The sequence below is a fragment of the Lissotriton vulgaris genome, chromosome 6 (genome assembly GCF_964263255.1).
Source record: "Lissotriton vulgaris chromosome 6, aLisVul1.2, whole genome shotgun sequence".
In the NCBI taxonomy this organism is placed as follows: Eukaryota; Metazoa; Chordata; class Amphibia; order Caudata; family Salamandridae; genus Lissotriton; species Lissotriton vulgaris.
Window position 1 is genome coordinate 1,731,329,476 of NC_141694.1, and position 72,089 is coordinate 1,731,401,564.

General features: G+C 45.8%; 1 protein-coding gene across 1 annotated transcript; it reads left to right on the plus strand.

Annotated features, from left to right (window-relative positions):
• The first annotated feature begins 4,750 nt into the window (after positions 1-4,750).
• On the plus strand, positions 4,751-59,647 carry DEGS1 (delta 4-desaturase, sphingolipid 1). Its single transcript, XM_086927966.1, has 3 exons — positions 4,751-5,154; positions 36,462-37,204; positions 57,591-59,647. Exons 1-3 carry the CDS (start codon positions 5,073-5,075, stop codon positions 57,735-57,737), a joined length of 972 nt encoding a protein of 323 aa, XP_086784092.1. The 5' UTR covers positions 4,751-5,072; the 3' UTR covers positions 57,738-59,647.
• The last annotated feature ends 12,442 nt before the right edge of the window (positions 59,648-72,089 follow it).

A 72,089-nucleotide genomic window follows, 5' to 3' on the forward strand; every position in this document is an offset into this window, starting at 1 on the left:
TATATATATTATATATATGTATATATCTGTGCAAATGTGTGAGGGTAGGTAGAGGTAGAGAGGTGTAGAGAGAGGTGTAGAGAGGTATAGAGAGTGAGTAGTACAGAGAATGTAGGGTAGTAGTGAGTGAGTAGTACAGAGTAGAGAGTAGAAGAGAGTGAGTAGTAGAGAATTAGAAGTAGAGAGTGAGTAGTAGTGAGTGAAGTAGTAGAGAGTGTAGCAAAGAGTGTAGCAGAGAGTAGTAGAGAACGAGTAGTAGAGAATAGGAGATTGAGTAGTAGAGAGTGAGTAGTAGAGAGGAGAGTAGTAGAGAGTAGTAGAGCGAGTAGTAGCAAATAGTAGAGTGAGTAGTTGAGTAGTCGAGAGTGAGTAGTAGAGAGTGAGTAGTAGAGAGTAGTATATTTACATAAACATGCAAAACGCATCTTTTATCTAATAAACAGATAGTAAAAAAACGTTTACCTGTGTGGCCACGTGTCCCTTTTAGCTCGCTTACTGCACTCCCTGGGGCTTCACAACCGTCATATAAACAACAAAAACACACAAATCACATGGGGAAAACAGAATTTAAAACAATTACAAACGTTGGCAAATTGAAGGTAAATGAAAACGTACCTTTTTTTGGGTAGCTTTCCACCGCCTTTGACTGCACACCCCTGACACCAAAACAAGACATGAAAGAAAACAAGCTACCGTAATACAGAATAATTAACTCCCTGCTACCGAAACAAGATGGAGGCCGTCTGCAAAAGAAAAAAAAAAGCATTAGAACAAAACGAAAACATTAGCAGATAAAGCATCACAAGTAAACGTCGCTTACCGTACTTGCACTGACCCGCCGGAAACGCACAGTCCTCCCCGCTCCCTGCTACTGAAACAAGATGGAGGCCGCCTGCAAAAGAAAAAAAAAGCATCAGAACAAAACGAAAACATTAGGCAAATAAAGCATTGCTTACCTTACTTGCACTGACCTGCCAGAAATGCACAGTCCTCCCCGCTCCATTACTGAAACAAGATGGGGGCCGCCTGCAAAAGAAAAGAAAAAAGAATTAGAACAAAACAAGACATGAAAGAAAACAAGCTACCGTAATACAGAATAATTAACTCCCTGCTACCGAAACAAGATGGGGGGCGTCTGCAAAAGAAAAAAAAAGCATTCAATCAAAACGAAAACATTAGGCAATTAAAGCATCGCAAGTAAACGTTGCTTACCTTACTTGCACTGACCCGCCGGAAACGCACAGTCCTCCCCGCTCCATTACTGAAACAAGATGGGGGCCGCCTGCAAAAGAAAAGAAAAAAGAATTAGAACAAAACAAAAACATTAGGCAAATAAAGCATTGATTACCTTACTTGCACTGACCCGCTGGAAACACACAGTCCTCCCCGCTCCGTTACTGAAACAAGATGGGGGCCACCTGCAAAAGAAAAAAATAGCATTAGAACAAAATGAAAACATTAGGCACATAAAGCATCGCTTACCTTACTTGCACTGACCCGCCGGAAACACACAGTCCTCCCCGATCCGTTACTGAAACAAGATGGGGGCCGCTTGCATAAAAAAAAAGCATTAGAACAAAACAAAAACATTAGGCAATTAAAGCATTGCAAGTAAACGTCGCTTACCTTACTTGCACTGACCCGCCGGAAATGCACAGTCCTCTCCGATCCCTGCTATTGAAACAAGATGGGGCTGCCTGCAAAAGAAAAAAAAGCATTAGAACAAGGTAGAGCAAAAGGCAAGCGCAGTCCCGAAAGTGAAAGAGGACCCATAAACATAAGAAACCTTTTGCAACGTACGGAAAGCAGGCGAGCCCGTCCCAGTGGGCCGTCTGAAAAAGCCAAAAATATACGTCATAAAAAGCTCTTTTCCAATGGCTGGCCACCGTTTAGCATAAACAGTGACGCCAGCCACAACGCTAGCCGAGTACTAAAAACGTTGTCATTTACATCGCTGAAAGCTCTAACTAACACAAATGTGAGACCGATTGCATTGCAAAGGCTTGTTTCAAGTTAAACCAAATCACCCATTCCCTCCTTGTTTCATCGATCTGCCTCACCCCTAGCCATTGAATTGGATAGTTTTGTAACTCCTCTTAGGGCCACTGTTTATGCGCCCCCAAAAGCAACCAGATCACTTGCTTTCTAATTCAGCACTCCCTCTCATGTGATATCACTGCTGTGCCTCGTGCCTGCATAGCTGCCAAGGTTTGAGAATACTATGTGTGACATTTTCATAATTTCAGTGTAATTATGAGTGACATCTCAACGACTAGGAGTGACACTTTCTCGCGAGTAAAATCAAGCAATGAAGACGAGGGGAACATATAGGTTACAGCCAGCCAGGGTGCTGTTGTGTGTAAAACAGTATGTCCCCTTTTGGGAAAATCCGAATATATGGCAGACGATGACACACACCAAAAGAGAAACGGTTAATGTTTGACACAGGCAACAAAAGGGGTGTGCAGTTATATATTTTTTTATTAACGCACCAAACATTTTGGGAGAAGGGGCACTTATTTATCAGTTTCCCAGCTCAGGATGATGTCCCAATAATCCTAAACACAAAAGCCTGGAAGGAGTAATACAGTCAGAAAGAGTAATGGTAGCAATATAGAAGGTGCCATGGCCATTCCTGAATGACATTCCGATTAGTAACTGCGCTGAAGAGAAGTCATAGGCATGAAGTAAACTTTATATATGGACTGTAGCAGCATATAAACAGGTAAGAGCTGTCAGCCAGACTATCAAAGACAGAGAGAGAATAAAAGAGAGCTGCACTCGAGAGACAGTGAGTTCTGTGGACTGATGCCGGGCTACAGCTGTTGCCTGGGCGATAAAATATAATGTGCACTGTTTAAAATAGTTTATTGCGCACGTATTTAGAAACAATTACTCTTCTAATTATATTGCCCAGTGACACTAATGCAGGTTACGATTTTTATTGCTACAGTGCTTCAGGATTGCAAAAGCAGAAGAGCTATTTTGTGCTCTCTACCCTGCGAAGTGAATGAATTCTTTATCCTGCACTTACCTTGCTTGGATCTTTTATTTGGCTCACCCAACAAGCTAATAAACTATAATACAAATTTTGCTTTCTATGTAACAGTCACTGTACTCGGGACCACCTCTATTCAGGAAAAACACCAACTTTTCCCTCGCAAAGCTCGAGGTTAGCACATCTCAGTAATTTGTATCTACATCACAATATCTACTGTTTATGAAAACATTGTCGCTCTTACCGTCATTCAGGTGAGGCAGGTATATGTCAGAGATAGCAGATTGGCTGCCTGGCTCCCATAACACTCAACCAATTCTGCCCTTGAACTTTTTGGCACGCCATATATTACAAGCAGGCTCGGGCCGTCAGCCACCGCGGGGGACGTGGCAATTAGAGTTTGCCCTCCCTCGGCCTGCCTCCAGTGATAGTCGCCCAGGCCTGGGCACTGTCCTGTCACTCTTGCGAGTTCCGGGCGAGGCCGCCAAGTAACAGACTGTCCTGACGGGTGCTATGTCACGACTCCGTCGGTCGCAGTAAAATATTGAATTCAAAGGGTGGGGGGGAATAACAACACGCGGAGGACGGGGTTGAAAAGAGCCCCGGCCTGGCACCATGATTATAATTTCATTCCCTCAGTGAGTCCTGGCGGCCGCTGCAACCGACAGTGAAGATAAGTAAGTGACTGATTCACTCCGCCCTGTCCATTGCACTCTCCCTCGGCCAGGCAGGCTCCGAAATTAATTTATAAAATTTGGTGCGAGCAGCTGCGCTGTGGACCGCTTCATGCCTAATTTACAGCCAGAGCTTACCGCAAACTGCCTCTCTGCTCCCTGATCTAATGCAACAGGACATGACGTCCCACGGCACCAAGTCCACAAATTGTGTCCCACACTCTGACTGGGCCACAGCTCTCGCGGTAGTAGCTATTGAGCGCTACTCTGCAGTGGCGCCGGGTAGGCTGACATAGTGACTCAGAGCTGCTCGGCGCCGCGGGAACAATCCCAAGAAGATACATTGTAGCACGGCCCACCAGGCATAAACTAACTCAGCTGGGAGCGCCCGAGACTGCGGCAGCAGCGCGCACAGGCAATTTACAGGCAGCACACTGCACTGACATCTGACACACACAGATTGTAGGTGGCACTTAACAGGCAACTCAGCCACTATGCTTTATGCGTGACATTACATTTCCGTGCGGTGATGCGGAACACCGCTCTGAAATGCGTTAGTGTCACGACTGATGCATGATACTTGACAGGACTGTGCCTGCAGGTCGAAGAAAACCTGGCTGGGCTGGCACTTGCCCAGTACCACAGCTGCTAAGTTCAGTATAATTTATCCAAAAGTTTCTACACACTGCCTTTGAGTAGTGATTTATTTTCAGCTGCTCTGTGTTTATTCCCCAATTCTTGTCTCTCCCCAGAAAGTGGCAGGGCAACAGTCTTTTGCCCATTAACACCAATCGTCCCTGACTGTCACCTGACGTCTTAACCTACACAATATTATACCACAGTTCTGTGTGTCCACACAAATATACATTCATTGCCATGCCAATTAATGTTGACGCTTCATATTACCCTATACAACATCCCTTTAAAACCAGACCTATTGACATTGCTTGCTAAACATGAAGCGAATCAACAAATACAGTTGGCAAGTGGCCAGACTTAAAAAGAAAAAAAAAAGCTTCGTGAGTGAAGTGTGGAATTCATGAGCGAATAAACAACGGATACGCGTAATGCAACGCACGAGATGAACAGTGAATAGCAGCAGTGCAGACCGGGAATGGAGGAGACGGCCGCCTGTGGTTTAGTGCGAATGAGGCGCGAGGAGACCTTGAAGAAGCCGAGGGAGGAGAAGGAGGAGGAGGCGGCGTAGACTTACAGCCTGCAGGGAAGGGGGAGAGGAAGAGGAGGGGACCAGAGGGAGGAGGCAGCCGCGCGCCGACAGCCGCGTGTCATCGCTGGGGGAGGAGTACGAAAAGGAGAGGAGGACGTCGGAGGAGGCTGCTGCGGAGAGAGCGACACCCGGCCGACTGCAGAGGCGGCAGCAGCAGCAGCGCAGCTCCGCCATGGGGAACCGTGTGGCCCGGGAGGACTTCGAGTGGGTGTACACCGACCAGCCGCACGCAGACCGGCGCCGGGAGATCCTGGGTGAGTGACGCCCTCCGGGGCGATGGGAGGCTGGATGCGCCCGCGCACGACCCCACCCCGGGGCTGGGACGGGCCCCGAAGCCAAATTGAGAGCGTGGGCTCTGCACACAGATGTGCAGCCGCACCCAAAGTAAACCGCAAGCTCTAAGCGCCTGTGGATTCTAAGAACTGCAAGGCTTGGTTTTTTTTTCTTTGAGCGCCTTCTGGATCTCTTGCGATTTGGAAGTTGTGCAACATTTGTGTCTCTCGCTTTTTTAACGTGAATAGACTTTGCACATACATGTTGTTGTCACAGCCACTTTTCTTTTCCACCTTGTCACATTGAACGATCCTGCCTACCTCTCTAGCTCGGTTGTCACGTGCGCTCCCTCGTGGAGTCATAGTGTCACACTGCCTGTGCTGTGACTGAAGCCCTATTCCTGTCGTTCACATCTTCTTGTGTTTACAGGCCGGGTTCGAGCCTGGGCTCAGCATGCTGTGACTGGGCAAAATCACTTAATCTCCCTGTGCCTACCAACAATGAATGTGTCTTTGTAGTATGCTGCTCAGCCAGGATGTGTGTATTTTTGATGTTGAAGTTTCGAATGTTGGTATGCTTGAGTCAGTTGCTGAATGGGTTGAGCAGAGCACAGACTGCTCCTGGTGTGGCTATCCTTGATTAATACTAAAATAAATATAATCTATGAATTTGCAAAGAATGGACAACCCACGTTTATTTCCATTACAGTAATGTAACTGTGCTCATGTAAAGCGCTTCAATACCTTCGGATCGCGCTATATAAAACTGCACCCCCCTCCCCCCAAAAACACCCCCTTATGCAAGCTCTCAATTTCCGCTTTTCCATGTTGTCACAGCCTCCTCTCCTTAATGTGTATGTCCCAATATGTCACATATCGCCTACATTCACACCCTCCCTATCCCCTGCAGACACGCTTTCTTGACCCCCGTCCCACCCCCCCCCCCCCCCCCCCAAATTTATGATTTTGAACCGGTTTCACGTTTCCTCTTTTTGTCCGGCGGCCTCCCACCCGTATGCTGACACATGGACCCACTTGTTGTCAAAGCCCCCCGCCCGGGGCTGCCGTCCTCCGCCCCCGGGCGGTGCTGGGCCTCTGCACGTCCCTGCCCAGGTCTGCCGCTTGTCTCCGATTGTAATCTCTCTAGACGGCCTCGGGAGAGCAAAATAAACAAGGCGGCGTGAGGCCCTGGTGTTGGGGCTGGCACCGGCTGCGGCTACCAACCGCAGGGCTGAGCTCTGCCCAGAGACGGCTTATCGGTCAACCCGTGCCCGGCCATATCATATCCCCGGGTGCCTGACGGTGGCCGGCGGTAGCCCCTGCCACCGGGGCATCGGCGTGGGCGGGGCCGCCAGTGTGTCCGTTAGCTTCAGATGTTTGTAAAATGGCGGCGCCCTGAGGGGCTGCACCTGCGGGAATCCCCCCTCGCCGCTGCGCGGATAGTTATGTAAATAAACTTAATATTCTGTTCTTTAATATGGGTTGTTATTTGTAAAATGCGGGCATATGTCTCTCTTACTGTTACAGACGATCCCATGACTGCGGGTGGCAGTTTTTTTTAATCTTTTCACTTAGTCTGTCACGAGCGCCTTGGCTCCGTTTCCTTTTCCTCCTCCCCCCAGGGCTGTTTCCGTTATTTCAGCAGCCCCCTCCCTTCCGGCAGGAGCTTGTATTCGTTAAACTGAGTCGCATCTGTGTGTGTGTAACGGCCACAGCGGCGATATTTCTGAAGGCAGTGCGAGTTTCTTTTAGAGGGTCAAAGTGGTTTTCAGAATACTTCCCCCGAGTAGGAATTTGGCCACAGGCCGGCTATATGGAGGCATATAGAATCCTCTCAACTGACTTAAGCAATTTTTTTTACTTTTCAACTTCCAGACATTTATTGTTTGTCTGAATTTGGCACACCAAGCAGTCTAGGAAAGGGCAGAACCTTTGTAAATCCCTAAAAAGAGAGCGGCCTGTTAGGGCCTTGCTCTTTATTGCAATTCTGCACACTTTGATATTGAGCAAGTCCTCTGTTTCATCGACCTGTTTTAACCACTTTTTACTTTTCAAACGCACCTTAAAAAGCACTTGCACTTTTTGTGGCCCAACATTGTATTTTTGCACTAAAATATGGAGTCTGTTTTGAATGCCATAAGGACATGCATATTAAGACTGGTTACTTGACAGATTGTCTTTACTGTTGCACATTTCTTTTTGATCTCCGATGACACTTTGTATGCTTTGTGAGGATGTTTTAATGTGTTTTTATATATTGTGTACTTTTTATGATATTGAAGATCGAGATAGTTATTAGAAATACTTGCTCATACAACAATCCCTGGGCTCTGCAAAGTGCACAGACCAGAGGTCAACTATTCCAGTTTCAGTTGTGATTCTGTGAATGTGCGTGAGTAGGCTGACTCTGTAAATTTTTATTTACGTGTTTAGGCCACACCGTAATTATAGGGGTAACACCCATTTTAGGGACGCCCCCTCACACACAGTTTTCATCCCTATTAAATCCCTGAATAGGCCTTCAGGGGTGTGGAATTTATTAAAATATCTACTTGTACATGGGGCAAGTTGCTTCATAAATCTACTTGTCCGGTCACAAAATCCACTTGTCCCTTTGGTGCCATGTGGTTCGGTGACGGATTGTGGCAGCAATCTCATTGTATGGGAGCTCTTGTATAGCCTCTCTGATTGTGCCAGGGCTCATGCCTAGGTGGTTTTTGAATGCTAGCAATCCCTTTGTGTTTCCGCGGATCTGCATGCTGGGACTGGGGGTAGTGGTGAGCGGTGGTTCCAGGGTTGGAATGCCCTTTGGGTCTGTGCAGATCTACTGACTTGCATGTTTTAGGGGTTTTCAACAACTCCTCTCTAATCTTTTCCCATGCTGAGAAGTGTTGGAGATTTGCTCCTGACAGTGGCGGACGTAGACCTTCTTCCAGAGTTGAGACAAGAGTGGTTGATGGGAGGGTGACCTTGCAAACACTCAGGTTTTCGCATGAGCTACACATGCATATTTGCTCATGATAAACTGCAGTTCAGAGATATTTTCCGGGAGTGCATTTCTTGCCCTACTTCTGTAGATTCTTGTGAATTCACAAAAGCCATATAGCTGCACTTAATGCAAGGACATATACCAGGGGTGCACTTTTGAGACTTTCTTTAGTAATAAGGGCCCTAGTTGGTCTGGCGTTGACAACAACCTTTTGTGTTTGTGAACCCCTTCGATGCGGCTGCGATTTTTCCCGTGTGCGGCCGCCGGCCGAACACGGGCGGGCCATGACGAACCCCAGCCGTCATCAGCACACGAGCACCGTAGTGCATGACGGCTGGGGTTCGTCACCAGCATGGAAGGGGTTACAATTCTCTCACCCGCTCTCTGTATTGGCTAGCTTCGCTGTGGGTGGCGGCGTTGGGCTCTTTCACTGGGAGTATAGTATGTTGGCGCACAGAGTGGTTTTGTTCAGTGGCAGTAACTGATGTGGCAGGGTGTGCTTTTTTTAGACCAATTAATTTTTTGTGCTTTTGCCATTGTTTGTTATAATGGTGAGGGCCCGGCAGCTCTCACACCAAGAAGGCTTTACAGAAACCATGAAAAAACAAGTCCCATATTGGCAAAACTAGACGGCTGACACTAATTTCAGACCTACTGGCTTTGCCAATCCTTGCTTATTTTCCTCAAGATCTTATTGAAGCTGGTTACACTGATTTTCCAATATGAGTTTTTCTGCGAAATACTAGCATGCATCAACACATTTTACTAAACGATCCTGCAAAGAAACGGTACCTGAAATTTCACAGTAGTTTAGCAAAACGTTTTTTTTTCTACATTCATTTTTTAAGGAACATTTTATATTGAAAGCAAAGACATTAATCTTTCTCTCAAACTTCTGCAAATATTTGCATCTAATCAGAGAGCATTCTCGGAGCATTATGCATAGCCTCATATTGCTAAACTTTGAAACCGTGAGTACACATTTTTATACTGTAACCACTGTCAGTAGTGCAGTCAGAACTTACTTTAATTTTAGGGTGAGCGCTCTAAGTAAATGTATTTCAATTATTGAACTATAAATACAAGTTTGAACAGAATTAACATAGGCACACAAATAATAACTTAACTTCAGGCAGTGCCCTTCCCTGGCCCTTAATTTGCTACTACAAACTGGCAGACAAAGGGTTTGTGTTGCAGGGGGTTGGGCCTACTTGTCCTAAGGACAAAATACACATTAAAACTTGTTGCCCTTGACCCCAAACAATATGTCCTGGGCGTCGGGCTATAGGAATTCCACATCCCTGCGGCCCGGCCTTTTGCCTTTCCAGTGTAGGCTGGTCACCCAGAGACGATGGGGCTCCAACCTGTTAATGGAGCCTGCCTACCACATTACTTTTAGGGGAGACTCCAGCCTGCCCACCGAAAGAAGAGAAGACTACCGCCTCCCTACTCCTGTAGTTCTTTCCCTGCGGTGAGGGTTCAGCCTTCCCTTCAACTGAAAAACAGTCACAGCTGGCATGACTCGCAGGTTGGGGGTAAAGGGGAGGGGGTCGTGCGGGGGGGGGGTTAATGTAATACAATAAGTTCAAAAACAAACAAACCATCCTTTGCTCTGGTCTGCGTCACGTCTCCTGCTCACAGGAAGCAGAAGCAGGCAGCCTCCCTCTCCCCTAAGCCAATCGCAACGCTGCAATGGCAGCATTGTGATTGGCTAGGGCACCGTCCGTACAGGCATCTATGGGAAGGCCGTTTTTCTCCATGCAAATGGGTGAGTGCTCATGACTGGTTTTGGTCGGCCCTGGGGCCAATCAAACAGTCAGCACCTATAACATTGGACTAGCCACTCCATCCCAATCTGCCCACCCCCAACCAAACCCTTCTTCTGCTTTCTTGCTGTGCGAGAAGCAGAAACATTAAATGGTATTTTTACCATTTTATGTTTCTGCTTCTCCCACTGCGAGAAAGCAGTGGGGCGACGCTCCTCCGCCCACGTGGAGGATCTGTGGCAGTCTGGTATAACGCCGGTTCTCAAGTAGCTGGTCATAATCGTGCACCAGAACGGGGCTAGGGAGAGTTTCAGCTTTTTGGTCAATTGGTTAATTAACTCATAGAAGGACCAGTGACATTTCATCCCTTCTATAAATAATCCTTACGGAGAGAGCACTTCCTCTATGTCTGCACTTTAAGGATAGATAACAGTCCTAGTGAACAACAAGCAATGAGCAAAAAATACAGCAACTATTGATTGTTCTCCTGAATCCCGAAAAACATCCTCCCAGGATTATTCACCTGTGCATTCTCCCCATCTGTATCCAGAAGCTTTTTATTGCACTGCATGTACGAAAGAACATATCAAAGAGAGACGTATGGTGCGATAATCTTTGCCATAGTGTCTTTCATAGAATCTAAACCACCTGTGACCGTAGTGGGGAGATTTTATATTCAGTCATAAGAATGGTGGCTCAATTATGACTTGTTAAATGGCTAACTACAGTATACCATGAAGCCGGGGCAATAGGCTTAAAATAATACATTTTAAAAGTTGACTCCTTAGACCAGTCTGCCGCTTTCATAGTACCATTTGAGCATCCTAAAGAGATACAAACCTTGAATGTCATTGCCCCTCCTTCAAGAATGTGCTCTAAAAACAGAGGGAGCTATTCCAGCCTTCCCCCATAATCCATTTCACTTGTCTGACCAAGGTAGATGAAATGAAAGCGAGTAAATGCTTAGATATTTAACTGTTGTATAGCGGAAGGAGGATGGAAAGCAGCAGTCTGGAATTCATACATTTTCCGTTCCATTTCAGTCCCCTCCCCGCCCCCCAGCTCTCCCTGCTTTCTAAGGGATAGAAGAGGGTAAACCTCCTTCCACTGTCCCCAACAAGGATCCATAGCGTCCTCTGGGAGTGTGTAATGGCGTATTAAAGTCTGAAAGCTGATGGAGGGAGCTCTACCTTTTGCAGGTTCCGGCAAAAACACAATTAGTTGAACACCTTACTCAAATTTTGTTGGGCTTTCTCCAGTAAAGCAAAAGTGTGCACAGATCTAGTGATCCTGAACAAACTATTCACTGAGAAGATGCTGATCTGCTGCTCCTAACTTTTTCTCTGCCATCAGTTAAATTGAGATCAATGAGCATGAATAATATCTTTCTGCGTTTTGCTGAAATAGATTCATTTGCATCCGAGGATGCAAATTGATATTTGTGTCCACCCTCCTTCGACGGGAAGATCCAAAGGTCATTGGCTGCAGCAGCTCCTCTGTGATTCCCATGATCTGAGTCAGCAGACACAATAAATATAGAAGCATATCCTGGCAGACCCAAAAGGCTTTATCCGTCTCTTTTTCGGTTCCTTTCCTTTCTCTAATGAGAAGGTGCCATGTTATGATCCTTCGGAGATGCCTCGTGTATATTTGCACTTAAAGTAAGCCTTTTCTTCCTTCTCCACTAACACAAGCGGAAGCTACATCAGTGTGATTTATCCTGAGCGTTTCTAGAAGGAGCCTTTCCCTCTCTTATCCCAGAGGAGACTATCCTGCAATCCTTACTCCACTTCATGCCATCTCCAGAGGCTGGTGACATTTTACAAAGTTAACGTGCAAGTACCAGAGTTGAATTGCACTGAATCCAGGGGTCTTAGTCAATCTCGTTATCATAGAAAATCGTGGGAACAATAACTGCTCCTACACATGAAAAGCTCAAGCACAGTGTGCGTTTTACAGCACAAATTTTCAGACAAAGTTGATTTTACACACCGATGTGGGGACTTGTCAAATGTTACAAAACATCCTGGTCTATCTAGTGAGCACAGTTCTTGTGTGGGTCTTCAATGTTTTTCTCTGCTTGTAACTATTTAAGAAAAAATAATTTGGCTGGATTGGTGCATTATGATTATGTTCTTACAAATTGTAGAATTGATTAGACGAGAGCTACCCTTCATGGAAGATCTATCTTAGTGGTCCAGACAGCAAAACTACACCTCAAGTTAATGATCTCTTGTTAGTTTAAAATGCAGACATGTATGTATGTATGTATGTATTTATTTATTTCTTTCAGTTTGTTTCAGTTGCAATTTTTCTGTTGACACAAGCACTTAAGAAATTGGTGCTCTATATACACGAAGCAGTGGTTGAATTGTGCTATACAGTTTTCAACCTACAGCTACAAAACATGGCATTCTGAAGGCAGTTCTAAATATGTACAGAAGGCATGATGTGTTTGAATCCATGTAGTAAGCTAGGTTTCAATAGAATTGCTCCAGATGAACTAATTTGTACTTGCATGTTCTATATCTTCTGCACTAGCAAAAGCATATCACATCAACCCAGTAGAAGCAAAGAAAAGTCGCTTTATTAATCTTCCCCCTGACTGTGCACCCTATGTGGTCGTCCTAACCAATGTCCCGCCTATCGATTTATCATCCCTCCTAGCCCCATGAGGAATCCCATGAATCACTTAAAAACAAAACAGTTTCATGGCTAAACAAGAGATGTGGCTTTCCAATTACCTACTCTGAGCAAATATTGTCTACCAGAAGGGTAAATTGGATTTGGCCGTCTAGAAAGACCTGTAGGGGGGACTGCGTTATTGTTAATTTCAAATACCCCCAACATGTTGCAACAGCCTTGCTAAGAGCAGCCTCCTTAGTTTCAATGTGAATAGTGTATGTGTGCGACCACTTGGCTACTTCTATACTCCTCTTATTAAAGCGCCCCATGACATTAGTAGAAGTAGACCATTTATTCCTATTCATCGTCCTGCCTCTGAAGTAACACAACTTAACAACCCTGTTAACTACTGTAGGAACGGGTTTGATGTTGTGACGCAAAATAGATTTGATTTACTATCAGGCTTGGAGGCTTGTGATTGACGTGAGGGCTCGGGGGAACAGGAAAGGGAGAGTTCGGCTGACTTGGGAGTTACAGAAGCCACGTGGAGAAATAGGAGCCATAACAATGTAATTTCCTGGAACATTGCGGGCTTAGGTGCCAAGATGCAGGATTTTAATTGGATTAGGTACATAAAACAGTATTTTATAATTTGCTTGCAGGAGACCTGGTCCATTGAATGTAATCATTTTTTAGAAGGGTATAAGGCATTTTACGTCCCTGCCATTGCAACCAACAGGGGAAGACCTAAGGGAGGGATGGTTACGTACATCTCTGTTGCACTGACTTGTAAAGTACGTTGAGTACCATCTACCAACCCTGGAATTATTGGTCTAATTTTAAAAGGAGAAAACGGTCTAGCTGGTCTGGAAAATGTTTATAATTCTATTAATCCATGCTCAGATTCTAGCCAAGTATCTGCTTTGAATGTTTTTATTAGTATGTCAATGAAACAGAGTCTTCATAATCTTATGATCATGGGAGACTTTTTAATGTTCACCCTTGTGGTGACCCCCTATTTAATATATTCTGGATCTAAACTGTGTACGATCTAATGGTTTACATTTAGGAAACTCAATTGAGGGGGAACTTAGTAACGATTTATTGAATGACCTGGATGTGACACTAACCATGGCCTTGATGGATCCTGACAAGAGATTTGAGATTCCGACTTTTAAGAGGCACGGGAGGGGAACTTTCATTGACTACGTATTAATCTCATCATCCATGCAGTCTTTTGTGGACTCTTTTACTATTGAAGACAGTGAATTCAGTGACCATAATCCGCTCACTGTTCACTTGTTGGGACCGTGGATATCCAAAGAAGGGCTGAACCACAATCAGGGCAGGTTGAGCACAACTGATGGGAGACGCCGACTTAGATGGTCCAAGATCACCCCAGATCTGCTGTACAAAGACATTAAAGTCATTTGTGCAGAGGAAATTACCACATGTACTCAAGAAGGCACACAGCCTAGTAAGGTCCTTGGGGCGTTCCAGACAATCTCACATAAGGTCTCTCAGCTGCTGTCGGTACCAGCTAAAAATGTAGTCAACGTGGGCCCAAAGTGGTTTAACCATGACTGTACCAAAGCAGCAAGTAACCTAAGGTTGGCTTTAGTAGCTAAACCAAGACAACAGGCGACTGTTCAACTTTTTCGAAAAGAATACAAATCTTCTATTGCCCCCCTTTGCCTTCACCAAAGGACTCTACCGATCAGCAAAGCATTAAACACCCATCCTTAACGCCCCCATCAACTACCACATTCCTGAACTGTTGGAAATAAACTACCGTCATGGCTCTGCTGACCCAGTACTTTTTCCAGCTACAGAGGTTTCTCCCACTTGCCATACCAGGAAAGGTCTTGGAGAAACGAATCCACGGATGCCTCAGAAACCACCTGCTCCTGGATAGAACACAATCCAGATACGGGCCCAATCACTTTCCAGAAACAGCACTTGTAGCTGCCAAAGATGACCTCTACACAATTCTTGACTGAGGAGACATGGCAGCCCACATTGCCCTGGACCTCTCTTCAGCATTTGACAGTCCCCATCCTCATAGAATCCAAGGACCTGCTCTCTGCTGGGTCTGCTCCTTCTTAACCGATAGAACACAAGCAGTCTTCCTAGCAAAACTGCAGAGTCCTTCGGGTTCCCTGCTCAGCCCCACCAACGTCAACCGCACACCTCAATCACACACCTCCATATCCTCTCCTACACAGGCGACACACAACTCAAAACTCCAACTCAGACAAGACCCCCTCCCCCAAATACAAGAAACAAGTTCACTGCCTACATGACTGAAGCCACTAACTGAATAAAAGCCATCTGTCTTGAGCTCAACACCGACAAGACCGAAATAGTGATCTTCAGCAAGAAAACCTCACTATGGGATTCTTGCTGGTAGCCAGCCAACTCTAACCCACACCACTAAGCTGGGAATAAGCCACAGCAATCGGCACATGACTGCACAAGTCAGTTTCGTCACTGCATCCTGCTTCCACACCGTAAATGTGCTGTTGAAGATCTTGAACGGAATCCTAGCAAGCTGGACTTCAGGAACACTCCCTATGCTGGGATCACCAAGTAACTCGCTAGAAGATTACAAACCCCCCAGGACTCTGCAGTCAGACTTATCCTGAAACCCACATGCAAAAATCGCAATTCACCACACCTCCGGGAGCTCCATTGGCTCCTGATACACAAACGTGCTAATTTAAAACTACAGACTGCTTAACGCCCTGTTCTCTTCAAGTTTTATGCAGACAATGGAGAAGCAAGGCTGAAAAAGTCTGATGAGAGCTGTGTTGAGAATGTTAATTTCTAGCTTTGCAGTGATTTGCCAGAGGCTCTAGCTGCACGGGGTTTTTCAATCTATAGAGCGACCTGCATGTTAAATGTGAGAATAGAAACCGATCATTGTTCGGCAGAGATCATATCGTCCTAGAACAGTAGTTTAACTACTAGTCTTCAGAATTAGTTGGCATTCAAGGAAATGCAACACCTGTTCCATATAGCTTCATTATTTATGAAGGGAAGTCATAGTATGACAAGGGGCAGATCTACGCTAGATCACAGATGTTCACAGGAGGAGAGCTATTTATGTATGTTATTTAAATGGTATTCAATTACTTATGATTATTTGATAATCTTGGCTGGGTCTGGCTCTATTTGGCAGACATTGGACACTGCTGGTGTAGTGAATGTGCATACTATGCTATTAAAAAGCTTGGGATTGTGCTCCTAAAGCACAAGGAATTTTTAAACCATATTATGACACTTTAAAGATCTGAGGTCTTTTTGGAGAGCGGATAAAACTGTAGGTAGGGATTGAACTGCCAGGCCATGTCCTCACAAAGCAGGATAACGTATACCAGTTGTTGTTTCTGCCACGGCGTCCTAGGTTAAGTGACTTTTGAAGACAGCACAAGTTTGAAGGGCTCACACACCTTGCTATCTGGGACGCGGCCCCCAGGTTTTTCCAGTGATTTCAGAATGTTTAAGCTATAGCATTTGCAGTGATGAATGCCGATAGTGAATGAGCTTCTGTTTTATAGGGAAGGGTTTCGCTTGTGAAATAGCCATTGTTTTATAATAACACTTGGAAACAGTTAATACATTATTTATGTGGAATCAGCCTTGTCCCCTCCGCCTTCATTACCAAAGGTGCCTTCATTTGTTACAGGATTACTGGTGCATTAAGAGCAGTGTCATGTGTGCGAAGCCCTCATCCGTTTTGTACGTGCCTCGAAAGTTGAATGGGGAGGTAAGAGGAAGGGCACACATGAAGTAGTTTTTGTGTCTTGGAATATGACACCACTCTCGAGATGTTGCTCTGTAACTAGGGAACATAATGCCTATAACTGACACACTTTAAAAAGTGTTCTCTTTGTGTCATTTACATGTTCCTAGTGAGTAAGTAACCTTTTGTAGCCAATAATACACTCACCTAATTGCTTTCTAGGGCAATCCAACTAAGGGCCAGATGTAGGTCACCCAATGTCTACTACAGTAATCTGCAATTTCCCATGTAACTAAATACCTCCCTTCAGGCTTTAGCAGATTGTAAAACCATAAAATATATTGCCTTTAATATTTAAAAAAGCCCTACTTTCTTTATCATAACATTTTATCATAAACCCATCACAACTAAGGAATCTGGCAGGTCTCCAGGGAACCGATAAGGCATCTAGCCTTCATCATTGGCTTGACACTATCCAACGCAGACCCACTGAAGTGTGCTCCAGCTGGCAACCATCAGGCAAACAGTTGTAAAATTACAAAGAAGTACAAAATTACAGTTGGCAGAACAATGTATAACCCCTCTCAAAAGGGCCTAACTACAATCCTCCCAGTAAAATTCGACTCCCAGGTTTAGTCTGGGTTGGTGACCAACACCAAAGCCCCTGACTATTGAGGTAATCTATAGATTACATATAGCCAAATAACTGTCTACAGACTTAATAGAACTGTCCACTGTTGGAGGCCTACTGGATTTAACAAATGCTTTCCATTTAAATAAGCCAGGCCTACTGCATTTGTCATAACTCTTCATGATAAACAGGCCAAACCTACACACCTGGCATAACACTTCACCACACACCAATCAAATCTGTAGCTTTTACCATTGTTTTTTTTACCGTGACCCAACACAGGCCTATTGTACAGAGCATAAACTTTCCCACAACGCTGCCATCAGGCATACAATCATGAAATTGCTAATGTATGCAAAATAGAGTTGGCAAAGCAAAATACCATCTCTTCTACCAGGGCTTAATGAGGATTCCCGCAGAGCAAATGTTCTATATTTACGGTTTGTCTACCACAGTAATCCGTGCTTTCAAGCACAAACTGCACTTTTAAGTCTAAAGTTAACAATGGAATGAGAGGGTACTGGGACAGGGAACGGCAATACATTCCTAATGACTGTCCTCCCATTTGTGCTCCTTCTATCAGAAATACACAATTAATTATATAGTTATTTAAGAGACTTTAAAGGCATTTTAATGCTACGTGTGCCCCCTGAAAGGTCAAGGAAGCCTTACTGCTGCTGGCATAGACAGATGGATTAGAAAAATATTCACTGCTGTGTAGAAGTGAAGCACTTTTGTCATGAAAGCTCAACCCGTCTGCCCAATCAAAACATACTCCTATCCACAAATGTGGGTGGAGCCAAACCCCTCATAGTAGTACTCCTGAAAACTGTTATTTTAGGTTGATCACATAAGGTCTGACATAACAAACGTGAAGAAGCTGAAAGAGGTCACTGACCCTAGCTAGGTATCTACTTTGCTGGCGTCAGTCAGTCGTGTTTTCATGCTGTGCTCTGGATATACTTGTGGTTTTCCAGCTAACTCCTAATATTGGGATTTGTGCCTTCTTTCCTCACTAATCTCACCTTTTACCTTGCTGCCTCTTCTAATACCCCTTGAGGGATAGTGAAGCAGTCACTATACCAAATTCATTGGGAGTTGCCACTGGGCAGAAGATTGAATTGGTATCTCCGGCCTTTTTAGGTCTTGCCTGGTGATGCAGCGCGAAAGCGCTGTCGCCAGCTAGATTTATTGTTATCGACTTGCCTCAAGTGGTACAGACCGGGGCACGTGCCGATTGTGGTCTGTGGACGCGCTTCTGAGACGTGCTTGCTACAATGTGTGTACAGCTGGTGTGCGTTAATTAGGATTGAGACAACAGTGTGAACGTGCTCCGGAAGACGTGGTAGCATTCAGCAGCATGTGAGGCGCCTGGCGGCATGCCGAGATAATTACTTCTTGTTTCGTGAGCGGGTGTCTCACTGGTGCCATGCGGTACAAGCTCCATTTGACATGAATTTTTGGGTGATCTAATAAATCGTGCTTAGTCTGCTGCTGCTCGTACGCTATACATTTGTTGGTTTTCAGCAAATCATTCATTTTAGTATGCGTAGCCTGCTGCTGTAGGTTGCAGTTATTTAGCTTTGAACAAATAACTGTAACGTGTGAAGACTGCCTCCCCAAAGAACCAGTGACTCCGTAACCCCTTCTGGGGATTCATGCCATGAACCCCCCCCCCCCCCCCCCCCCCCTCTTGTCGTCACAGCATGACAGCTGGATGTACTCCGAGGAACAGCGGTATCAACGAGACGAGGAAGAAGACGACAGCGGTCCCTTTAACTGGCAGGCGCTAGGAGAATGGGCGGAGCCAACACCGTCCTCAAGAGCCGCAGGAGAAGGTGAACAGGTGTGCTTGTTCACCTGAGGCTTGGGAGCAGAGAGTGGAGCAGAGTCGAGTGAGGAGTTGGCGGAGGAAGCAGAGGACGGAGTGACAGAAGAGCGTGGAAGACCCTTAACACGGAGGAGAAAAGGACAAGGGAAGACCCGTTGGCGGCGCGGGAGCCAGGAGGCCATCTGTAACACGAGCCGCCCAGCCGCACGCCAGGAGGTGTGTGGCTCACCGAGGTACGGAGCCGTATAGCGGGCTGGGTGGGAAGAAAGGGTGGGTCCGTGACGTGACCTCATACCCTGTGTGTCCCTGGTACTCCCTTTTACCTGTACTCTTCCCCCCCCCTCCCCCCCCCTCACACGACGTAGTGGCATTTGCACGAGTGGAAATCCCTCACTCCCTTCCCTTGCACGCTTGTATAATACACCCACAAGGACTTATACGTATCCTCTCTTGCCTTTCTCTAATACGGCTCAAGGCTACCCGACAGCACCACAGAACAGGACGAGCCTAACCCCCGGAGAAGTCCCGGACGTACCCAGAGGGTGGAAGAAAGCGCCAGGAGGAGGAGACGAAGAGAGCGGAGTTGGTCACCCCAGAGGGCCCACTTTCGAAAGACCTGTACTGACTTCCTGTATTCAAAAATAAACCCAGTGATCACAAATTCGTATCTTGCTCTTTTCTACGCAAGCCGCTACAAACTCATTATACGCGTCTTATCGCAAAAGCAGCGTCCAGTTAATCGTACTAAATGGATGTTTGCCGCGCACAAACTAAAGGTCTGTCACCGACTCGCAGCGTTAAAATGCTCTTGTGTCTATTAGTTAAACGCTAGGTGTACCAGGTCTGGGGTGGTATGCCCTCAGCCGGGGGACTCTGTGTCCGCCTACGCCCACACAGCATTATAGACAGCAGTGGAAGTTCCTCCATACACATCACTGCCATGCTGTCCTGCCTGTTAGCTAGTCACCGAAAGTAACACCTACGGGCCCTTGGAACTTAAATCGCTAAACAAGCTGTCTGTCAAAGGCTGTACAACACTATATGCAGTATACGTGATCATTTTTGGCAAGCAAATATCATGCTATAAAAAAAGAGTTCAACTACTTTATATGAAAAAAGAATCATTTACAAAACAAACCCTCCTAAAAGTTCTTCAACAGCTGCGAGCAAGATAAATGGAAGGGTGTTGCTAATGTATTTGTGATCGCTAACAGTAGTGCTTTTAATCTACTAAAAAAGTCAAGTAGTACAAGCACATGTACAAATACAGTAGAATACATTATCAAGAATAGACCTATTTAGCTACCACTTCACGTTATAATATGCTTGTACTGCTGCTCTCTGTGGCTTGCTAAAAAAGTCAACTTATAACCAAACTTATGAAGACATGTTAAAATGCATATTTACATAATGGCGCATATTTAACTGCTGTTTGGCCTCTTACAACGCATATAATGTGTTTATGATCGCTAACACTACAGCTTTGTATTGCTTGACATGCAAGTTCACTTATTTACCAGTTATAACAATGCAATAATCTAACTTGGCAACAGCATATGTTTTGCTGGCTCCTGTATTATCCAGCCATAAAAAGATTACTACTTTGTTGCATAAATATTTAACTTGCTCAATGCTAGTGATTGCATTGCAAAATGTTATAGCTTAGTTTACACAGCTTTATAAATGCATTTACATAGCTGAAGATGTTTCATAATATCAAGGTATATCATTTCACAATAGGCAAAATGTTATACCTTAGTTCCCACAACTTTATAATGCATTTACATAGCTGGAGATATTTCATAATATGTGGAAAATTCTTGATGGCAGTAAAATTATTAGTTCTGAGTGTAAGTAAACTTTCTTGCTGACAAAACATGCAATGAACACAAGTTTAACTTCATAATACCAGTACTGTAAATTATTTAACCAATAAAAGCTCTAAAAGATAAAAATAGCTGCAAAGCACTACCAATGGAAAAGTACTGACCCTTATGTTTTTTCCTGTAATTTGTCTTTAATGTAACGCCTGTGTTACCGTTATGTTAAACAGGTCAACACTAACGCTGTTACAACACACTGCACTCTAAAAGGCAGCCCGCTAACTTACACAGTAATTAAAAAATACCAATAGTAATACTTACTGTTTTCTGTGACTTTAACACCAATATACTATTATCAGCCAAATCCAGTAAGTAGAGCTGTAGCTGCCACTTCCCTAGCTATAACAAGCGCTGTCTTACCTGTAAGGCAACTGCCGGAGATGACGACTCCGTGGCGGTGAACTGTAAGTTGCAAATGAAGATGTTCTTGAACGCCCATACACCAGTACATACAGCAGTGCAAGTATGTCCACACGCGGCACTAACATGCTATTGTGTCTATTAGGTAAGCGCCATAGAGAACGGGTCCGCAATAGTCTCCTGAGCCGTAAAATGTGGTGTCCGCCTACGCCCACACAGCATTCTATGCAGCAGTAAAGTTCCCTCGTACACATTGCTGCCGCGCTGTCCTGTCTGTTAACTGGGCACCGGAAGCCCACGCAACATTATATGCAGCAGATAAGTTTCTCCGTGTACATCGCTGCCACGCCGTCCTACCTGTTAGCTGAACACCGGAAGTGACGTATTCGTGATAATGGAATCTAAACGGCAGAACAAGCTGTCTGTCAAACGCCCTACAACACTGCGTGCAGCGTTAAGATGCTACTCGCACGCAGAATTACCATAATGAATGGGAGTGGCAATCTCCCCATACGCAACACTATCACGCTATCCTGCCTGTGAGCTCAGCGCCATAAGTGACAACTTCGCTACGTAAATGTAAACCGCATGGCAAATGTCCGTCAAACGCCGCCTAATATACATGCAGCATAACCAGTGTATTTGCATGCAGTGCTTACTTAATTATTTATTCATATAGTGCGTTTTTATATGGCGTGGACTTTACCCGTATTTGTCAAAGCGCTTTACAATAAAAACAACACAAAGAAATAAACTATAACAGTAATAAGTTCCAGGTTTACAGACCATTGCCTGGAAAAAGGTTAGGCTAATCTTTTTGTTTTAAGTAAGCAGTTGAAACATTAAATTCCCACATAACACAATGGTGTACAGCCTCCACAAAGTTGCAGTTTATTTGTCGGTTAGCAAACCTAGGACAAATGGAAAGCTTTGTAGGTGATACAGGCAATATCTGTCTCAATGGGAAGCCAGTTCAAAAAAAATAACATGGATGTGATGTATTCACTTCTTATGGATATATAAATAAAACAAGCTGCTGAATGACGAACAGATAGAAGAGAAAACAGGTGAAATTTGACGAGCTATTATAGGGCATTGCAGTAATCCAGCAATGTCATTCTTATGAAACTCTCACTCTAACATAATATGAATACACCAGTACCTGCCACCCTGCCTATATCAATAGTACAATGCTGGTAAAATGCCGTCTAATTAATTACCACAGACCAAGCAAACAGGCATTAGCATTTATAAATACAACCTATGTACTATCCTTTTTAAACTGTTAGCACCAGAATATTTGCCTGCAAAACTATTTTTAAAATCCATATTACTACTTAATCATATTGTATACTATAATACTAATTGTGCAATATTAAACAAATATCAAACATATACCTGTATCATAATGTGTACTTATATATGCAAACATGTTAATGTTTACAAACCAATGCTAACTTTGACAAATAAAACGTCAATAAACCAATTACTCTTATACATTTACTTACTTTAACTACTGCAACATACAATATGAAAGCTATTTACAATGCTAATAGCTTTAACTTATGATGTGAGACCTATTGCATTGCAAATGCTTGTTTTAACTTCGATCTGTGTCTTGCGGGTCCCGAGACAGAAGCAGAAGGTAACCAATATCACGGCAAAGCATGATAAATCTCTTGAGGGTGGGAACCAGACCGTGCCAAAGAAGGCAAACATGGTGGCAGGCCAAATAGAAAAATTGAGACAAATGGAGAGACAATGGAACAGAAATAAGGGATGGTACGAAGGACAGATTGCAAAGACGCAAGGGCAGTAGAAAAGAAAAAGCAGGGTTAAAAGACTGAATGGAAGAATATGGAAGGGGGATGAATGGAAGGAAAAGCTAGAATGGGAAAATAAAGAAATTGGCAGGAAAGCAAGAAGAAATGGGGAGAAGGACATTAAGAGGATGATTATAAGGATAGAAAAGATGGGCCGACATGGAAAGAATAAAAGTACAATGGTAAGGAAAAAAAGACGGAAATAATCAATGGTGGAGAGTAAGGAGAAATTAACAAAGGAAAGAAGAAATAGATGAAGGAAAAGCCAAAAAAATGGAGGTTAAACAAAGTCAGGTGTGATGAGAAATATGGAACGAAAGGATGGAGGGATTTGGAAAGAGATTAAAATAAGCAGTATTTAAAAAGGGTAAAAGGTAGAGAAGAAAAAAGAGGATGCAAATGGGGAAGCTAATGTAGGATAAAGGGAGATGGAAAGTAAACCAAGTTAAAGATGAAATAAAAGATGGTGAAGGAAAAGAAATACAAAGAATGAAGTAGACGGAAAGAAAGCTGAAAGAAAATATAAAGGAGAAGACTATGAAATAAAGAAAGACAAACGCAAAATAAAGTTGAAAGAGTATGATGAAAACGAAGACTGAGGCAGAAAGAACAGTGACCAGCATTGCTAAAGCAATGCCATAGGCTCGACCTAAAAATTATGAAAGTGAGGGACAAAAACGACTAAGCATAATAAAAGAGAACATCAGGGAGTGGGTGCTCGAGAAGGGGGTTATCAAAATAAATAAAAAGGTTGGAGGTAGAAGAAAATAAGTGAGGCAAGAACATTGATTTTTTTTTTTTTGTGTAAAGGGAATTTATTGATTTTCAAATATCGGCAAGTGACAATCGGCAAGAACATGAACACAGCATCAAATATATGCTTAACAATACTAGATCATCCGTATTGTTGTAAGATTCCCACTCCATAAAGCCCATCCGCCTCATGTAGTCTCAGCCAAATATCTACACATCAATCATCTTTGTCCCATTTGGAATCCTCTTATGTCAACAAATATGGGTCAGTTGGTAATCCTAGTTTGTGGTCTTACACTGACCTCTGGAATTCAATCAACAACTATCAGTAACATGGGTGTTTCAGCCATTCTAAGCAAGAGTCCTCTCCAAGGGACTACCCGAGGACATCGATGGTGATACGGGATCAGGATCTTTCATACGGTCTACTAGTGACTCCCAAGCCTTGGCCATGTCTAATGAACCATGTCCCTTTCTAGCCTTGTGGAGCTGCACTTCGCTCTCTTACCCCGCCTAGCTCTCAGGCTTTTTTTGCCATGGCTGTACTAGGGGCTCTCCATCAACCTTCTGATTCCTGGTGATTTCGATTTTTGCTAGGATAAAGGCCAAGTCTTGAAATCTACTCATGACCTCATAGTAACCAGCAAAACGTTTACGGGTGTTTGTAATTGATTATGCTCCTTCACTGCAGTTCAGTTCTGAGTTGCATGTGTTTCTTTTGCTGTGCAATTTTTATCTTGCACAGTCTGTCTGCGAGTCATTTGTGTTTTTATTGGCAGGAGGTTTTGGGGAGTTTCAGTTGTGTACTCAAGCCCCGACACCCTCTATTGGGTGTCAAAATGTAGCTATTGCTTTCTCCAGGATATAATTCCTAACCATTTAATTTTCTCTTCAATTTGAGGAGAGTTAAGGGGGAGAAGGGAATTTGCATACGAAATTTACATAACTTAAGGGAGGGACACCTGACTGCAATCAACAGGTACTGGATAGGCTTGGCATTCCTAACTTAGGTCTATCATGGAAAAGATACCAACTTGGAATGTCAAAGGTTTGAACTCCCTGGTCACAAGGCATACAATCTGGACGGCAACTAAATTGGAGCTGCCTGATATCCTTTGCTTGTCGGAAGCCCACCTTATTCAATGAGAGAGATCCTCAAAATGTGAAACAATCCTTTCCTGCAACAGTTCCACGCCACGGCTCATACTAAGAGATGGTGAAGACGTAATAGCACTACACATAGATATTGTATTCACAGTTATACAAACAAGATTAGACTAATAGAATGGGAGGTATGCCTATGTCACAGGGACCCTAGTCTAGGAGGAAGGTAACTAACCATTCTTACCACTTAGGCACCAAATGTAAGCCAGGAAAGATTTTTGATAGCCATGCTCGACAAGATGAGTGGACCCTGGGAGATCTCCGTTTGTTCACTGACCCTACACTTGATTGATTCTTCAAGGTGCCATGTCGAGTCAATCTGTGGGAACAAGGGCTATTTGACATCTGCCAGTAATTACATCCACATAAATGCACCTTTTTTTTTTTTTCTTTTCTCCTATGCTCACATATTTCACTTATGTATATCTCGGGCATGAGGTGCCTAGTGTTACTTGCATGTCACCCGAAAAACAGAAATGGGTATGATTGCATGCTCGGAGCATGCAATCTTAACATTAACATCTTAACACTAAAATTTGGCCACTAGATCTAACATGAGGACCTATTGGTAATTTGACAAATCTCTATATGATTTAATACATCCAGAATAATGGGACAGGTTAAGTATTGTGGAACACCTTCAAGGCAGTCATCAGTGGCCAATGGATAGCAGAGCAATAAAGAGGGACCCTAACAAAGCAAAACCTTGAAGTGGAGCTGAAGGAGGGGGTTGTAAGGTACAAATCTATGAGCTCCCTCACATTTATTAGATCATTGATATCCTTGAAAAGCCAGCTGATCCTTCTAGCTACGGAAAAGTCAGAAAAAGTTATCCTCTAGTTGAAGCAGAGGTTTTCTGAGAGTACGTAAAGCTGAAAGTCCGCTCCAAAGGCATTTAGCTACAGCCGTTGCTAAACACAGAATACCAAATGTTAAACTATTCCAAGGTGTGGTCACACAGGGCAAACAGGCAAAACGTGAAATCTTTCCGGAGTACGAAAAAGTGCAATTGTGATTATGAGACTCCAGACCAGAAGCTTTTACAAGTGCTCCTGCAGTGATTTAGCCCTTCATCTAATTAAAGTATTTAACTAGTTCTTCCAGTGCAAGGCAGTTACGCCATCAATGTCTGAATCCAACATTACCATGATAAACAAACTGGGACGCCCACGTACTTCTGCGTTTAGTACAGACTAGTAAGTGGCGTTGCTTAATACTGATGCTAAAATCTTAATCATTTTTAGCCAATAGAGTAGCTCCCACCTTCCTTATCTAATATATCTGTACCAATAAGGTTTTATATTAGGAAGTCTGCAGTCTGCCAACATTTGCCGTGTCTGATTTTAGATTTTGAAAGTTGGTTAAGCGAAATATTCCAATTGTCGTTCTGACACTGGACACACAAAAATGCATTTTAGAAGGTCAACTTATTTGTGAGCCATATGCTTGATGTTGTGGGCCTAGGACTAAATATGAAACATTTTATAGAAGGCCTTTTCTAAATCTCCATAAGCCATAATTATAGTTGAGCAATCGGGGGTTCATGAAGCGCGCTTCTCACCCGTGAGGGTCTCAAGGCGTTAATGGGGGTATATCAGAAAGAAAAGGGATGTTCCATTACTCCCTTGCTATTCGCCCAGGTGCTAGAACTGTTGACGGCTAGGATCAGGGACTGTGGGGGATGTAAGGGCATGCCCTTCGGCTGTGAACATAACAAGACCCTTGTTTTTTGCAGATTGCCTCTTATTAACATTGACAGACTCGAGGCATCAATGCCGCCATGTTAAATATTATGCAGCATTAAAGCAAACTCTAGACTCCCAAGTCAGCCTGAGATGATATGTTAAGTGTGGGAATGAGTCGGGTTGCGAGGTAGTATGTAGCTGGACTCTGGCACCTCCGCTGAGCAAAGGACAAGATCAAATATTTAGGGATACATATTACTCCTACCCATGGAAAATTGTCTAACAGTAACTTCACCAGACTTTTCTCCCGTACTAAGATAGACTTGCATAAACGGCAACTATTTTTTTTTGTTCGTTAGAATAGCTCCCATTTAAAAATGTTCTGCCTAGGCTTCTGTATGCATTTCAAGCCCCCCCTGCTCCCTTTCCTAAATGAGAAGCAATGTTTGCTCTCCAGGGGCCGTATTATAGAAGGTGCCCTGGGGGGGGCAACAGGCGTTTGCGCACAGTTTGAGCGCCCCAGGGCACTTTGGTGTTATAGAAGAGGGCGCAAGCACTTGTGCTTCCCCTTCTATAATACCTAAAAGAGCTGGCACACTTAATGTGCCAGGGCTACCTTCAGAGGGTGTTCCCTCATTTGCATAGGGGCATGCTCCCCCTGAGAGCAGCCCTTTGCAGGGGGGTTAAGGGGGTCCCATGCACCCCCCCAGAGATCCCCTTGCAGCCGGGTGCTTTCATTGACTGCACTGACCTGCAAGCGGATCTCTAATCTCTTTTAAAAGTGCAGGCGGGTGCTAGCTGCACTGTGAAAGCACAGAACAGCTGCTCCGTGTTTTTTACATGAATGCGCCTCCCCCAGGGCAACGCAAGTTCGTGGCTGCCCTGGGGGCAGCGCATTCACCATGATAGGGCGCATTATCCTGGTTTGTGCCCGGTGCACCTTTTCAAAGGTGAGCCGGGGTCAGACAGTGATAACGTGTAATACGGCCCCAGGAATCAATAAACTCCTTTCTATGGGCTGGTATGGGACCTAGAATTTCTAAGTCTGTATTGTCCGCTGCAAGGAGGTCTGGGGATTGACTGTTTACAACTTAGTACAGTCTCACCAGGCCACCAAGCTGCGGATTCTATTTAAGTGGTTCCCTCAAAGAGTCTGCGAAACACTGGATCTGTATATAAGCAACTCTTCTAGGTTGAGCCCCATGGAAAGTTGTATGGCATTCCCAGGAGAAACCGGCTGTACGTGGAATATGTATTGGCGGACGTCCTTTGCTCGACACTGGAGACCTGGGTAGTCACAAAAATCGTTGCAATTACTTTCTTCCTGTTGAAGAATCCTGAACCAACCGCCTCGAAGGCTGTCCTTTTTTTTTTTTTGTTGAGGAAAATCTTATTTTACAAATGTACAAGCTTTTTTTTTTTTGGGTGGGGTGGAAGTTCTGAGGTTTTTTGTTCCTTTTTAGGTCTCGCCTATTCCATCACGTAGGGATGGTGGGCGAGATTATAGTAAGGCTTTCGAAAAGTCTACCCAAACTGCGGATCGCGTACAGTTCATGTGACCATAACCACTCGCTCGTGCCCGCGCTCCGCTGTCACTTCAGCTTACCAGGCTGCACACCCCCTCACTCTCCATATGCTCTCTCTCGTGCCTTTCCTTTGATTTCCCCCCCCCCCCCCCCCCCCACATCAGACTTGAAAGGGATGCACTCCCCCGCCACAGCAATGCCGAGAGCTTGTTTTAAATTTGAGGCAAGCTCGTTTCAGTTTCGCACAAGATAATTCTTTCCGTCCATCCCCTCCCCTCCCCCCTCCCGCAGTCCGATGCTTCTAACTTGCACCCCGCCCCGTTCGTGCCTTCAAATGTTTTTCTTCAGAACCATGACATCGCTGTTCGCCCTCCATCCCGCACACGCTGTCCTTTCCCACGCGCTGCCCCATCCTCCCGTCAGCGCGTGTACATTCCATGCGCTTCGCTCCCACGAAAATCTATTTTATTGACATGCTATCAGTGGCGGCGCCTGCTGCGCAAATACATATAAATTCTGAGTTTGGACAGTTACTTTCTTGCCCTTCCTTCGCTTCAGCCCTCCGCGGCATTGATTCACCCCTCACTCAGCAACGCACCCCCCAACTTTGTTCACATTGCCTCTTCTCTAAGTCGCTCCCTTCCGCTAAATTCTTCCCTTGCACTAAATTCAAGTTATACCCAGAGTTAAAATATGCTATATAACCAATAAACACAAGCAAGTCGTTAGTGGCCCAGTGCCATGCAAGACTAGCTCTCCTCAATCAGATGTTTCATTTAGTTTCTTCTGCTATTTGTAGTCCTGTACGTATAATGGGATAAACAGCATGAAAAGTATGACAACTGCTCACGCACTAACAGCCTAGAGCGCGGCTTTGGCTAGAAATAAAAGCATATTCAAGGTGCAGAGGGTCCTGAGATCATTGGGCCCGTTACGTTTGCACCTGCGCGGCACTACTGCCAGTCTAGATGGACTGCGTCAAAGAAGACCTATGAATGAACAGCATATTATTCTCTCCTCAAATCACCATCGCCTTTAAATTAGCTGAGCACATAAATAATTAGTTTTTAGAGGATCGTCTTGTTGCAACATTTCTTCCGTCAGCCTATTAATTTGAAGACCTGGAGGTAAAATGCTTCCTGTTTCCCTTGTAAGCCATGGGCCGGACATTGGAGGAGGGGTAGAGCCGGGTGCTCTGCAGGCTTGTTTTTCCCTGACATCGCATTAGGAACCAGAAGAATCTTACCTTCCCCCTTGTCTTCATGCATTTACAAATTAACAGGCTCACAGATGAAATATTGCAAAAATTAAACAGTAACCAAGACTGTCTGTCTCCGCCAGCAGGTCTGCTTCTGACGCCTCTGGAATTTTTAAGGCAGCTCTAATTATTGTGCCTCCTGCAGAGCCCAGCCATACATTGGCAATGATTCCTACTCGGACAAGTGCACCGCAACTTTGCTACAATGCCTGTTATTTTGTGCAGACCATTCTCTATACCTGATGACTCGTGCAATCAAAGCAGCTAGCTGGTGCTGATGGCCAAGCTGACCCAGCACATAATCAGTCTCACATCTGACTAAGTCAGTGTAACACCCCCTTAACCACATGGCTGCTGCGGGGATTTTTGCCCTGTGCTGCAGATCCTTTAATACCATTATTCATGACGAGCTCAGCTCGTCATCAGCACACGACACCCGTGGGTGATGACGAGCTGAGCTCGTCATCAGCAGCGAAAGGGTTAAGGGCACACTTACCATGCCAAATACTTGTGACGATTCAGCATATGTAAATGACTTGAGTAAGCTAGTACACATGCTTAGAAAAAATACAAATTAAGATTAAAATTAAGCCAATGTTTGAACAAACTCGTTTTCAATTAAGCACCCGCAACCCTGCTATATTGTCAATTTTCTCTAAGTGTAGCCCAGCATACTGCTCTCATAACTGGACGGCTCCCTTAATTACACACACAACCACACACACAAAACCACACGCACACACACAACCACACACTCACAACCACACATGCGCACACACACACACACAACCACACACGCACGCACAACCACACATGCACGCACAACCACACACGCACGCACAACCGCACACGCACGACCGCACACACAACCGCACACGCACACACAACCGCACACGCACACACAAACGCACACACAACCGCACACGCACACACAACCGCACACAACCACACGCACGCACAACCACACGCACACGCACGCACAACCACACACACTCACAACCACACACACTCACAACCACACATGCGCACACGCACACACACCCATACAACCACACACGCACAAAGGCACACGCACAAAGGCACACGCACAAAGGCACACGCACAAAGGCACACGCACAACCACACAGGCACAGGCACAACCACACAGGCACAGGCACAACCACACAGGCACAGGCACAACCACACAGGCACAGGCACAACCACACAGGCACAGGCACAACCACACAGGCACACGCACAACCACACAGGCACACGCACAACCACACAGGCACACACACAACCACACAGGCACACACACAACCACACAGGCACACACACAACCACACAGGCACACACACAACCACACAGGCACACACACAACCACACAGGCACACACACAACCACACAGGCACACACACAACCACACAGGCACACACACGCACTCACACAGACACACGCACTCACAACCACACACACACGCACTCACAACCACACACACGCACTCACAACCACACACACACACGCACTCACAACCACACACACGCACTCACAACCACACACACGCACTCACAACCACACACACACAACCACACACACACACACTCACAACCACACACACACACACACTCACAACCACACACACACACACTCACAACCACACAGGCACACACACACACACCCACCACACATACACACCCACACAAACACACCCACACAACACACACCCACAACCATTGTTCTTCACTGTCAGATGTGAAAAATAGACAAATATTGCCCATATTTAATTATGCTGTATCCTCAGTTAAATACTGGGGTGCTTTTTTAACTTGTCTCTAGTTCAGTGCGAATCTTACAATTACTAATTAAAATTGTGTTAGCTTTGGCTTCTTTTCAATGCAAACTTTATCTCAGAAAGTTGCTGTAACAACTTGCAAGTGCGCAACAGAAGCCTATTCATTTGCTAATTCATTTCAACATAAGACCATAAATTGGAGTTTTCAGGATTTTTATTAGTTTCTTGTTTGAAGATGTTACTCTCTCCTGCGCACCCCACTCCTGTACTAAGGTTATAAGTAACCTGGAACCCGCCTTTCAGAGGTTCTTGCATCCAGCCAAATTGGGCATGGCACTGGAGCGTCCCAGCCAGGTACACACCGGGTGATTATCTCCACACCTCCTTCTAGACCCCAAATCACTACTGTTTCCGGTCTGTCACTCACCCCTCAAATCCCTGGCACTCACCCTTCACACATCAGGCATGGCAGTCACTCCTCGCACCTGGTACTCATCCTTCTCCCTCCTTGGCACTCATTAACTCTCTGTAACACTAGACTGTCGCCTCCCTAACACTCACCCTCAATCCTCCAGGTACTCCAACTTCCCCTCCTTGGCACATCTCCTTCACCTCCCAGAAAATCACCCATGTCCCTCCTAGCATTCACTAATCGCCCCCTTAGTACTCACCCTTCACCTCCATGCCACTAGCCCTTCATCCCCCTGGCTGGCAGCTATCCACACCCTCACTCACAATTGACCCTCCTGACTCTTACGTCTCACCTCCATGGCACTCATCCATCATCTCCCTGGCACTCAACCTTCATCCACCTGACCTGGCACTCAACCTTCACCTCTGTGGCACTAGCCCCTCACCCCCATGGCCTGGCAGCTACCCCTCACCCCAGACACACCTACTTCTTACCCTCTCGGCACTCACCCTTCCCCTCCCTAGAACTCACCCTTTACCCTCCTAACTCTTACGTCTCATATCCCTGGCACTCACTCCTCACCTCTCTAGCACTCCCCATGCACCACCATGGCCTGACCGTAACCCTTGTCCCTCCTGGCATTCACTACTCACTTCCCAGCCACTCACCCTTAACCCTCCTGGCTCTAGCCCAATTAAAAAAAATACACCACTCTGTACCATACAATTACAAACCACATATTTACACACTAATCAATGCAACATAAATAATCTCCACATCATAACACCCAATACCACCTAATTACACAACACATATTTACAACACCTATTTACATTCACTCAATACAACATAACTACACTCAACATAATACCATCTAGTACCACATATGCTTGTTTCAAAGGTTGTGGTCAGTTTAAGATATCGTACCTCAGTTAGTTTTACGTACTCAATCAATCAGTGACACTTATAGAGCGCGCTACATACCCGTAGGGTCTCAAGGCGCCGGGGGGGGGGTGGGTGGGTGGGGGGGGTTTGGGGGGGGGGGTGCCGCTACTGCTCGAACAGCCAGGTCTTCAGCTTCTTCCTGAAGGAGAGGTGGTCTTGGGTCAGGCGCAGGTCGGGAGGGAGGGAGTTCCAGGTCTTGGCGGCCAGGTAGAAGAAGGACCTTCCTCCTGTAGTCGCTCTTCGGATGCGGGGGACGGCGGCGAGGGCGTGGTTGGCTGATCGGAGGTGGCGTTTGGGAGCGTAGAAGTTGATCCGGCTGTTGAGGTAGCTCGGGCCTTGGTCGTGTAGGGCTTTGTGTGCGTGGGTGAGGAGGCGGAAGGTGATTCTTTTGTTGACGGGGAGCCAGTGAAGGTCTCTCAGATGTCCGGTGATGTGGCTGGTTCGTGGGATGTCGAGGATGAGTCTGGCTGAGGCGTTCTGGATCCGCTGGAGTCTCTTCTGGAGTTTGGTGGTGGTTCCGGCGTAGAGGGAGTTGCTGTAGTCCAGTCGGCTGGTGACGAGGGCCTGGGTGACGGTCTTCCTGGTCTCGGTGGGGATCCACCGGAAGATCTTCCGTAGCATGCGTAGGATGTTGAAGCACGCCGAGGAGACGTTGTTGACTTGCCTGGTCATGGAGAGGGAGGAGTCCAGGATGAAGCCCAGGTTGCGTGCATGGTCTGTCGGTTTGGGTGCGGTGCCCAGGGCGGGAGGCCACCAGGAGTCGTCCCAGGCGGAGGGGGAAGAGCCCAGGATGAGGACGTACTGTGATCAGTTTCAGGTATTGTGGCTGATTTCAAGAACTGTGGTCTGTTTAATGTTGTGAAGTTAGTTTGAGGCAGTCGGGTGCTAGTGTTGCATTTTTATTAGCAATGCCACCTGCTCAAACTTTTATAATGCGAGACCTATTGCATTGCAAATGCTTGTTTTCTTTTTACCTAAGAGAAAAATTAAGCAGATTTTGGAAACAAAATGTGTATTAAAGAATGATCAGGTGGGCATGTGGTAACAAAGTGTAATGCCCTTTTTTTTGGTACATTTAAGGGATAGTGCATGTGGAGCTGGGCACACACTTACTGTTGTTGCAGTTTAATTTTTGCCTAAACACATGTACTGCTTCTGTTACTGCATAATTCATGCTGAGGCCTTCTATTACCTAGGTAGACCAAATATTTGTATGACCCTTTCAGCAATGCTGTCTGAGGCCAGATCCTTTCATAATTTAAGACATCATGGAAATCTTTGCAGGCTGAACCTGCGGATTAGCTCGCGCTTCAGAATCTGAGATCTCTCTTAACGGGTCTACTGATTAGGATTGCAAGATCTTTTTAACTTTTATTTTGACTGGAAATTAAGGGGAGTGGGCAGGATGGGGAAATAATATGACTTATAATCTTGTTTATTTAAGCAGAGTATGCCGCATGACGTTTCGGCTCCTTGGAGCCTTGCTCACATGACAACGTCCCTCATACAATTGCTCATTTTTAAAGTGCTAGTGACCAATTAAATCAACACCACGTGTTGTTCACTCGGTGTAGACATGGAAAAAATATTCAATTGCAACTCCTCTTGTTTTGGTAAAATAATGGTAAAATACCTGACCCGTTCAATATTTAAATCACAATAAAAGCAAAAAAATAAGTATATCTGTAAAAGCCTATATAAATTCATATCGAAGTTTGCTCGCACTCTAAAAACAATCACATTAGGTGCAAAATATCGCAAAATGTGCAACATACGCAATGTAAACAACCTCCTGCCACATATTATTATTGTGGTAATCATGGAGTGCAAGCCAATCTCATAATGTGCAAATCGTGCAAAATCGCATTAATGATAATTTAAATGAATGTGCAAAATACGCCTTTGGAGATAGATATATATATATATATATATATATATATATATATATATATATATATATATATATATATATATATATATATATATATATATATATAATTTACCCACTCCGTTACTCGCATAGCAGAAAGAAGAGGAAGCATTAACCTGTGACCAAGGTCCAGTGAGACCAAAACACATTGAGCGTTTGTCAGCCACCCGGCTCAATTCAATAAATTGAGAAAATACTACGATTGAGAGTGTGACTCTTCTTTGTGCTACGTGAGTTGACCACTTTTGGAGCGGCCTGGTCCTGCCGCGCGAGTCTCGCATTACTAAACAAGGAAGTGTGGCGGAACCGCCCCAAACAGTTGGGCCAGCTAGAGCGATTTATGTGATGTTACCAAGTCGTGGTTGCCTCTGGGTAGTTGAAGTTAGGGCAGTGTTTCCATTGGAAATGCACTTTTTGTGTTGCTAAAAATGTGACTCTGTTTGATGAATCTCCACGAATCTTTCCACAAAAAACACTTTTTGACTAGTTCGCACATGGAAAGATTCTGTGTGATCTGTAAACAGGGAGGCGAGGGGGAAAAGAAAGGAGTCCCAAAACGTATTTTCCCATAGGAACTTTAGACACTGCTACAGTCTCAACTGCTGAACGGATTTACAGCAAATAGGGGTCGAAACTTCGAACACGTGGTTCAGCTTTTCACAAACCTCCTGGTTCGAATTTACAAGCAAAAGCGCTGCCAAGCAGAGACATTGCTCTTTCTCATGCTGACCATTTTGTGTTCATGTTCTTGTTGAAATCGTACATACTGTCACACTGTATATATGATATTCACTTCACCACGTACACCGAGCACTCGGTAACCCTATTACATGTCACTTACTTGTATATCTCTTCACTTGACAGCCTTCATTATCCTGTGTAGATATACCTTTAAAATCGTATAAAATAAGATTTTCCAAGCATCCCATAGTTGGTTTTATTGTGTTCCAACCGCATGTACAAATAATTGATGTTTCTCTTTGATTCTGTACAATGTTTAATTTATTTTCATCTTTGATTGAACTCTTGTATAGCAAAGTAATTATCACCCTAACAGAAACATTGTAGCTTTTTATAATTGAGGTAACTAAAACTCCCTCCATCATGCACTGCTAGTTACCCCACATATTACATCACTCATGACATCCTCTATGATACTGATAATATCACTGCAACTTTTGCAGTGGAAATATTGATGAGAAACTTATGCATGGTTTGGGGTTTAAGTTATAGTTACTTGAGATAACTAGAACTAGTGAATTTATGTGGTTTTTAGAGTTGAAAACGTTATGTTGTTACTGAACATTTCAACTAACTAGAACATTACATTAAACTTTGGTTGTTTTTTTCGGTGAATATATATATATATATATATATATATATTCATTCATGAAAATTGACAGGCAGCATGTCAATTTATCTACCCAGAGAATGTGATCTATTAACCATGGGACTTTGTAGAGAACTAGGACTGGAAAATGCTCTATTTGCCTCTATTTGTACCAAGTTGTTTTGAGGGGTGGGGGGTTGGCAGGGGTTATCAACTTTGTGTGGCACACAAACATAATGGAGCATTTCAGGATTCCTTCAGAGCGGACAGTAAAATCTATACCACTTGTGGCCAATATATTTTACATTTGTGCTATATAAACAATGCCCACTAACCTGAGAAAGGATTGAAATTGCTCACTTTGCTTGCTCACCCAGTGCCTTATGGTTCAAGCTACGGGGTATATTATTTTTCTAGCTACTTACTTGCCCCGTTTTTGGATCTCATTGACTTCTTCCACATATCGAATGGCTGAAGTATCCACTATCTTGCTTTGTTAAATAGATCTATATTGTTTGGGCGAAATCAACCCGAAATTATTAGTGATAACTTGAGCAGAGTGCAAAAATTCACTTGCATCCTTGCCACTTTAAATGCAAATGGTGAGTCGGGATCTGTGTTTCTGCTGTCTTTATATACCAGTGGGTGCTAGGCTGCCTCTTTGGAATAATGTCCTGTGCTAGGTGAAATTAAAACTAAACGATCTAGCTTCCTAATTTTTCTTTTTCTGTTGGTCTTTTTGCATGACTGTATTTGCTTAGTCAGCTTTGGAAAATCACAAGGTGGGTTGTTGGTGCAAGAGAGACCTTTGTTGAGTAGGGGTTCTAAATTAATGGCATGTCTTTGTTTTGTTTTTATAAAGCTAAATATCCAGAAATTAAAACGTTGATGAAGCCGGACTTCAATTTGATCTGGATCGTAACATTGATGGTTTTCACCCAGCTGACTGCATTCTATCTGGTTAAAGACTTGGAATGGAAGTGGGTTCTGTTTTGGACTTATGCATTTGGCAGCTGCATCAGTCACTCCATGACCTTGGCCATCCACGAGATCTCCCACAACAGTGCCTTTGGGAACAACAGAGCGATATGGAACAGAATGTTTGGAATGTTTGCTAATCTCCCCATTGGTCTTCCCTACTCAGTCTCCTTCAAGAGGTATCACATGGATCATCACCGCTACTTGGGAGGTGACGGCATCGATGTAGACATCCCAACTGACTTTGAGGGCTGGTTCTTCTGTACACGCTTGAGGAAACTCATCTGGATTATATTGCAGCCTCTCTTCTATGCAGTCCGGCCTCTCTACATAAACCCTAAACCAATCTCAAGACTTGAAATTATCAATTTGTCCATTCAGTTTTCCTTCGATATTGTGGTTTACCACTTTTGTGGAGGTAAAACCATCTTTTACATGCTTGCAGGATCGATACTTGGACTGGGTTTACACCCAATCTCTGGGCACTTCATAGCTGAACATTACATGTTCTTGAAAGGACATGAAACCTATTCCTACTATGGACCTTTGAATTATCTTACATTTAATGTTGGTTACCACAATGAACACCACGACTTCCCCAGTGTTCCTGGGAAAAACCTCCCCAAGGTAAACACATTTTACTTTTATTGATTTAAGCTCTTTTGAGTCAGTTTGTGTGTTAAGTATTTCTGAGACCCCAGATGGTTTAATTTGACGGGACTGGTTCCTTTAGGTTGAGTGCATGTCGATAATGAGTGGACTCTGTTTATTGTATTTGCACCATGAAGAGATGCGTGTTTGCCTACATGTGTGGTTACAATGAGTGGAGATAACACGACATTACTGTAAGCTAATAGCTGTCTTTGTATCAGAAGCGTGAATCAAAAATGCTGCATGTGGGATTTTACAGTCTTCTTTTACAGGTTGGGACTTCCCAACAAAATTGCATTTTACACAACAGTTGATTAAACCCATGTGCAGTCAAATGGCACATTGTTGAATATTTAATAATTGTAACTTACAAAAACTTTGTACATGCCAAAAGATGTTCAAGCATTTTCTAGGTCATAAAGCGGATTAGCAAAACTTAAAATGAAGAAGTTGTACAGTCATTAAAAACTGATGAATATGAAACGAAGCCCTGGGACCTAAAAGCTAAGACCTCTTTACTTACAAGTGGAGGATCTTTAACTGTGTTAAGGATGTGATGGGATCATGTAACCTTTCTGGTCCATGTTGACGTCGACCCTCAGAGGCGGGGTCTAGTTTTTCCCTCCTGTATTTCATGATTTAGCATCTCGCAGTTTTAATTTCCTGCACAAATAACTGCTTCTCTCCAAACCTGCTAGAATGCCAATTCTCGGGAAGCCAAACAAGCAGTTTTAGATCACTTAGCTTATAACTCTTAGAGAAGGAAGTAAAGTCTTTACATAGTGTGTGTGATCTGATCCAATTTTCATACCACTAAGCTGTACAGTGCAACGAGCCCGTAACATATCCAAGAGTTGATGGTCGGCTTAAATGGCACAGCAAGTGTCCATCTTTGACAGTTGTGGGCAGTGTTGGCCATTAGGTAGTAAGGATAACAGGGTAACCAATATCCTTGAAAGGAAACGGTCAATCTGTATATAGAAAAATGACTCACATACGCCTCATTTACAGAACAAATAACGCAATTTGTGGTAATCCAATGTCTAACCCAATTAATGTTAAAACATTAGTTAGACCACATGAATGTTTACTCAGGAAATCATACCAGAAGTGTTAGAAATCAAAACACAACACTACTTCATTATTCTCTGCAAGGTGGCATCATCCTCCAGTGCTGAATATCGACCTACTGACCGGTGATAAAATAACTAAATCCAAATCTCACCCGTGCCTGGGTGTAGGTGTCCATTCATTCGGTTTTCTAACAAGTCACGGTGGATCTCCTATGTTTCAAATATGTACTTAAATCATTCGGGATCTGCTGATTTGGACCTGCATATCTAGTCTTACATCTGTAGAGTGGTTTGGTGCCAACTTTTGTAACATAAGGGTTATTGGAAGAGTAAGAGAGCAGTTCTTGTGCACTAGCGCCCTCACAGGGAACTATCTTCCACCAAAGCCCTCTTCCAGAGTTACAATGTGCAGAAGACCGACCTCTCTGCGGGGGCAAAACAGCCAGAACCCGGATCACGTGAAGAAAGGGCAGACCGAGGCGACCGCAGGCACATGTTGCCCGGCAAGTGCAGGAAGAATTTGGTGCTAGGAACGTGCATAGGACAAAATTCATATCTTGTTGAAATTTAAAAAAAACCACCTTCGACTGTCTGTGTTATGATTACAAAGGTGAACCTTTCACAGGAAGTCACAATTGTATCCTCTGTACATCTCCTTTGCCCCCGTGCACTTCAGCCCAGCCCAGCATTCTGAAACCGTCTAATTTGCATCTCCTGCAGAGGTTGACACTGGTTTTGTGGCCGTACATGTGAACACTTAACTTTTCAAACTTAAGTTCATACTGTTTTATAGTGTATGTTAAAATAGTTCAACAAGCTAGAGTCATTTGTGATAATTGCCACGCATGCCACAGGCATCGTATTTAAATATAGACATTCTAACTTTCAGTGCGTGTTTTAAAAAAAAAAATGTATTCTTGATCTACCACTTCAATACCCTGGGTCAAAGGGTGGTAGAACTATTCTCTCTGTAGTATAGTGCTACATGTGGAAATAAAACCATTTACACTACCAAAACGATTAACGGAGGAAGTGGCATTTAACAGGCACCTGCGCCAATTCTGTTTTCCCAACACTTGCGCACGTTATTATTAGTAAAATTGTATGTATAGCAGGTCAGTTATACAAATATCCATCAGTTCAGACATTGCTGTGCAGCACACATGCTTGTAACTTTTATAACTTTACTTAGTGGACTCCATTTATTTTTGTATATTTTTCGTGGAGTGTGCCACATTTGACACCTACAGCAGAATGAGCCAGAGCAGGGAAAAAGAAGACTCCTTCTGCAAACTGTATATGTGCACTGGTTATTTTTGTGACCCAGAGTGGGCGGAACGACTATAGAGCAGTCTCCCACGCTACTGCATTGTTGGAATAACATGCAGCAGCACAATGTAAGGCGAGGCCAGGCTGAACCAGGCAAGGAGGTGGGGACTTTCAGGGCCGACCAGGTGAGCAACTACCACTTCCTGCCCCCGAGCCGCCACTTCACCACATATTATCAGGACTCATTGTTCCTGGGTGAGTGGGCCAAACCGATTCAATGCAAGCAAACCAAGAGTATGTATGGCTCGCACAATGCACTACCTTATCGCATGAAGCTTTGAAGTGTAAACATGGTGTCCTAAAACGTGGAGCAGCACTGAAGGTCCCTGCATCGAACAGCAGGGAAGGGATCTTGTATAGGTCCGAGGGTGGGGTTTAGCTTCCCCGCATTAAGAAGGTGATACGACCCTTTCTCTGTTTAATTGTCTCAGGTTACTAAAAAGATCAGTTAATTAAATCGAAAAACAAAAAATGAACGGAACTAGAAGAGTCACAAAGAGTGCAGATTAGTAACAGGCTGTGAGGAACGGGGTCGGGAGAATGAGTCGCCACGAGTGGGAGTCTATCTTTAACCACTTTATTCGGTTTGAAAACACCGAGATAGGTTCAAATAGATTTAGAGCACAATGTCCTGGAGGGTACAAACAATAAAGGTTGAGTCTCTCCGTTGGGGAACTTCCGAAGTCTTCGGTTCCAGTCTTGAGTCAGCTGGAGGTGGCCGCAGGTCCGGAGATGCACTCGGGAAAAGGAAAAGAAAGGCAGCCACGTTAGGGGCTGGGGTCGGAATATACAACAGGTGAGAGGAGGGTAGGGTAGTGAGGGATCACCAGGGTGCTACCACCAACTATAGCAGTCTTTGAGTGTAGACGGCCGGCAAGGTACGACGATAGTGACCACCCTCAGGCTACCCCGTCCCACCCCGTGATTTAAACAACCCTTGAAAACACCCTCGTACCTTGTGGAGCCACACTTCTCCCCTGGAAGTGTGGCGGGGCGGCTCGTGGTATCGTTGGCCTCCTGGCTTGTCGTCTCTCAGCTCCAGAGGTCCCAGCAGCGGTTCCACGATAGTTCCTCCGTCTTCTTCCGTGGCGTCCTCCTCGTGCTTCGGCTGGCGTTCCGAAGGTTCCGCGCTGACAATCCAAGACTGGGCTTCCTTAAACGCCCCCAGCTCTTCTGATTGGGTAGTGTCAGATGACGTCCGCTCACCTGATTGGCCGACCGTTGTAGAACATGCCCCCAGCGTCATAGAAGCTGGATACAGAGACGTACGTCCCTGAGGCAGAGCCGGGGAAACCCAGGAAATGTCCAAAGGATCCTGCGGACGGGGTGGAAAGGAAGAAACGTTAGCAAGTACACCCCGTCCGTCCGAATCAGGAAGCTCATCTAGGTCAGGGAGCTCGGCTTCGTGACACATCCCACCCCCAGGATTGACCCGATCGGGGGGAATCGGATAGCTGGACAGAAAGTCAACATTTCCTTGCAAGGAACCCTTTCGATGACGGACCTCGATCTGGAAAGGCTATAGGGCCAAGAACCAACGCAGAATGCGATCGTTGTTCCCCCTGTTACGCTGAAGCCAAGTTAAGGGGGCATGATCCGTATACAATACAAACGGCCTCCCTTCAAGATAGTATCTCAGTTTTTCCACTCAACGGACTGCCAGGCACTCCTTCTCAATCGTAGAATACGCCTGCTCCCTAGGAAACAACTTGCGACTGATAAAGAGCACAGGTCTTTCAGCCCCATTCTCGTCTTCCTGAGAAAGAACCGCTCCAATACCAACCCCAGAAGCGTCCGTCTGGAGAATAAACGGCTTGAGGAAATCAGGGGAAATGAGAACAGATGAAGAAGTCAAAGCGTCCTTCAAGGCTTGGAAAGCCGAAGACTGCACAAGAGAAGGAGCGGGGAGTGCAGCAGACTTGCTGTTCTTCCCAAGGAGGTCAGTGAGAGGAGCTGCCAAACTAGCAAACTGAGCAATGAACCGGCAGTAGTAGCCCACCAACCCCAAGAAGGCCCTGAGCTCTTTTTTTGAAGAGGGGTAGGGTAAAGCGTTGATCACTTCCAGTTTCTCAGCCTGGGGCTTAATTTGTCCATCCCCCAAAAGGTACCCAAGATACTTGACCTGCTGGAAAGCAAACCGGGACTTCTTCGCATTAATGTGGAGATTGACATCCCTTAGACTGGTCCGTATGTTCCCAAGGTGTTGTAAATGGTCATCCCAGGTTTTGCTAAAGACTACAATATCGTCCAGGTAGGCTGGCGCGTATTGTAAGTGAGGTGCCAGTAGCGTATCCATGACCCTCTGAAACGTTGCTGGCGCCCCATGCAAACCAAAGGGAAGTACCGTGAAGTGGTAATGACCAGATGGGGTTGAGAATGCCGTCTTTTCCATGTCTTTAGGAGCAAGGGGTATCTGCCAATATCCCTTGGTGAGATCTATGGTGGTGATATACCGAGCCTCTCCAAGGCGTTCCAGTAATTCATCGACCCTAGGCAAGGGGTATGCATCTTGTTTAGACACCCGGTTAACGGCCCTGAAGTCAATGCAAAAGCGGATACTACCATCAGGCTTCGGTACCAAGTCCACCGGAGAGCACCAGTTGCTGTGGGAAGGGACTATGATTCCGGACTTCAACATACTGTCTACCTCGGCCTGGAATGCTGAGCGTCTTGCCTCGGGGATTCGGTAGGGCTTCTGTTTGACCACTGTATTGGGGAGAGTAGGTATACTGTGTTCCGCCAAGTGGGTACGGCCCGGTTGATCCGAGAAGACTACTGAATGAGATAAGAGGAGATTCCTAACTTCTTGTTGCTGGGTAACAGATAGTTCAGGATTGACAGGAGCAGCACTGACTGTATGGTCTGTATCGAGTACAGAAGACACCACGTTGACTGTCTGAGGGGGTGGACCTAACCATTTTTTAAGGATGTTAATATGGTACATTTGGGTTTTGCCTCTTCCTAACTGTACCAGGTACGTAGTGCGTCCTATTTTCTTCAAAATTTTGAAGGGTCCCTGCCACTCCTTCCTCATTTTATGTGTAGAGGAGGGTAATAGAATCAAAACCCAGTCACCTACATCCAACACCCTCCACTTTGTACCACGATCATAGAGAGTTTTCTGTTTGGCTTGAGCTACCGCTAAATGCTCGTGAGCAAGCGTCCTAAGTTTGTGTAGCCTGCTCTGGAGTTTTCTGGTGTAATCCAACAGGGCCTCAGCTTCCTGTGCTCCCTCAGTCTCCCAACTGTCTTTCGTGATCTCAAGAAGTGTTCTAGGGGGTCTCCCAAACAATAACTCAAATGGAGAGGTCCCTAGACTGGACTGTTTCTGGCTACGGAGTACAAAGAGGGCCAGAGGCAATAACTGGTCCCAGTTTTTTCCATCACCCGACAACAATTTTTTTAAGGTTAGCTTAAGGGAGCCGTTGTATCGCTCAACCAAACCGTCTGTTTGCGAGTGATACACAGACGTCTTGATGTGTTTGATGTTTAACTGTTTGCATACCTGTTGCATCAAACGAGAAACAAAAGGGGTGCCCTGATCGGTAACTATCTCTTTTGGAAAACCCATGCGAGAGGACACTTCAACTAACCTCTGGGCTATCGCTACTGAAGTGGCTGATTTAAGAGGAAAAGCCTCAGGATACCGCGTGGCGTAATCAACCAAGACCAGGGCGTATTGATGTCCTCGAGAGGATTTCGGTAAAGGCCCGATTAAGTCCATTCCTATACGATCAAATGGGACCCCTATAATAGGCATGGGTACCAAAGGGGCAGGAGGTGGTGTGTAGGGGTTCCGTTTCTGGCATATTCTGCACTCCTGACAATATTTTTGTACTTGGGCGTAAATACCTGGACAGAAAAAGTGTCGCAATATAGACTGACTCGTTTTTTCTACCCCAGAGTGGCCAGCTAACAAATGAGCATGACCAAAGAATAATATCTGATCACGAAAATCATTCGGGACCAGCAGTTGAGGTTCAGCATCAGCCTTGGCGAGTCTATAAAGCAGACCATTCTTTTCAACAAAAGTGGGATAAGTTCTAGTGGTCGGATCCTGTCCGTTTCGTGCAACCTGCCATGCATTGGTGAGGCTTGCATTGTTCAATTGGGCAGTCCTAAAATGGGTGTCCCTGGCCCAGGGTTCTGCAGCTAACAAGGTATCACGGGGAAGGGACAAGTGGTGAAGGGTATCTAACAATAAAGTACTAAATGAAGGATTATCAGTCCCTATGATTATGGGTTCAGGTAAACCAGCCATAACTCCCACAACAACTTCCATATTTTTCCCTGAAGGCGTGTGAAGCGTGACTTTGGCTATAGGATACTCCTTAACGTCCCCATGGACACAACGGATACTGACCTGTCTCCCTGGAATGAGAGAGTTGCGGTCTACCAACTCTTCCCTTATAACTGAATGTTTGCAACCGGAATCTAATAATGCTCTTATACTAGTACCGTTCAAAGAGACACGTACGTAGAAAGTGGTTCCGGTTTCTTGAGCATAGAGGATGGACCTTGGGGCATAGCTCACGTCCATAGGTTCGTCTTCTCTTTCTTTTTTTTTTTCCGACAAAACCGAGCAATATGCCCCCATTCACCACAGTCATAGCATTGAGGTCCTGAATTGGGAAGTTCAGGTCGTTGGAACCGCACCTTTGGAGGATCGGGGATGGGTTTTTGGAACCTTTTATCACTTTTAACAGGTGGTAAGACTTTAGTGTTTTTTTCGGGTTCCTTCATATAAGGCTTACCCTGAGCCCGGGGGTAACAAGTCGCCATTTCTATGGCATGCTCCAACGTTAAACCTGCATGTTGCTTAAGCCACCTCTGGGTACTATAGGGAAGTGCTTCGATGAACTGTTCAAGATATACCTTGTTCATAATGGCGTCGATGTTTCCTTCATGGGGCTTTAGCCATAAGTCAGCAGACTCCTTTAATTTGAAAAACAGGGTCTTGGGTAAATCCCCGGGTGACCCTTTTTCTTGACGAAACCGCAGTCAATGTGTTTCCTCGTCTACCCCCAACCTATCGAGGATATACTGTTTCACAACCGCATAGGCAGTTGTTCCATCCCGGTTTACTGTCTGATAAGCTGCCTGGGCCTCACCAACTAGCAATGGCGCCAAATAGAAGGGCCACCTATCGCCAGGCCAGGAACTAGCTCTTGCCGCTCTTTCTAAGTTCAAAAAGAAAGCAAGGGGGTCTTCGCCTGGACTAAACTTCTGCAACGGTACAACAGTGCCCGGAGGTGGAGCTGTAGCCCTTCCCTGTCCTATTACAGTCATTAGTTGTGTTTGTCCCTCCGCCAATTTTAGAATGTTATCGGACTGCGTTTGGATGGCTTGGGAAAACGCAGTCCGGTCTGCTTCCATTTGGGTCAAGAGCTCCTCCATTCTGTATCGGATGGCGTGGTTCACTGGTTGATCCGAGTCACGGCACCACTTGTGGGGAACGGGGTCGGGAGAATGAGTCGCCACAAGTGGGAGTCTATCTTTAACCACTTTATTCGTTTTGAAAACACCGAGATAGGTTCAAAAGGATTTAGAGCACAATGTCCTGGAGGGTACAAACAATAAACGTGGAGTCTCTCCGTTGGGGAACTTCCGAAGTCTTCGGTTCCAGTCTTGAGTCAGCTGGAGGTGGCCGCAGGTCCGGTGATGCACTTGGGAAAAGGAAAAGAAAGGCAGCCACGTTAGGGGATGGGGTCGGTATATACAACAGGTGAGAGGAGGGTAGAGTAGTGAGGGATCACCAGGGTGCTACCACCAACTATAGCAGTCTTTGAGTGTAGACGGCCGGCAAGGTACGACGATAGTGACCACCCTCAGGCTACCCCGTCCCACCCCGTGATTTAAACAACCCTTGAAAACGCCCTTGTACCTTGTGGAGCCACACTTCTCCCGTGGAAGTGTGGCGGGGCGGCTCGTGGTATCGTTGGCCTCCTGGCTTGTCGTCTCTCAGCTCCAGAGGTCCCAGCAGCGGTTCCACGATAGTTCCTCCGTCTTCTTCCGTGGCGTCCTCCTCGTGCTTCGGCTGGCGTTCCGAAGGTTCCGCGCCGACAATCCAAGACGGGGCTTCCTTAAACGCCCCCAGCTCTTCTGATTGGGTAGTGTCAGATGACGTCCGCTCACCTGATTGGCCGACCGTTGTAGAACATGCCCCCAGCGTCATAGAAGCTGGATACAGAGACGTACGTCCCTGAGGCAGAGCCGGGGAAACCCAGGAAATGTCCAAAGGATCCTGCGGACGGGGTGGAAAGGAAGAAACGTTAGAAAGTACACCCCGTCCGTCCGAATCAGGAAGCTCATCTAGGTCAGGGAGCTCGGCTTCGTGACACAGGCGTTGGCAAGGGTAATGAGTTTCGCCTTTTCGACGTGTTGGTTTTGCCAATGTTTATTGCCAGTACTATGCAGCATTGACAAACTATGACTGCATGTTCGTGCATACAGCCTCACACTGCTTCCAATTTGTTTTTCTTTACGCCAAGATGGCAGACACCTACATTGGTGCAGTAAATACATTAAAAAAAAATGTAAATGCTTAAGTGCATTTAAAAAAAGAAAGCCCACCCCCAAAAAGTTTTTCGAGGTTTTTAATTTTTTTTTAACTGAACTGAGGGAGGGTCAGGGAGGGCAAAGGGGAAGCACCTCGATGAGAAGGGTTTTGTGAGGGTGGAGGGGGGCAGACATTAGATGGGGAATGGAGGTGCTTTAGGCATTTGAATTGTATGTCACCTAGGTTTACAAGCTATTAAATCAAACGTGACTGTGGTTGTGTGAGCACGTAATAGTTTTGGGAAGGAGGACCCACTTAGTGCCTTGGGCTCTTGTCGTAAGATAGTGACCCCCTCACCTAGTCCGTTTCATACCATAAGCATGTGTAGAGGCCAATATGACTTCAAACCTTTGAAAGGGACCCTTTCGAAGGCTTGATGTTTTTGATTTCGTTTTTAAGAAGTTTGGAGGTCGAGCCTCAAAGTACCATTAAAAAAGTGCTCAAAGAAGTGGTCCCATTCCCAGGATCGTTGCAAGCCGCACGTCATTCCCGTTTCGAGCGGTTCTTCCAATTCTGAAGTTGGAGAAGATTCAGTCATGGTTTCAGACTCTACTGATCCTATATTGGTTGAGGCCTTCAATCAGGCCATGTTAGATGCCCTTAGGCACCTTCTGGGCCACTCTACATGTGCAGACCCACTCCATTCAGCTTTGGGGCTCTAAATTGATGTCTCTCGCCTCTGTGCCTCCACTGGGTCTGGGATGGGCTCCTGAAAAGTTGACGACTGCAGCATCATTCCCTGTCCACCGAACCCATCCATGATGTCTACCCTGGAGCCGGTCTCAAAGTTGGCAAAAATTATGTGGACAGCACTAGAGATGGTCAGAACTTGCCTTGCTGAAGTGTATCTCAGTAGAGCCCACAAATGTACCCAGGTGGAGTAGTTATTTGGCTCTCCTATAACCATGCTTAGATAGAGTAGTTATTTGCCTCTGCTCCCGTCACCATGCTTGACGAGGTGCACAGAAGATGCATTTCATCAGCAATACAGAAAACTTTGGGGCTGTTCCAGAGCTCAACCGACACCTCAAAGGCCACCCTTACAATCAGTACTTGTACCTCAGGAAATATATTACACCTTTTGTGGTAACAGTAGATCTAAAAGTTGCAACAGATCAAATTCCTCTGTCTTCTGCTGAACAAGCTCTCTTAAAACCTCTCCCGACAGAGTCTGTCTCAGATTCCGAAAGCCAAGTGAGTGGCTTTTGGAACCGGAGACAGATGTTTCAGCTTCTGGCATTGAGTGCCTTATAACTGACGCAAGCGGTCTCACTACCCCTCACTACGGGTGAGATGGGCATCTTGAATTACCCATGGCATAAGGATATACCCACAAGCCCCATGCCTTCTGCAGAGGACTACTGCCTCTTGCACTAGAAACAGTAAGGACTCTACTGGTCCTCACCACAACTTTTACGGATGTGAACCACGGACAACACGCCTCCTATTTGGTTGCCCTTTCCCAGTCCTGAGGAAAACCTGCAGGCTGAGGTCTCCAAGTACCCTCTGTGTCCCAAGTCTGGTCGAAACGTCGACGCCCATACCAATTGATCCTGGACCAAAAGCTCCCACCTTTACTGTGTCAAACAATAATACATTCGTGGAATGTGAAAAAATTTAAATAGACCTCGTAAACTATGAATATGTTATGGTCAGGTTGTCGAGATTGATATTTCTCTATCAGTCCAATCACTGAACTGTTTCTCAACCCCTTGTAGATTTTCACCTGGAAATCTCCCCTTCGCCACACTTGAGCACCTACTCCCACCTTTCTGCACGTTCCCCCTGGAGCAATCACTCTAAATCCCTTTTATGTATTCAAATGAAAATACAGTTAGACTCCAACTGTTCTAATTATGACTGATTACGTTGTTATTTTGAATATGTTTGGTTGTGGCACATTATTTTCCTATATGCATTGATTACTGGGAGCAGACATTACATTTAGGAAGGTAATGGGTAACTTTCTCAAAGTTACTTCTCCTTAATATTTATTAAATGTTCAACTTCTCCAGTGGATTGGTAATGCCTATTACAAATGGTCAATTAAATAATAATGTAGGTGGTCTCATTCCCGAGATACAGTATTAGACTTGTAATATGTACTCTGGTTTTCTACATAGGACAGCTATGTCTGCCTCAGTTAAAATGGCTTTCAGGGCCTTGTCACTGTAGAAACATTAACATTATCTTTCTATATGGCCCACTTTTAAATGGCATGCATCCACCCTTGTGGGCTTCAAGGCCTACATAGGGCTGAGTTACTCCTGTTTAAAAGAGAAGTTTTTACATCTCAAAGGGTTATTTTCATTGGTTGCCCAGCAGGTTTACATTGCACAGGTCAAGCTACACAAGGTAGGTCAGAAGCTATGTTTGCACTGATATTATAGTGGATGGAAGAATAGGTGCTGCAGTCCACAAGGGATATTACACTTCCAGGTCCTGGGTGCACTTTGTAGACTGTAAGAAAACAGTATTTTGTAGATATCCACATATGCATTCTCTCTCTCTCATTCACTCTCTCATTCTGAAATGACCAGCGTCCTACTAAACAGGACATTGGGCATGTGCTTTGACTGTTAAAATGGTGTTGGTTTAATCGCCTTGTCCCCAGTTGTCATAGCTCAACTTAAATGTAAATCCCTAGTATATGGTGCCAGGGGTATCAAGGGCCTGTAAATTGAAGTGTCTCTTGTGGACTGCAGCATTAGTTGTGCCGTCGTGAGTGTGACAAGGTAAAACATGGCTCCTAGTCTGTCACCGCTGACGAAGAGCAGTTTAACATTGCTAACGCGACCTTGCCATTTAAACCAATGGCAAAGCCAAACCTCCCTTTTTAATATATGCAAGTCACTCCCATGGTATGCTAACAAGCCCTAAGGCAGGGTGCTGTATGTTAAAAAAAAGTTAAATATGTACTTTTACATGTTCCAGCAGTGAAACCCATAAATGGTCATTTTTACTGTGGGAAAGCGAATAGCCCTGTTGGTAAGTACAGAGTTACAGGCGGACATCTCAGCTCTGTTAAGCTCTAAATGGGAGTACTAAAGTTGGTACTGTAAGGTTTCAACAGAATCAGTGCAATAAATCCGATTTAATGGTTAAATCGAATTTAATGTCGCCAGTGTACAAAGTATAACTTAAGATGTTGTTGCTTTAATTGCTGAAAGTTTCCAGTAGCTGTTTTATTGTTGTACACGGTTTCAGTCCTGCAGACAGCCTTCTGCCCTCCTAGGGAGACTTGCTAACTTCTCCCAGGAAATCTGACAATCGAAGCCTGCACTGGAGAGAAGCATTACCTACCTCCCTGCAGAAAGCCGCCCATATGTTGGCCCAAAAGCCCAGCTTCAAAGTAGAAGCAGCCTTTGAAGGGCAATGGATCATACATGAGAGAGGGACTGCTTCATTGTTTAGGTAGACAGGCTGCCAGTAGGGACAGGGAATAGGAAACCAGTTGCCAAACTGGTTTTCCAGGTGCGTGTAGCCCCCTTGGTAGCCACGCTTCCGGTTTGGGCTAGGGAGCTCTGGACGCCGAGAGAATGCTTCTGCCATGTTGGAAGTGGGCAGAATGGTGCATCCTTGGCAAACCAGATGACGCACTTTGTAGGAAGTGGTCACCAGGAGGGAGGGAACATGGTAGCCCTTTATCTACCAAAGACATCATACCTTGAGAGCATTGCCTTAACATCAGAAGGACCCCTCTGGCACTCCTTACTCTGATCTCAACTGGATTAGAAGAAGGACCGAAGTAGGACCGCCGTGCTGCACCGAAGAAGCGGTAAATAGACTGCACCTGCTGAACCTGGTGGTAAGCGAAGGGAAAGTTATTGTTATTGTTATTTTAATTTTATACCGCGCCTAATCACCTGCAGGCCTCTAAGCGCCCGGAAAGATGGAATAGGACAATAACACAACAAGGTCAGAACAAAAGATCGCATTGGATTAAGCCATGCTCAGGCTTCTCCTGAACAGTAGCGTTTTCAGACTCTTTCGAAATTTTAAGAGGTTTCCTTCCTCACGTAGCCCTCCAGGCAAGTTGTTCCACAGCTGGGGAACCAATACCGAGAAGGCTCTGCCTCCCTTCGTCACTAGCCTGTACCGAGAGCAAGTCAACAACTGCAAGTCCGAGGACCGAAGTGATCTCGTCGGGCAGTACAGTTGTAGGCGCTCCTTGATATAGGCCGGAGCCTTACCATAGATGACCTTATGGGCTGTACACAGAACCTTGAATTCCACTCTCTCTTTAATTGGAAGCCAATGTAGGTTTTGTAGTAGAGGAGTGGCTCTAGACCTCCTAGGGAGTCTAAAAATAAGTCGGGCAGCATCATTCATTAGAACCTGAAGCCTATTAGTAAGGGTTTTCGGTAGGCCAAGATAGAGGGCATTCCCATAGTCGATTCTGGAAATGATAGTGGCAGTTACTATTGAGCGCATCATGGGCTCTGAAAGGATAGGGGATAACTTCCGCAGTTGCCGGATGATATTAGTACAGCTGCCTACCACCGACGCGATCTGATGCGCCATCGATAGGTCAGCATCCAACCGAATCCCCAAGCTTTTTACAGCCAGGCTTGGTTTTGGGGCCGGGCCCAACTCCATGGGCCAGTAGAGGTCACTCCAAGGTGAGAGGGTGGATGGTATAACCAAGATCTCAGTTTTGTCAGGATTGACTTTTAAAAGGTTATCTGTCATCCATCGTACCGTGAACCTCAGGATGTTCTGGGATTGGAGTTGTGCGGCCGAGGTGTTATTTATACTTAGCAGCAACTGCGTATCGTCCGCATAGTTGAAGACTTTACAGTCCATCGCAGCCAGCGCAGCGATCAGGGGTTGCAGGTATAGGTTGAATAGAAGTGGGGACAGGGCCGACCCCTGCGGTACTCCCCACTCTAAAACCCCGACCTCAGATGTTTCATCCCCCAGTTGTATCCTTTGGGTCCTGCCTGTAAGGAAGGATTCCAACCACTGCAGCGCCGAGCCCTTAATCCCAAAGCTCTTCAATCTGTCCAAGAGCAGGGTGTGGCTGACAGTATCGAACGCCGCTGATAGATCTAATAAAATCCGGGCGCTCGCTTTCTTACAGTCAGCCCTACCTCTTAGTTCGTCCAGCACCGAGAGCATCACCAACTCGGTGCTGTGGTGTGCTCGAAAACCTGCCTGTCTATCGTGGAGTAGATGGTGAGATTCCAGATAGCAGGACAGGGACTGAAGAACGTGTTGCTCAAGGATTTTTGAGAGAAAGGGCAGCTGGGAGATGGGACTGTAGTTCTTCAACACAGCGGGATCTGACCCCAGCTTTTTCAATAAGGGTCTTACCCGCGCCTCCTTAAGTTCACTCGGCAGGTATCCCATGTCTAGCGATCTATTAAGGAGAGAGATGATGTATTCCTCCAATAAGGGACGCGCAATGCGAAAGATCTCAGGTGGGCAAGGATCAGCTGGGGAGCCAGATTTAATTTTACACATCAGTTGTTCCAAGATTAGTGTATCCATCTGTGGGAACATTCTAAGAGAACAGTCGCTCGCCTTATTTAAGGCAATTGCAGTCCCTGTTGCCGCCATATTCTCTATCTCCTGGACAATGATCTTCACCTTCTCCAGGAAATAGGTCTGGAAGGTATTACAATCAAAAGGGGGCTTAACATTATCAGGCTTCTTACTCAGCTCAGCCAAGATTTTAAAGGTTTCTTTCTGGATATTAGTGGCCTTGCTTAGGCGCGACTCAAGATAGTCCGCTTTAGCTTGAATCATAAGTTTTTTATATTGGTGGAGAAAGGCCTTATAGGTATCCCTATCAGTATCCTGCTTGGATTTCCTCCACAGCCTTTCTAATCTCCTTAGCTTGGTTTTGGTTTCCCTTAAGAGCGGAGTAAACCAGGGAGCTTTCCCAGAGCCCTTGATTTGCTGTGTTTTCACTGGCGCGATCTGATCGATGGCCCGAATCAAACATCTTGTTAGATCAGAGTAGTCTCGGTCCAAATTACAATCTGGCTCTAAAACCTGGGGGGGGTTCCAAATGTGCCTCAGTCAGGGCTCTCAGATTGACTTCAATCCATTTCCGGGTTTTCCTGAAGCTATGTGAGTTATGAACAGCCCCATTGCTAAGGGGGACCTCACACGAGACCAAACAGTGATCCGACCAGACACAGGGCGCTGCCTCACTAAATGTTAGAGTGGCATCGGTGGTCCACATAAGGTCAAGAGTGTGCCCTTTTTCATGCGTTGGGGTATCCACAATCTGTGTGAAGTCCAATGCGGACATTAATGTGTCTAACTGGCGCATAGGTGAATCCCAGGTGGGCTTATCCCAATGTAAATTAAAATCCCCTGTAACCAAGATTTTTGTATATCTTGACCTAAGGTCAGATATAATAGGACAGAATAAGTCAAAGAAGGTAGGGGTTGCCTTCGGCGGACGATAAACAGACCAGATCACCCAACACACATTGTTTACTGTGACCTTTACCCCAAGAAGATCGGCTAAGTCAATCGTCTCAGTTAGTATTTTTTCAACCGTCATGGTCTTCCTATACAAAATAGCTACCCCACCCCCCGTGAGCCCCCCTGGGCGGTTATGCCACATTATATCATATCCGCTTGGTACAGCGGCGATGATATCCGGTAACGAGTTCTCATCTGTCCAGGTCTCTGAAAGAGTCAGGACATCGATGTCACTATCCTGAAGCATATTATATACCTCCAGATGATGGCAGTGCAACGAGCGGGTATTAAGGCTCGCTATTTTTAACGTGGAACATTTATTCAAGGCAGGTGTGACCCCAACATTCCGAAAGATACTGTACTTTTTAAGCAACAGCAGGACTGCTTGGTCCAACATGGGCTCGCCTCTATTCAAAGATTTAAGCATTTCTGAAGAGTAAGTGCGACGGTAGCCAGCCGTCCCAGCCCCTGCGCCCGCCTGTGCGCGGACGGGCGCAGACGGGCTGGACTCTGGCGTGACTCCGGCGATGCTCCGGCGTGCCTGCAGCGCGTGCCCGCTGCGCGTCAGCATGGCCCGTTTTAAATACCGGTCTAGCGTCCTTGCGACGACTAGACCGTGCGCAGCTTCTCTAGGCCGCCCCCCCAACCCAAGATGTCCGCCGCAGTGCTGTCTGTCAGGAGAAGGACCCGCTCCAAACGCGGTGAGTTTTACAATTATGGTGCAAGTAAGTGGATTCTTAGTTAAGAGCCTAAAAGCGGCAACAATACACAACAAATAAACAAATATTCAGCGATTTTTAAAATTTCCTTGTGTGAGCTCCTGTGAGCGCGCTGCACTCTGTAGTGCAACTCGCTCCGTTTGTCCTAATAGTTTCCAATCACAGGCCACCTAGTTTGCCCCGTTTAAATACCGGTCTAGCGTCCTTGCGACGACTAGACCGTGCGCAGCTTCTCTAGGCCGCCCCCCCCCAACCCAAGATGTCCGCCGCAGTGCTGTCTGTCGGGAGAAGGACCCGCTCCAAACGCTGTGAGTTTTACAATTATGGTGCAAGTAAGTGGATTCTTAGTTAAGAGCCTAAAAGCGGCAACAATACACAACAAATAAACAAATAAGTAAGTGGATTCTTAGTTAAGAGCCTAAAAGCGGCAACAATACACAACAAATAAACAAATAACAAAGTAACTGTGCCTGCTATGCCCTGCTCTTGGAGAAGTCTTCTCCAGAGCCCAGCCGAAGCAAGAGACTTTAGGGGTCAGTTGGCTGACCTCCTGTTCTCTGTACAGGAACACAACCGCTGTAGAAGCCTGCTGGGGCAAGTTGGTGGCCCAGAATCGTCAGAGCGCTGACACCCACTGTCGTGCAGCACCAGAGACCAAGACCTGACACCCAAAGTTGCACCTCAGTCCGCTGGACCCAGGAAATTCTTCAAAGTGCAGCTTGGTGACCCAGAAGAGAGTTAGCGCCCAGGGAAGGATTTTGCTGTGACCGCAATACTGGGCGGCTAGTAGCCCATTGTCGACTTGGCTTCTACCAGGACAGAGAGGACTTCGAGAGACATCGACCCAGTTACCAGGACCACCTCACCCCCTATGTGGACAGAGGAGCCACAGGAAGACTCCTATCTACCACATTGCACCCACAGCATCCTCGAGCATCTTCTGCATCCTGTATCCCGTACATCAGGACCACTTCCATAGGAAACCGTACCAAAGGGTAAAAGTGCCTGTAACTGACTGAAAACTGCTTTACCTGCTAAGGTAACTGTTTCTGAAGGCCTACCTCGTCGCACCGGACTAGCTATGTGTCATAGTTAGATGCCACATATAACTCTTACCGTAGTACAACCAGCCAAAGCTTTTGCTCAAAAAGATTGTTCGCAGGTTAGTAAAAAGTGGATATTTACTTTAAAGTCCATTTCTCCAGAAAACTCTGGTGAATCTTTTTCGGGTCTCTTGAGTGTCTCATTAGTTTTCTTCTTCAATTCTTTTGGTCCTGTTTAAATGTTTTACACTTGTTTCTTTGTGTAAGCTTTACTGCTCACAGCTACCAAGGATTGAGCTAGAGGTTTTAACAAATGAAGCCTACTGGTCCTAAAGGGGTTGGTAAGTGTATTACACAGTGAGGTCACACAACCACATCCCATCCCTTCAAATACACCATATACTAGAGACTTGCAGGCAAGTTAAATGTGCCATTCGGGCATAAGAATTGAATCACGGTTTAAGAGGCGAGCACAGGCACTTTAAAACTCTGCACTTTCCCCTTGCTACAGCTAGCCAATAAAAATGGGGTCCCAACAAAAATCCAGAGTGATCGGATATAAACGTCAGATTTCCTACACCTAGGCATCACATCTACCAGAGTATTGAGGTGGAGTAATTACATGATGACGTTTCCATAAAAACATCGGATCACTATATGAGCTGACAGTAATTCAATAGCAGGTGGCACTGTGGGGCCCTTACTGGATGTTTTCAATGGTAAAATTGTCCAAAATACATTTAAAGTTCTGGCTTATAAAAATACAGTTGCTAATAGGTTCGGTGATGACATTAAGAGATCTCCTGACTCCAGTTAGTTGACAACGGGCCTTAATCCCCATGTAATGCATGTGTTTTTTAGATACTGCCTTAAACAACTTGAAATGTTAAATAATGTAGTTAGGTGGCAAGCCTTCAGGTTAGAGTGGGAGTATGCAGTCTAGATGTACTGAACATTAATTTCCTGGCACCGATCATCTTTCCTCGGAATTTAGTATTGTAAGGGTCACTGATTGCAGGTGGCGGGAGGAACAGGTACCACTTGAATCTTTTAAGGATGCAGTGAAAGGTATGAGATGAATTCCGCTTTGTGTACCAGACACATCGCTTTGAAACCCATGTGCTGTTACACCAGAAGCCAGTGTAAGGAAGAGATAGCAGATGCTATATGGGCCCTGGATCTCCATCCCAATGCAGTTCTCGCAGCATAGCAACTTGTATGTAGGAAGACCCTGATAAATAGGATTATCCATCCGTGATTAAACGAATGCATCCAGTATCTGGAGTTTCAGCAGGAAAGTAAATAGATGACGAATGCGTTTTAGAAAATGCAGCTTGTGTAAACAGGATTTCACTCTGCTGAAACTTGGTCTGATATAGTTAACTATCTCTTTTGATGCCCAGCTTTCTAACTATAGGAATAGTGGGAGGAGGCATAGGCCCGATATCTCTGGTCCTAAGCAGGGCTCCCCGAGGGCGACGGCACAAGGGAACATAAAATCTGGCTTATCTCCATTTAATTTATTTTAAGGTACTTTGAGCTCATCCAGTGATGTAGCTTGGTTGTGCAGTACTGTAGTTGGTTGATGGAGAATCTCTTCTCCCCCACATACCTTTACAATAATCTGGGCATCATGCACGCATAAGAACATACCACCTTCAAAAGAATCCTTCAAATTAGCAAGGAGGGTCTTGTACAGGTTAAAAAACAAGGATAGAAACAAATCCTTGAAGTATCATTATGGATGCACATCATCTTTTTGGTCTATGGCCACCGGGATGCCTGAATCTCTTGTAAGATAAACGTAATTGTCAGTCAGATTGAATTACAAATATATAATTTAATACGTGAAGTTTAACATAAGCTAAAAAGCGTTTTCACATGAGGCTAGCGTGGTGGGTACTCCTTTTATATTCTGCGTTTCACTTTAGAATAATGATCGGGCTAACAAAGAACATATGCTGGTTAAATTTTAAAATTATTGAATGGTCCAGATTGAAAGCAAACTAAGCAGTTTCTTGAGGCTGATTAACCAGTATTATAGATTCTGTGTACAAAGGTCCACCAGATAAATAATAAATTGGTTTTAACAAAGTGATCTGCTTTCACGGTTTATGACCCCTGTCATTTTGTTAATATACCATAAACCAAGCTGTATTGTATGTCATCAGATGAAGATGTCCTGTCCTTTTCAGCTGGCTGTGAGTGTTGCAGATGTGTACCTGAAAGACCTATGTCCTGGCCATAGAGGCCTATGAAAAAGTCTGTCTCCAGTGCTGCTAAGTAAGACCCAAGGAGGCTGGTGATCCTGTTGCTCTGTGGTACTTTAATCGGGTTCTCAGCAAGCTGACTAACAAGTCTTGAGTTGTTAACCTTATGTGCCCCCTAAAACATTTAGTAGAAGACACTTTTCATATGAGCCATAACGTTGGCCATGTCCATAGATGAACCCCTGCTAACCCAGCTAAGGCCACCATTGCTAGTGGATAACCTCGTGCATCGCCTGTTGCCTCGCTGCATACAGCCCAACCTCCCGGGAGTCCAGGCATGCTCCACCAGGGCTAAAGCAGTGGTGAAGGCCTTCCCCACGTAGGCGTATGTCTGAGATCTATACGTAGTGGCTACTTGGGCTACCCCACAGCCGCCGCCGACACCATGCTTGAGAGGACATCCTCCCAGAGCGATGATAAACTCGACCAGGAAGGAAGTTGTGTGTCTAGCCTTAGACTACATAATGGCCTTTTCCTCCTTCCTCCTTTTTAGTTTCCAGTTTTTGTGGAATTACCCACAAGGCGATGCTGGTAAAGAGCCAGGATGTAAGAGTAGGATAAAGTTCTCTTCATGGTGACTCAGATACTTTGAGCCCATAGACCCATCACCGCTATTCACACCCTTGCAAGGACCCTCCGGCCATTGGCCGGGCAACGTTCACTGATTGCCTATTTTTTTCTTCGAATTAGAGGAGCCTATGTAGGAGTAGGATGTGTACTGAACTATACCACTCCACATAGCATTAAAAAAAAAGTGCGCTTGGCTTTGTGATGCATCTTGCATACGGTTGTCAAGTGCATCATGGTGTTCTAGTTGTCCTCTGGAAAAAATATATAATTGTATTTGTGTGTATATTGTTTTTTTTATGACATATGCAACTTGGCTGTGTTTTTTTTAATTGACTGTTTTCATGTTTTTTTTTTGTAGGTGAGGAAAATAGCAGCAGAATACTACGACAAGCTGCCCCAGTACCACTCCTGGGTGACTGTGTTATACGATTTCATTATGGATGACACAATCAGCCCATATTCACGCATGAAACGGAAACTCACCGGTGAAGTTAAACAGGAGTAAAACGTACCCTAGGAGTAACACCGTGTCCTGAACAAGGAGCTCTGCATACTTCAAGCAACTACGTTCCATCGACAAAATCTACTCGAGTGTTTGCTCTTCTTCATTGTTAGATGTATATTTATATTTTCTGTCTGGGTTTAATAAAGAACAACCACAGCCAAGTTTATAAATGTGGCAATGTCTAGACCTAGCCTATCTGATGCACAAGCATTTCATCAAGATACATTTCACTTATTTTTACAGCTGTTAGGCTCGTCTCCCCTAGATGTTTTTTTTTTATTATTTCTTTAGCGTTCCATCGTATCCAAAATGCTGCCCTCTGGAGTGAAATGAGCCCTGGGCCACAAAAACTTGCACGGTTGTAGCAGGGTACTCTCGATTTAAAAATGTTCTTCTGACTAGGGTTGGATCAGCGTTTTGAAATATTGGGCGGTATGTATGTATATGGCAAGTTACTTTCTGTGGGACCCAATTCATTTTGTTTTTCTTAATATGGCTGATTAGTTTGTAAAAGTGTCCTTTCGAGTTGTTTAAGCAGAGTTGTTTTAGTATTTTAAATTATTAGTCTTGCGAGCTACAGAAGTGATTTTCCACGGACCTCCATTTAATAGGTTGTTATGTCTCGATTACAGGTTATCACCACCTCGGGAAATCTATAGGATCACGTGATTAAGAAAGGTTTTTGTGTCTAGATAGCTTAGCATTTCATGTTCTCAGTGTTATATTTAAAATAGTTATGCTTTCACGTTATTCAAAAAAAAAGTCCCTCTGCACACATTATGAGCACTGCCTGTGCGCCGGAAGTAGTTATTTTGCTTCCAGGTGATAAAAGCTTTTCATTTAAGTTCTCATTCTAGAGAATATATTGCTCAAACCTTTTCCTCAGTTAGCGTTTATTTGGATTTTTTAAACCAATTGAAGTCGTCCATTTTGCTATTTGTGCTGTGAGTGGGCACATTGGTGGATCAAATCTTGCTACTGCTGTTTCTCCAAACCCCCACTATTTAGGAGTTATTGCACTTTCTAGTCCAGGTTATCGTTTGAATCCATGAATTGAAGAAGAATAAATGTGCCGTGTTGCACTCAAATCTAAAATACCATGTTTTTTCAGAACATTATTGAAGCGTAATATAATATATCCATTGTTTCCCGAATGGAAACTGTGCCTTGTTTTTTAATATCCGCAGACCACACCCATGGACTCTGCAGTCTTTAAAAACGTCTGGTGGTAACCTGAAGTATTTCTACGTGCGTCCCGTTGAATCAAACTGTTTCTGTCCGTTATTAGTTGATTGACTTTGCAAAAATCTCTTTACAAACAGATGGCATTTAGTGATGTGCTTTTTTTTCCAGTCAAAGTCTTCTAAGTAATTCCAAGGTGTCTATCCGCGCGAAGTCTTTTTTTTCTTTTTTCTTCCTCTTTGACCCTTTGTAGCAGTCCTCTAGGCATGGGTGGAATTAGTTGCGACTGCCTTTTGGGGAGAAGCGCATATTGTGTGAAGGAGACGCGCTTTCTCTTTTCCTCAGTCATCACTTCCCCTCATAGTGCTGCACGGTGCACTGCCACGTGTAACCTATTTTACTTCTCTCCACACCCAGCTCCATTGCCCGTCTGACAGAGGAGAATCAAATAGCAGTCCCGGACAATGACCCTTTTCACAACGGACATGGTCACCATGCTGTTGGCATAATGAGAGCACGCACTATTAAATGTAAACATTTTATTCTGAACCGTATTGCTCTACCGGCAGTTTAGATGCCTATCTTTTTTTGCAAGGTTTTTTTTTTTGGAGTAACCAGATGACCCAAAAACTGGACTCTGTTGTAAAGGTGATTCAGCACAATGTTGTCAGTATTATCAAATGATATGGCAAAACAGACTTTGGACTCATTAAAATACTTCCCACCTACATTTGTTTGTTTTTATGTTCTGTCTTTTGTCTTATCTATTAGATCTGAAGATGCACTGGCCATTGGTAGAATCTCTTTGCCACTTGTAATGTACACCAAAACAAAGAAACCAGTGCAGTATAATTAACGTTGGCTAGTTCCTGTAATTGTGTATACTACTTCAAGACCTCAATTAATGTATAATTTAAAACGAAGCACTAAGTGTCTCAAGCAGATGACCAAAATACATTTTAAAAGACTCTTTGCTTTCCTTCTGAGGTTAGTTGCATCTCCTGGCACTCGAGTATCTCACTTCCATCTTACCACCCAGTGCCACTCCCAGAGTAACCCAAATACGCATTTGACCACTGATAAGTCTGTTTTAAAAGTTGCGATTGTGTTGCCTGCGCGGATCCCATGTGAAGTTTACATGGTCAGCGACTGGCTGCCGCCCCCTCCCCATCTGACCACACCAACCCCTGACACATGAACATGAGACCTGGTTATCTTTGGAAGGCGGGAGGTCGCAAGACCACCCGGCCGTATTTATTAAGATATGAAATTAAAAAAGGTTTTTTAATTGCATGGTCAACAATTTATACAAAAATCAACAGGACATTAGATACAGTATTGTCAACAAGTTTGAGACACTAACCTTAACAGAAACTCTAATACAGATTGTTTCCTAACCGAATCTAACATCCTCATCTCGATTTTTGTATACTACATTTCTGGCCATATGGCAAGGTCGCTAACCGGTGTCAGGTCCGACTAGCTGCGCCTCACCTAGAGATGTGCGCATGTGCAGCCGGGCCTGGTAATTACCCGGTCTACGCCGTGAACTCCATTTACCCACTAAAGGAGGGCCCTTACTCTGCGCCATCCGGTGACATCATAAGTATGCGCGCGCGGGGTGGCTACCAGCCTACGGAAAGCGTGACTACTCCAACCCGCGCCCCTTTGAAGCACCAGTTACCTTGCCTCTGAAGTTCTCGGAGTGGCCTATGGCCCATCCCCCTGGGCGGGAACCTCCATAGGATGATGCCCGCCCCCTCAGACCTTAAAATAGCTGCTCACCGGTCATGACCTTACCGCCACAGGCCAGCATTGTTAACCGACGATATGGCCTCCCCCCCAGCTAGACCCAAATCAGGAGAAAGCTTGTTTAGCAAATCCCTCTAACCAGGCCCAGAGATTGTTAGACCACAAAAGATTCCCCGCCTCAGTCAAGTGTACTCCATCCCCTAGGTAATACTGTTCGCCCCAGATACACCCATGTGGAATCGTCTGCAACCGGGGGGCCCGAAATAGTTTGTCCAACTGTGTGTTGATCCTCTTTACCGAGTGATTCAACGCCCTAACAGAGACCCCCCCTCGCCACTGCCACCGAGGGATAAGTTGCGACCATACTACCGGACAAGTCCTGGCCACCCACCCCGCAGTGGAGATGATCTCCTCAATAAGGATGCGTCTCCCCAACTTGGCCAAATCATTCTCCCCCAGGTGAAGTATCACCACTGACGGGGGGGGCGGGCTGCTGAGCTAAGAGTCCCTGGAAGAAGTCCCTGAACTGGTTGAGACATAAACCCCCCCTCCCAAAGAATGAAATGTCAAACCCCTTTTGCGCGGCCTTTAACCTACGGTCTCCTGAAAGAAAAACACATTCAGCACGCCTCACATAAGAGTGACCTACGATCCAAACCATTTTCTTGTGTTGATCCCGATGCTTGTTCCGTGATGGCGTAGATCGTTGATGCCCGGTGGCGAGTTCCTCCCCTGCGTCACAGGTTTGAGAAACTGCAAAAAACCAGAAACAAGCCGGGCGTGAGCACCATCCTGTCACAACATGTCAATTCGCACATATCGCTTATAACATTCAGAGGACCATCTCCCAATTTCCTTCACATTATTAAATGGGAGGCCCCTTGCCACTGCCTCAGTTGCTGCCCCAATCCTAAATGAGTGAGTGCCAAATTCCTTGGGGTCAAGACCTGCCTGTCTGACCGTCAGCTCCAAGACCCTTCTAAACTGGTACCTGTTCAAGGGCGTACCGTCGGCGTGACACAAAAGTGCACCCCCCGCCGTGCCCCCCGCTGTTTATGGAAGACTTCCACATGAGCTACCGGGCAGCAAGGATTGGCACGGGCTCGGTGGAGCACTATGGTGTGACCCCGTGACTCCTGGTCGGTTTTGGACTTCTGAATTGTCACCCACATTGTATCCTCCCTGATTTTTACACAGGCCCCTTGTAGGCCGCCCTGCTGATCATGTTTGGACGCTGCCACCAACTCGCCAATTCTCAGAGCCCCATAGAAGGCCAGGGAAAATGCAGCTTTGAACAGAAGTACCTCCCACTCCGAGCTACATACACTGTGAAGTGCCACCAATAAAGTTGTCAGCCGTGCTAGCCCGATGGGCCTTCTTTTATCTGCAGGGTGACCCTGTAAACGGCGCCAACCCCTCAAGGCCTTGCGCACCATAAAGGTGTTAGTGGGGTCTCGCATGCCCCTAGCCTGCGCAAAGAAGGAGACCGCCGCCCTATGCCTGCTCGCAGCTGCTACGGAGCGCCCTTCCCTGTGCATCCATTCCAAGTAAGCCGCAAAGCTGTCCTCCTGTGCCCACCTAACCTCCCATTCCTGCCCCAAGAAAGTACGGTAAGAGAAAAACGCCCCTTCGTAAGCTGTCTTGGTCCTGGGGGCTAAGCTAGCAACCACGAGGTCCTGTAATCTGGGGCACCAATCTGCCAAAGTACTGCCGGGAAGTGAGCCGGAGAGGGGTCTGCTGAAGGAAGATGTTCCCTGAAAACCTGCATTTTAAAGCGAGAGAGGGAGTCAGCAGCATTATTGAGAATGCCAGGGACATGCTTGGCTTTGAAAACCACATTCATTTTCAAGCACTGCAACACAATCTCCTTTATCAGGCGCAGTATGAAAGGACCGCGTGCCCCCTGTTGGTTTATTCATTCCACAACAGTCATCTTGTCCGACCAGAACACCACTGATTGATTACATAGGTGTTCGGGCCAGACCCTCAATGCCACCCAGATTGGGAAGAGTTCCAGGAAGCCAATATTGGTGGTCAAACCCCATGCTCTCCATTCTTCCGGCCATCGCTGAGCGACCCACTTGTTTCCCAGGATGGCGCCAAAGCCCACACTACCAGCTGCGTCTGTCCATAAACCCAACTCTGCTGATGTGGTGGGAGGACCGGGCCACACTACCCTGCCATTGAAATCCTCCAGGAACGGCATCCATATAAGCATATCCTGGCGAACCTCAGATGACAACCTCGTGCGGTGATGTTTCTCCTGTAGTCCCTTCATTGCATGGGCAATGGAGCGTGAGAACGGGCGTGCCATAGGGATGACCCGCAGTGCGAAGTTCAGTTGCCCCACCACCTCCTGTAATTGTTGTAATGAAACCTTGTGTTTGCGTAGGCATTGACGTAGCGCTGCTCTAAACCTAGACACTTTGTTCCTGGGCAACCTGAAGCATCCCTCCACTGAGTCAATTTCGATACCGAGAAATTCCAAGCAGGTGGATGGGCCAAACGTCTTCCCTGGCGCTAGCGGGACCCCAAAAGCCCGCATGAGCACGCAAAATTCCTGCAGTGCCCAGGCACACTCCTGAGAGCCCGCCGCACCTAAGAAGAGAAAATCATCCAGGTAATGCATGACCTGCTGGTGGCCCGTCGCCTGTCTCATGACCCATTCTAGAAATGTGCTAAACGTCTCGAAATATGCACATGATGTGGAGCAGCCCATGGGCATGCATTTATCCATGTAAAACTTGTCCTCAAAAGTGAAACCGAGGAGATGATGATCAGCTGGGAGGAGACGGAAAGCAGATTCTATGTCTGACTTTGCCATCAAAGCCCCTGGCCCCAGGGCACGCAACAAGTCCACCGCCTGGTCAAATGAGGCATATTTTACACTACAAATCCCCTCATCAATCTCATCATTCAAAGACTCTCCTCTGGGCGCCGACAGGTTGTGGATCAGTCTAAACTGGCCCTTCTCTTTTTTGGGAACTACTCCTAGTGGTGAACACACAAAATTGGGGACAGGCACCCTCACGAAAGGGCCAGATATCCTGCCCTGAGACAGTTCTTTGCTAATTTTTCTCGCCACCACTGTAGGGTTGTGTTTCACTGACAGTTGATTCTTGCAATGGGCGCTACCTGTGTACCCCCCTGCCGGGACCTTCCTGAAGTAGTGTGGCTGCTGTGTGGTCCGGATATCTGTTTAACCATGGGATCATTGCCAGAACATCTACAGGCGTGGGGGTACCCAACTTGTTTGTACTACACTGGCTTTCCTCTTCCCCTCTGACCGTGGTTGCCCTGCTTGGACCTGCAAGATGATTCTGGGTGTGAGGGGTGACCACAGGCCCCGCATGCATGTTTAAATCTACAGGTGCCCGGGGCCCTTGTGCAGGTGCGTTTATTAAAATCCCAGCACACCCCTTTCTTCTCTGATCCGCCGCCCCTATTCTTACCCGGGACCTCACCCGCTTGGGGTGGCCGAAAGGGCTGTTGAGGTCTGGCGGAAAAAACCTTGACTGCACTGGTGGACTGATGGGGGGGGGGCGAGCTATCTGAGAATTGCTGATGCCATGACATAGAGTCAACCTTGTCCCATGTCAGTGATGGATTAAATTCCAAGGCTTTCCTGAAATTGACATCATACCCTTTCCACGCATCCCCAGAGTACTGTTCACTCCACCCCACAATCCTGCTCTGGTAGCACGCCTGCACATTAGAGGGTCGTTCGGCCTTGATAGCTGTGAATACTGCAAAAGCCCTGATCCAGTTAAGCAGAGTTTCCTCCACCCTAAATCTAGAACACTGTGCCCTCTATTCACTTGGATGCATCCACTCCTTTAGCGTCTTTGCATGCTCCATTTCCCTATTATCAAGCAGTAATGAATAAATGTACACATATTTATCAGCCCAAATCATCTCCTTCACAGTCTGTGACACATGTTGTGCTAAATTCTCACTCCTGGAGGGTATAGAACCATCTCCCAAGAGAGGCAGCGCCACCTCCTTACCATTTCCGGGCACCTGGGCCGGCTGCCCACCATCTCCGTTCGGTTGGGCGGGACTGGAACCTGCGAGGGAAGATGAGGGCACTGCAGTACTGTCAGCCACCGCTGCAGATTTAATCTTTTCCACCAATTTTGCCGCTTCTGCCGCATGATCTGACGAAGCCGGCAACACCCCCCCCCCCCCCCCCCCCCCCTTCTGTAGCCACGGCATCAAGGCCGTTATCTGAGATACCAGTTCAGGGGGGATTGAGTCTAAGTTGCCTGCTGGGACTGCCGTCGCCACTGGGGGTATAACCAGTGGCAGAGGTGTAGGAGGCAAGGGCGTCGCCGGTGGCGGCAAACCCGTGGTTGGGATGGGCACCACGGGTGAAGGGGCAGGCCCGGCAGGGGGAAGCGCCAGCGGATTGACAGGGGCTGGCGCTGCAGGAACAGGAACTATTGGCGTAGGTGCCAGAGGGGCCGGAACCGCAGGAACAGGTATAATAGGTACCGGAACTAACGGCTCTGGGGGGGGGGGGGGGGCAGTGTACCTGGGCTTCTTGGCCTTAGACCTCTTAGGCGGGGTAACAAAATCCCCCCTTGGCAAGGGGGTCGCCCTCTGGCGAACAGGCCTACCCGATGGGCCAGGAGCCTCATCAAACCTCTCATTAAAGCGGGCCTCTAATTCATCAATTTTCCCCAATCGCTTGTTAATGTTGCTCATTTCAAGCATCACGGTCTGCATCATAACCTCCATCTGGGAACCTCCGTTACCACCCCTTGGCCCTGGCATGTTCAAAACCACAAGAACTGCCTACACTCCTAGTGATACAATTTGAGCGGACTTGCGCTTTGTACCTTCACCAGATGGAGGATGTCCAGGGGGCTGTAAGCACCATGCAACAGCGGCCGCAACACCACCGGCTTATCCGGCTATGTCAGGGGTGAGTAAACCTAGTGTAGACCCACCCGGCGGCAACCAGGAGCGATGAAATGCTAGCCCCCGCTCTCCTCTTACCGACCAATCCTGCGCACTCCCCACCGGTATTGTGTCCGCAACCGCGTCCTACGTCCACCTCTTTGAGCTGATCAATTGAACTGCAGCGATGTTTTCTTTAAGCGCCTGTAATAGAAAAGATATCAATACCTGGGAGTATGAGGCTGAAGCAGTTGTTGAAACCAGCGCCTAAAGAGGGTTGCAATACCTGGAAGCTTGGCTCCCTTTTTTATCCCCCCACCTCAACACTGTCTATGCCTGTATGCCTTTAACAATTTAAAAGCACACCCCAGATTTCTGTTTAGAAAAGGGGGCCAATTAAACAATAACACTGGTAGAAGACCCTTGTTTCCTAATTAAAACGACCCCAAAATTGCAGTAATTAAAAATGGAAGCATCCACATGAATTCAAAGGCAGCCTTTCCCCTGGTCTCCCATCCAGGTCCTGCCCTGGTCGACCCTGCTTCGCAACCTATACAGTTCCACGAACAGCCGGCTGATTTCACCGCGCGCTGTAATGCGGAGATAGGGAACAATTGTAAATGAATGTGAGGAGCGGAGAAGGCAGGGGTTCAGTGAGTGAAGTAGTGTGGCTCACTGGTTAGAGGCGGCAGACCCGAGAGCAGAGGACGGCCCGGGACCAGGGTTCGATTCCCGGCGCGGCAGGTTTCTGGACCAGGGTCAGCGGACTCGATAATTCTCTCGCCTCGGTGCCCACTCTGATCAGCGATCACACTCGGCAACTCTGGGCATTAGCTTGCCTCATCTTCACTAACGGCCCCGCCGGGGATGCCTGGTCTCACCCTGGAGATACCCATTAAGGGACCATCTCTCAGGGAAGCCAGGAAGGGTTTCGCAGTGGTCGAAGCGCCTTGGGACCCTACGGGTAAGTAGTGCGCTATATAAATGCCAATACATACATACATACAGTGTGTCGATTCTTGATATGTAAAAAACAACCCCAAAAGCTCCTAACGCTACGCTATGGCCTCTCGCCCCTCAAAGCACACACCCGCTCGATAGCCCGTTTATGCAGAGCCCCCCCACCGCGACTTCCGGTGACGAGAAATACCTCGATCCTCCGCGTAATCCTTTCACCAAGTTGGTGGCGCTCCACGTGGCTCTGGCGCACTATCAGCGCCGAGAAATACCTCGATCTCCCGAAATTCCAGCACCCAGACAATCGGGTAGGCGGCGCTCGACGTGGCCCGGGAAAATGCAGCCTTGACTTCGATGCCCCGAGGAGGACCAGAAGATCGCCGGGCAACCGCCGCTGGATACCACCGCCACTACAGAGCTTGCACCGATGGACCTGAAATAAAAAACTGAAAAATCAATAGAAACAAGAAGCCCCGAGCGCGGGGCACAACACGCTGTGGAGGAGCGTCCAGGGAACAAGAGGGTTTCCCGGGCGCTCCCCGCCTCTTTATCCACAAGGGACTGGGTGGGGGTGGCTACGCCCCCCACCCAGCCCCTCCCGGCACGCCTGCCCCTGACCCGGACATCCTACCATGGTATCCGGGTCAGGGAGGGCACCAACCAATCGGTGGTGGGGCGCGCCCAGGAAGGCACGCCCCACCACAGAGAGGCACGAAGGGAGGAGACAATCGCCGCGCCGCCATGCGGGCGGGGGGGCCAAGAGCCCCCCCTTTTCATTTTGTTTGTTTCTTGCTTTCTCAAGGCTTTCTTTCCCCTTTAAGGAATGAGAAAATAAAGGCGCATTTTCGCCTTATATAGCCCAAACTAAGCCTAACTCTGTTACAAAGGGCTCTATAATGCAGGCACAAGCACAAAAGTCTACCACACATTGTCTGTGGAAAAGAAAAAGTAGCATTTTAGCCCATACAAATCTTGTGACAATCTGTACTGAGGTACAGAAAGCTGCAGCCCTGCGGAATGTACATATAAAACAAGAGAAGTCGGGTGTCTTCCTCAAATGGTCTGCATCAGCACATTGCTCTTTGCAAATAAAAGGTTAAAAAAATAACACTCAATAGTGAAAAGTGGCCAACTATAAAATAATTAGTACATATAGTTAAGGGGAACAACATATTTGGTTGTGAGACTGGTAATGGAATCACATGTTTTGTCCCTTGGGGAATAAACTGAAATAAGTCATATAGGTGAATGATGACTGAAGTGCAATTGCAGGGATAAATCCTAGATTTCCAAAGTATTATGTATACATACATTTTGCATTACAGGGGAAATGTTCAAATAAAAAACAGATGGAAAACAAGAGTTGGTACAAATCGTAAGCCGACAGCAATACGGAGTTCCACATCTGCACATTGGTCTTCCAGGGATAACCAACTTCATTCATATAAGGCCAACAACAGTAGGACTGAAAGTGAGGTGGAAGTGTTGAGTATGTAGGAGTAGGAGGAGAGAGAAATAATAATTTGGTATCAACAAAAATCACTTATTTGGTCACAGGAAGAGGGCAAGGTAGTTAGCGATGAATGAGACTTGAGGGCACGGAGTGGAAATCGGCCGCAAAGGGATCATGGGATTAAGCAGTCGAGTGTGAGTGCTTCCAAAGGAGCGTGTTCTTAAAATGGGATTTTAAACTCTGAAGAGATGATGTATTTTTTAATTTGAAAAGAGAGGGAGTTCTAGATTCTGGGAGTGGTGCAGAAGTAGGATATTGAAAGTGAGTACTTTTTCTTAAAGCGTGGAGTAAGCTGCCGTTGCAACCATCAGAGTGAGATCCTCCAGTAAAAAGTAGCTTCTGGAGAAGCATTTCAGAGATTCAGAGCTTTGCGCGATCACTCAAAAAACAAGTATATTATCTAAGACCTCAGTGACACACAACCTGTCATACTCTTCATAACTGAATCATGGTTGGGAGATATGGCTCCAGACTTGCATGAGACCGTTTCTCTAGGCTATCAAACTATCATGGAAAATGTATAGGCAAAATGGGAGGTGGCCTAACTTCAAGCAAACATTAAATATCGCTAAAGCTGATGATGTCGCTATACATGGATGTGAGGCCGTCTTCACAAAATGCAAGCCTACACCAACGTCCTCCTGTAACTTCCTGCTCCTTTACAGATCTCCATCTAGCAATGGAACTTTCCCAGACCTTTCTAGACACAGTTTCAAACCTGATAACACTACACTCTAACCCAGAGGTCTTCAAACTTTTGTAGATTGAGCCCCACAGCGTATTTTTTTTTACATGGGGGGGGGTGGCCACCACCTGACAAATGTCTGGAATCTCGTACACCACATAATCGACTGCCACCCTCCTATCCCGGGCCATATCCGGCAAATAATGTCCAGTTTAGTTAACTGCAGATTTGTGAGTGGGTGTGGTTAAATGACAAATGCTTATTACACAGCTCAAAACTCAATCTTTTAGCAGGTACATTAGTCACCAGACCCTGGTGAACCACATCTGAATATAAGCGATGCCGCTTTTATTATTGCCTAACAAATTATGGATATACAAGGAACTTTGCAGTGTCAGCCCCCAGTAACAAACCCATAATAGGGAGATTTGTAGAGCGCATGGTGACGCCAACGGCGTGTCCCCGCGCTGAGATCCCACCTTTCCAGCCTCCCAGGGAAACTACTGATACCCGGTGCTGCCAGTCAGCCTTGTCATCACCCTCCAATGGTGCCCCTCATCTTCGCATAGACCGTTCCTCATGTGATTTTCTTTTATAGTGCTACTCATCCAAGTATGTACGGCAGGGTGTCGGAGTGCTTTACATCACACACATTATATAATGACAATGACTCTTACAAATATGAAAGTCAATGTTCTGAAGATAATGGGGCTTCAAGGTGTAATCGCTATTTCATCCATCATTCAGTCTTTCAACATTCATTCATTTCACCATGTCCTTCCATCTGTGTGCCCACCCATGACCACACATATTCAACCATTTGCAAAACCTATCCTCATAGATCCTTCAATCCATCATTTCACTCATCCACCCTTTCACCCTATCCATCCGTCCACTCGTCCATCCATCCAGCCATTTACCCTTTCACCCATTGGGTCATTCTTTCACTTACTCATCCACCCACTCACCCTTCCCCCCCCCCCCCATTAACCCTTTTAGTCATCCATCCATCTTCCCTTTCTCTCTCAAACCCCCTTTCTCTTAGCCACCCATCCAGCCTTCCATCCACTCACCCAGCCACCCACTCATCCATTCATGAATCTATCCATTGACCCTATCACTCATCCATCCTCTCATCCATCCTTCCTCTCAGCCATTCACACTTTCACTCCTTCACTCATCTACTTATCCTTTTGTCCATCCACCCTCCCTTTCACTCGCACTCATCCATCCTTACAGCCACCCTTTCATTCATCTGTCCATCCACCCTTTCAATTATCAATCCATCATTTCACTCATCCATCCACCCATTCACTCTCACATCATCCACCCAAACATCCATCTATTTACCTTTTCTCTCATCCATCCTCCCACTCACCTATCCATCCTTTCTCTCATTATCCATCCATTCACCCTTTCACTAATCCGCTCTGCCATCCACCCATCCCTTCACTTACTCACCCACCCACCATTTCACATTAATTATGAGCTGAGCTGAGCTTTCGTCTGCTGGTCTGAGGGCTTAGTTTTCTCTGGGACTAAAAATATTTGGGTGTTTTTCAAACACCTGCTGGATACTTGCACCAGCCTTTGCCTCACGTACCTCCCAAGAGCACTGTCCGGATCCTGAGGTCACTGTAAACAATTGCCTGAAAGTACTTAACTGCCATAAAAGTAGTCATGACACAGAACATCCCTTTGGAAACACCTTGTCCCTGTGTTCCAGTCCTTCAACTACACCTGCTGAGTGAACCAGAACAAGGTAAAGGTGGAATGTATGCTGCACTTGTCTGTCTCTGGAGCAAGTACTCGAAATGGTGGCAGGAGAGCATGAGCGAAAAATGAATGAACGTAAATAAAGTTTGTAGAAAAAAACGCAACACATGCCGATCGGGCGTTTATGAAACACTCGCAACACGAGTGGAAATGAAGAATCAGTGAGACCAAATTAGAAACAGAACTCTGTTGCAAACCTGATATACACCGAGCGGGCACTCTTAGAAAACACGCTGCCACATCTTTTCAAAACAGAAAGAGACTGAGTACTTTTTGTCTCGGACCGCGTCTCCTTATTCAATCACTTGAAGGCTCTCCTAGATTGGAACTCCAAGCAAACTCCAATGCTAGATTGAACATAGCACCCAGTGACCAGAGGCTTTTATCTTATTTCGTGTGCTGATGAAAAGTCAGTTGATCATTGGGCGATCAGGTCTAATTAGTGGTTTTTGGTCCTGAGGAGAACCCCAGGAAGCAGGGGGTTCGAAACGCGTAGACCTGTTTTGTTGTTTACCAAACATTTGTATTTTCGAAATACATCCGTCCGGTTGTGCATTCCTAAATAGTTCCTGAATTGAACACCAAGTCAGACTAAAAATTTTCTTTGTTTGGTAATTGTTCCTTGGTACATGAGTCTAGAGGACAAGAATCCCTTGGAATACCAAGGGGGTGGACGAAGTATGTATGTGTGGTGAAAAATGTTGAGGAATGAGGAATGTGGCATGATTGTGGAAGTATGAATGCAAATATTGTGACAAGCTAAAGTATGGGGCAGTCATTATATGATTTGGTGGTATCTCTTTTCAATAATTTTTTTCTTTAGAATAGTTCATTGTGATGCTTTTTGTACCTAAAGATTCTTTTTGTGTAAAAAGATAGAAAGTGGATTTAAAATTTTATTCCAATAATAAATACTATTGTTTAGTAACGGTGCTTACTGACCTGTAGCTTATGCGCCGGTGAAGTGTTTAAAAATTGTTCATCAGTAGTGGCATTTGTGGATGTTTTTCTGTTAAAGGGTTCAGCCTTACTGATAAGAGCCATACCCATTGTTGTTTCTTCGCACTCGGCTGTTTCAGCAGCAGCTTCACTGCATCCCCACTACCCGAGGCAGGTTCATGTATTTCATTGTTCAGTTTTGTGGGGTTATCTCACAGGGAATACCAGGACGGGTTCCCTAAGCAAGCGCCGGGAAACCCTTTGTGGGTAGCTGTGCGCTATCAGGGCCGGCCTTAGGCATGTGCAAGCTGTGCACCTGCACAGGGCCACCAAATCCCAGGGGCCACCACATCAATATATATCATTAATATAATAATCCTCTGAGGATGGATACATATTTGTGTGGGGGCCCCTGGCAGGGATTTGGTGGCCTCTGGCTCTATACAACTTCCAAACACCATGACCCCCCGCCCCCTCTTCACTGGCCTCCGCGCCCCGCCCCACCCGGACCCCCTCTTCCGGGGCCCCCTACCTACGCTCCCTGCCCAGGGCCGCCATGAGCCTAGAGCCACCCCTGGCGCTATATAAGCTCAAATACATTTACATACATACATACATACTCATTCATTCATTGAGTGATTGTGCT

Coding starts and splice junctions, on each gene's coding strand:
- DEGS1 (XM_086927966.1), top strand. CDS start 5,073: ATGGGGAACCGTGTGGCCCGGGAGGACTTCGAGTGGGTGTACACCGAC. Junction 5,155..36,461: donor CCGGCGCCGGGAGATCCTGG/GTGAGTGACGCC, acceptor GTTTTTATAAAG/CTAAATATCCAGAAATTAAA. Junction 37,205..57,590: donor CTGGGAAAAACCTCCCCAAG/GTAAACACATTT, acceptor TTTTTTTTGTAG/GTGAGGAAAATAGCAGCAGA.